This window comes from Phodopus roborovskii, unplaced genomic scaffold (assembly GCF_943737965.1).
Source record: "Phodopus roborovskii unplaced genomic scaffold, PHOROB, whole genome shotgun sequence".
NCBI classification, from domain to species: Eukaryota; Metazoa; Chordata; class Mammalia; order Rodentia; family Cricetidae; genus Phodopus; species Phodopus roborovskii.
In genome coordinates this window covers 2,956,564-3,028,652 of record NW_026126525.1, presented here as the reverse complement: position 1 = coordinate 3,028,652, position 72,089 = coordinate 2,956,564, and the positions used below count along the sequence as shown (strand labels likewise).

Genomic DNA, 72,089 nt, shown 5'->3' with positions numbered 1-72,089 from the left:
TCTATAATCCTTCTGGAATTTTTTTTTTTTTATTTTACATGTCAATCCCAGTTCTCCCTCCCTCCATCCCTCCCTCCATCCCTCTTACCCTCTCTCCCCCCTCACATGCACCTTGACCACCCTCCCCTCCCATCCCCCCCCCCCCAATTCCACATGTAGGGCAATGTCATCCAGGTGGGGTCATGCAAATCTGTCAAGTTGTTTGAAGTAGGGACTAGGACTTCTCTCCTCTCTCTAGATTAAGGCAGTATCCCTCCATGGGGGATGTGTCTGCAAGGTCCTTTTGTGCATCAGGAATACATCCTGGTTCCACTGTTTGAGGTCCCTTAGACTGCTCAGTCCTTCTAGGCTTTCATATAGCATGGTATCTCTCTCAAGGAGAATAGTCTTTAAAGAGAAAAGTTTTCATGTAATATTTAATCAGTTAAAATTCAGGCATTTTTGGAATACTCTGGTTTTTAATTCTTTGGCTACCTAATAACAATGATTTATTCTTATTTTTAGTAAGATTATTTCAAAGTACAGAATTACATTGAGAAAAAAAAAAGCAGAGTAAAAGAATTTCCCTTTTTTGGGTGCTGTTTCTATGGTAACTAGGGGAAACAATGGACAATCTCACCCTGGAGGCTGGAGATGATGCTGGGAAGGTGAAGTGGGTTGACATCAGCGACCAGCTCAAGCTCTATGCTAGCCACTCTCAGTTCATCAAACTCGTGGCAGAGAAACGAGATGCTCACTGGAGTGAGGATCCTGCTGCTGACAGCCATGGCCTATAGCACGCCCCTGTAAGCCAGGGGCCATCTAGGAGCACTGCAGACGCAGGGACACACAACTTATGCTCTGCAGAGGACACATGGAAATGTTTGCAACAAGGTAAAATGAGCCAGTACAATGAAGTGGAACCCTGAATTCTCTTCTGAAAGGATTACAACTCAACAGATTTTATATATGTGAACAAAAGCATGTCTGAACAAATTTAAATAACAAATGTTCTTTGCAGAATTGCAGTTACAATAAAATAAAACCCAACTGGTGGTGACTTGTGTTTCTAGTTCTTATTGTTAGCTTCCCCCACTGCCCGTTGAGCTAGACTTCTTTTGGAGGGTACCTGAGGAAGGCAGACGAGGGCATCGGAGTCCCCGGAACTGGGTTTACAGGTGGCTGTGAGCCTCCATGCTTGTGCTGGGAATCAAACCCCTGTCCTGGAAAAGCAACCAGTGCTCTTAACTGCTCAACCATCTCTGCAGCCAGAGTTACCAATTTTACAATAGAATTTCTCTTATTGCATTTATGTATTTATTTAGAGGCAGAGCCTTACTGTGTCTCAGTTGTTCTTGTGGTCAAAGGTCAAAGTCAGAGAATAAAAGTTCATATTTCTCATTTTTGGAATATTAAAAATTTAAAACTATGCCCAGGTAAATTATTAATTTCTAGAGATATTCTTAGACATAGAAGGGAACTAACTAGGTGGGGTCAGGAAGGAGCTTTTGTGGGTTTTGACAGAAGGATAATATTAAGGATTAAAGTAGTTTTTCTTAGAAATGCTCGCCTAATGTTATAAATCCCAGATGAAGGAGAGAATGTATTGGTGGGGTCCCTCCAAAAGAAGTAATGGACCCCACCAACATCTCACTCCCCTGAACCCGGGTGTCACATGCTAGCCAGGGCTGGCCTTTGGCAAGTTCAGTCAGCCTGAATAAGAGGCTCATGCTTGCTTCATTAAATTTGAATTCTAGTGGGACCTGTGAAGACTTGGGTGTTGGGAAAGGGGGTATGATAGCTTTGTCTTCAGGGGATTGAGAATAAGGATTGCTCTAGCTAGAAGGTAAGACAAAGGGGGTGGGGATATGTTGTCAGCACCTTGTGGTGGTAGGCCAGAATTGAGCTGGTTGCAGCCTTTATTGTGTGACAAAGTCTGCTGAGGAGCTCTGAAATGTTTGATTTCAAGGTGAACCTTTGCCTTGTTATTTGCCATGTTATTTGTAACGGCCTAGTAATGTCTGGCCTGAGGGTGTGTCATGTGCATTTGAGCAAGGATGGCTGCTCAGGAGATGCTGGGTGAACCTGGCTTGGAGAGAATACCACTTTCCAGCACTGAGACCGAGACCAAGGTGCTTTCAAAGGCTCTCAGGAAACTTGAGCAGTCACTAACACTTGAACTGAAATCCACACAGATGTTCTAGTAAGAATTTTATTTAAAACAGATGGTCTGTAGATAATAGATATCCCTATGGTGTTTGAAGTTTCACAGAACTTTTTACAGAGTGTTCAAAATGTAAGACTGTTCCAAACTGCAGATAACAGAGCAGGTAACCCGAACAATACCCAGCACCACCTGCAACAGAAAACATTGAAACCGCTAGCTTCTGGCCTTCCTGTGGGGAATGTCTGCTCATAGACACTGGTGGTCCCCCCACACTTGCCTGTTTTTGGTGTGAGGAAAGTTTTTTACATTAGTAGCATCAGTAAGAATACTAGGTAACTCTTACTGTGTTTCACTCCACCCTCAGGTATTTTGCAGATGAAGCAGTTGGCATTTGGAAAGATTGCTCAAGAGCTTCTCCCCCAAAGGACAGGAGCTGAGATTTGATCCCAGTCTCCCTAGTTCCAGAGTGTACTCTTTGTCTGCTGTGTTCTTTATCAAGGTTCTGACTGAGTTGCTGTTGCAGGAGACAGTATACTGTGTGTAGTGGTGTAAATTATGGTATATAAGCTGGACTTATATGAGCCATGGTAGCACATGGGATTTAAAGCCTCTGACTGGCTAGGGCTGTTAAGACTACATAATTTTGGGCCAAAGACAGTCTATTTCATAATTCCTTAATCTGAGGATAATAGCCACAGTCAATATTTGTTTGATGTAAGCACTCTTGGGTTTTTTTTTTTAAACATTCAGACATAAATATCCCAATTTTACTTAATGTCATAGTTACCATAAACGTTAAAAGTGTAGTAGATAAAAGGGGAACTTGAAAATTCCAGCTATTTTTCAAGGCTACTTGGGTTTAAAATGATAAGTTTTAATATATTCAGAGCTTCTGTGATACATATTACGTTTGTGGAGTTCTACTAAGTACATTTACATTTTATTACATGATGGTGCTGTGGATGGGATACAGGGCCTTCCTTACACATACTAGGCAAGCAGTGTTCCCACTGAGCCACACCCCAGCCCACTTAAATACAGTTAGAATACATCTCTTGAGAAACACAATCTTTGGAGTTAAATTGGTCTTCTGAATTCTTGCTTTCATTGTGCCATTAATTTACTAACACAGACACGGTGATAAGACTCTTAAAAAATACATAGAGTTCATGGGTGTGTTCTGGGATTTTACTTACCGTGTGTGACTTCTGATGTAGCAGTGAGAGTTATTTCTGTTGAAATACATTTACAGTTAGTATGTGAAATATCTTCAGGGTTACTCCTCCACTTCCACAATCTCTCCCATTTTATGGTTATTTTGTTGTTGGTGTGTTAATATTGGTGTGATCAGGGGGTTGGCATAAAAGATCCCGTGCTTTGGTTATACGTAAATACTGAAAAATTGACTCCTTAATGATCTTGTCTGTAGCACAGAAGTTGATTTCCTCCACATGGTATGTGGTGGTCCGATGGGGGGAAATTGTCACAGTCGTTAAAAAAATGCTAGTAATATTTCAGGGCAGTGAAACTTATTACAATGAAGGGTAATTGTTTTCCTCAGTGGGACTGAAGATTGCCTTGAGGTCAGGACATAGCTACATTTGGTTATTTTATGATAGGCCTTTCTCATTCTGTTACCATGAATTGTCCATTAGACAGAAGCAAGTCTGAGGTAAAGTACAATTGTTTGAAAGTTCATGACCTAATGTTGTGTTGGTTTCTATAATCTTAAATTTTATGAAACCCCTCTGAGAAAGGATACTTACTGTTAGATATGCAGAAACTTGTATCTAAAGGTCTGGTAACTGAATTCAGGAATCCCATGAGTTGTAATTGGCTTAATCTGTTGGTTTGATTCTATTTTATGCCCTTTTAGTTTAGAGGAATTACTCTTACCTTCCCTGACATTGGATGTCACTTTTATCAATATAATCAGAAATAAAATCTTACCCCAAGGAAGCCCTAAAAATAAGGAAAGAAAAAAAGTTAAATACTAACCTCAGTTCATTATTGAGTTTGTAGTTTATATAATAAACATTTACCTGCAGTTGGTTCAAAATAGAAGTGATTAGCTGTAAAAGAAGAAAGTGATAATACTCTCAGTGGACTTGTCTTGTAATTTATATTTACTGTAGTATGTATCAGTTAAAATGTTTTGTATATAAATGTTCCATTGAAAATTGTATTTTATTTATATAAGATTTTAAATGAAGATATTGAAATTTCTGTTTTTTAAAAATGAATACTTTTTCTACCTTCTAAATGTATTTACTGAAAGTTAGAAAGTTGAAGAACTCTGGTCCACTTGAAGCCATGGCATCTCAGTCATTGGTGTGAATGTCCTGTTGAATGATTTATTTCAGCACAACTATGAATGCATATTTTGTCTTGTGGATCTGCTTACACAGCTCTTACACTGGAACTGTGTTGCTTTGTAGCTTCCTTAAAAACTCAGCAGCTTGTTCAAGACTTGATCTAAGTGGTGAACTCTCTACGTGTAACTGCTTGTTCCAGAATGTGTAGGAGTAGTGAAGCCGACTGGACACTGGCCAACCTCAGCTGTTCTTATGCATAAGCAATACTCTGGGTAGTGAGTGTTGGAGGAAGCCAAGAAAGGGGAGAAGGGAAACCTGGGGCAGGGAGAGGGAGAGAGGGGAAGTGTATGTGTGCGGTGTGAATAAACACTGTCACCTGCTAGGTAGGACAGCTCTGTAATTGTTCAGGTTTCTTAAGAAGGCCTCTGGTAACTTGAATGCATCAGATTCTCTGAGAGAGAGAATATCCTCAGTGGTTTGGCAGGGTCTGTGTTTTCTCTGCTTGAGGACTCTGTAGAGCCAGAAAGCTGCTTCAGCTCTGTAGGTGAGGTCAGGACCTAGCCCACCACTGGATGCTGCATGCTCCTGTGGCCAGGCTTGGATAGAAAGGTGCTCAGCTGATGTCGTAGTCACTGGCAATCACTCTGGAGCAGTCCCTGAGGCACACTTAGTGAAAGTGTGCTTGGAGTTGTATAGATTTGGCCTTCAGGAATGGATTACTATGTTTAAACAGGGAGCATTGTGGGAAGAGCACCAGTTACCTGAACTGAAATGGACTTTAGGCTTCATGATATGCCCCGTTTAAATAGTCTTCAGATTGACTCGCACCAGTTGGTATTTTAAAATCCTGGGGAATTTTATCTCAAACACATAAACTTTAGAGGCTCAGTTTCCTGACCTTTAAAAGAATACTAAATGTCTGTTTCTAAGACACTATTAACTATGAAAATGTTTTGTTTTATTAATAGCTCTTAAAAGAATAACATGTATTTTTATTCACTGTGAAATATATTCCTATTTCAGAAATGTTTGTGTGTTTTAGACAGAGAAATGGAACTTTTTAGTTTTATCTTTTGTAATTATATTCAAAGTATTACTCTGATATTTTCATAAACTAACACTCCAAGGAACTTACCAACCAATAAACAGTTCGTTAAACAGCTGAATTATGTGCAGTTGGTTAAAAAACATCTTTTGGGCTAGACATGATGGAGCACACCTTTAGTCCCAGCACTGTGGAGGTGGAGGCAGGCAGATTACTATGAATTTGAGGCCAGCCTGGTCTACAATAGTGAGTTCCAGGTCACCAAGGACTATGTAGAGAAACCCTGCCTCTAAACTCAGGTTTAGATGTTTTACATGTTATGTGTTCAAGGCATCCCAGTAGTATTGGGATCTGTCTTACTCCCCGAAACTCCATATTCTGTTCCTCTATTCTGAACTCTCACTGATCACTTACTTGCATCAGCAGTAGAAAACATTTTCTTGTCACTGTCACTTTATAGCTCAATGAATTGAGTCAATAGAAAGAATTCTTGTCACATGCATGGTTGGTTTTGGGTTTAACAGGTGTCCATACTCTTATTGGTATGAACTCAGTGAGTGCAGTGGTTTTCTGAATGAACTGGCTCTCTCTCTCCCTCCCCTCCCCCCTTAATGGTGTTAGGTGTTGTTTTCTTGGAGTCCCTATAGATTGACAGAGAAAAAAATATATTTACCGCTATAAGTTGATTAGGCGTCAGAACCTACAGACAAAATGAAGAGTTACAATTTGGCATTTTAACTTTGAGTTACAACTTTAAGTTAGCCTGGTAAATGTCCTTAGTGTTTCTAAAATTCTGGCATTAAATTCACACCACTGAGAGTTTACACCCCTTTTTCCCCGCCTTCAAACCATCCATGGAAATGGGCACACCACAGTTTGCCTTGGGCTCAGCACAGTAGGGATGTCTTGTGAAGGTCACTCACAGAAGCTCACTCCATTATATTTAGGAGAAGCTTGTCATGAAAAAGAGCCGATGGCTCTTTCTCACAATTTCAATAATATTTAAAAGTCAAATTAATGGCATAATAAACACAGTTTTGTGTTTTGGTTCCTAGCTGAATCTATCATCTTGCAAATAATTATCACTACTTCAGGAAAACCTTGTTACGAACACAAGGTAAACACCCCTTTTGTACCCTGTCCTTAAACAGGGTGTCTGGGACAAATGATATTTCAGTAAAGTGATATCCCTGTAAATGTGTGGCGGCCTACGGGTGGGTTGCTGTTCGAACCCTGCCACTCCATTCCCCTCCAGAGGCTTAAGAGCAGGCACATCTGCTCCTCTGTTAGTGTTGCTGGGCCCATGCTCCCTCCACAGGGTCACAGAGTAGGCACTTGAGCGTTCAGAAGTATGTAGAATTCTGCATTACATTCTTTAAATCAAACAAAACTAGTTTTAATTTTTAGTCACATATTTTCTTAAAGGAAGTTTTAAATCTATTTACCTGATTTGGATCAAAAGGGAAGGGAAAAGGAATTGGAATCTACGAAAAGAGAAAAGATAGTTGTGAGTGAATGGAGCCTTTTCTGTTTTCCTTTTCTGTTTTCCGTTCTCTATTCACTCACCCTTTTAGCCTTTTGGTGTGTGCTGAGTGGCTATAGGCCTTTGGGACTGCGTGGCAATAAATAAGGCTACTGCTCTACAGAGTTCTGGGTTTGATACACTGTTTTCCTTTTAGGTGTTACAGCTATTTTGGTTAATTAGTTAAATGTAATGTTCAAGGTTCTGTTGATGGTTCTTGCCAACCCACCAACTTCCCTAGCGCAGGCGCCACTCTGCCTGTTTTTGGATGCGGGATGCCCCCTGGTGGTGGGAAGAGCTTCTACTTTGCATACTAAGGATTTCTTTTGTTGCTCAGGACTTGGGTTCTTCCACAGGCTTGACAGGCTTGACTCAGCCTAGCCCGAGTTGCCTTTGCCTCTGGGAACATGTACCAAAAGGGCCCTATCATGCACTTAGTATTTCTCCAGTCCTCAAAGTGACAGTTATAAAAATTCAACCAAGTGTGTCAGCAAGAAGGGCAAAGTAATCTTTTGCTTTGATTTTTGAGAAAAAGTTATAGAAACCCCAGGAAGCTTTTTTGTTTTTTTGTTTTTGTTTTTGTTTTTTTTTTTTAATAAAGAAAAGAAAGCAACAAAGTGATTTAGTGACAGCAAAAGAATGCTGTCATAGAGGCTACTGCTCACTTCATGTAGCTAAGGCTCTTCATAGTCAATGTCATCAGCACAAGCACCCATGGACTGGGTGTGGTGGGACACCTGAAGAGGTCACAGTGCCAGAGGCAAGTTTGCCAGTCCATCACCACCCTCACCACAAGCTGTGCTTGGAGAGGACTGTGAACAACCAACAGCTTTCTTTTTAACATATCCTATTTCTGGGTCAAAATGTGGAAAGGTTTGATAGCCATTCATCACCCAACACACTTGAGACTTCCCACACCCCACTTACCACAGGAGGTTGCTGGAAGGGAAACTGAGGAAAGAATGGCAGGATTTGTGGTGGGTAAAAGTTGAATCTCTGTGAAAGGAAACACAGTGTGGATTGCTTGGAGTGCAAACAACAGCTTTTAAATATGAACATCCATTGGAAAGTGCAGGCGTACCTGTTCACTGGAGCTCCCTCCAGACTGTCCAAGCTTGAAAACAAGAAGAGCAACACGGTGAGGCAGCTGGCCACTGTACCTTATGCATGGAGACATGTCATTTTATGTGAGGACAGCTAAGAAGCTCAAGAGCTTTATGCCTGTCTGTCACGTGTCTTCACCTCTGAAGTAAATTACATATTTAACAGGGAAATGCTGATTTTTGTCAAGTGATTCAGAATGCCAAGAACTTTTTGGCTTTAAAGTTATATCCAAAGCATTTCTCATTTTCTTTCTTAAGATGATACACTGCATACCTTGTTCTGGTGTATTTAGCATTAGTATGCTCTAGATTTGTTTGCAGTAAGTAGGTGTTCAAAGGAAGAGATTAGGAGTGCCAACTTAAATTTTGTAATTTCCGCCACAACCTTAGAAAGCCCCCTTGTTGCCACATGTGTGTAGGGTTTCATATGTCACTGGTGCTGGGCACTGTCTATGGTAAATATAAATTGTCCCTACAGGTCTCACTTAGTACAGATGTGGGAAGCATGGCTGTAGTTGGTGTACAACAAAAGGTTAAGCTGCTGCTGGTATGCTCTCACTTTGTTTTATGCATTCTAAGATGGTGTCATAAAACACATCATTATTTCACGGATCAACTACATGGCAGCTGTTCCTGTCAAATGGGCACGATGCATTATCACACCATGGCTGAAACACATACTCATTTCAGAGATGCTAACAGATGAAGAAAGCCCATACTAAAATTTGCGAAATATGTATGCTGCAATAGTCTCATCAGCATAGTGTTCCCACAGAGACAAACTTTGCATCTCCTTTGGAACTTTAGATAGGAATGCTTGTCCAGCATGGGGATGTAACTGGATGGGAGAGCATTTGTCTTGCATGTGTGACACCCTGGGTTTGAGTCCCAGCACTACTAAGAACGAATTACAACAACAGTTTTTGTTAATGTTGCAAGAATAGACTGTGACCTAATACAAGAGACTGGTTTGTAATCCAGGTATGCTTCCTATAGGCCTAGGTTGTTACCCAAATCTTGTTTTCCAAAATGGTACAGTAAAGATGTCCATGCCTAATATTTAGTGACACTCCTGAACTGCCTATTTCACACATAAGTTTTCAATATTAGCTTAACACTAGCGTGGGTAGTCTTAAACCGTCCTTGGTGTCATAACATCTTGGAGAGGAGCCTTTTAAGAAAACCCTAGGTGATGTAGGGCAGTATTAGGAACAGAGCTCAAGTCAGTGGCTAAATTTCCACCTGGGTCCCCATAGAGTACTTGGTTTTATTGCTAAGACTGCCAAGAGCTTTCTGTTGCAAGTGGGACTGTAAGTGTTTTAGCAACATTTTAAAATCGTTTTTACACTCTGGAGTTGTCCTAACTCATTTGACAGGGAAAGCATGAGTTAGTTGCTTGCCCAAGGTCACCATCTAGCTAAGGCTTCCAGAAACAGCTTTGTAACACACAGAGCCTTAGACCCAGAATATTCCTGATCCCATTGCACTCTTGGACTCCACTTTGCTCTCCTGTAGATGTGAGATGCTTTCTAGCCCAGAAATATGAGGACTCACAGTGGAGACTGAGAGCTGAGGAGGTACTCACTGGGATGGGCAGAGCAGAGGCAGTGCTCAGCAGGGTGGCCAGGAGGAAAACCTTCATTCTGAAGAGTCTGGGAATGAAGGATGAGGTGATTTCCAGGTCCTGTTTCCATGGTGAACAGACAGTTGAAGTAGACAGTGGTCAGGCTATATCTTGCCTCTAAATTCACTTTTTTTTTTAAATGGAAAACCTTTAAAAAGCTTTAAATGCCTTTCGACCAGTCATTCCCCAGCTTGTTACAGTGCTCACCAGCCCCCACTCTTCCTTAAGCCTTGCATTCTGCCTACACCCAGCTGTTCTGCACTTAAAGTGATTTGAGATTGTGATCTCCATACACAGGTCTTCTGCTTTAATGTTTCAGTGGGGAAGGGAACATCGCTGGCCAAAAGGAAAGAACACTTATTACAGAATGTACAGATAAAGCTTGTGCCTGCACAAGACTGATTGCTCTATATAACCCGGATGTTGTTGTTGACAATTTCAGTTCCCTAGAAAGGAAATTATACAAGAAGAAATGTGCACGGGAACATGGGTTGATAAATAAATTCAGTAGCAACTCAACAAGGTCTGCTCTGCCCTGTTGGTTCTAAAGTAAAACTTCACGTTTGAAAAATCACATCCATGTAGAACTAGCTAACCCTCTGCATTTTAAACTGTGTCACGGTATACGGAGTCTGGCTGTGAAAGAACAATGTCACCATATTTTCATGAAGACTTGGCTCCAACATTTGAGGCAGTTCCATCTATCCATTTATCATCTGCCAGCTACTGCAATACACTTCAACTTGACTCTGGTTAAGTTTGTATCACTTTGCTTGAACACAGACTTCTTTTCATCCTTTCTTTTTTCATATTTTTCCTCTGTATATTTTCTGGATTCAAATTCTAAACATTCTTTCTCCTTTTGATAAGTGAACATAGTAAAATTATTGAACTACCAACCCAAGAATATCCCACATACTTTGAGTAGCATAAATTATATTGCTTTAATTACCTGGGCTTCCAATGGGCCTGGGAGCAGCAGATTCAGGAAGCAGTGTGGGCTGACATCTGTACACCTGGCTAGTATTTAAGCTGTGTTACTAATGTCTATATGGTCTTGGGCAATATGACTCACAAATTCATGGCTAAACTGAGCAATTGGCTTCAGACCAGGGACTCCTGTTTCTAGAGGATCACAATTACTAAGATGGGCTTAAAGGCAGCTTCTGAGAAACAGTTTCATCACCTTGGGATGAAGGCTGGGATCAGAGCGATTCTTTTGCACAACCAACTGGTCATTAAAAACTAACCACAAAGAACATGAAAGCACTTCTGTCTCCTGGGCTCTTAGACCTGAGGTAAGATCTGAACATCTCCAGTCTTAATATTTTCATTTCAAAATGAAAATGACTTTCAAATAAATATTTTATAAATGTTTAGATGCATCCTTAATATTAAAATAAGTTTTCCTTATTTCAAAGAATTTTTACAAAGTTTCCTGAGAGTAAAATAAAATTTAGGCCTACTAGTATAATTATTAAACATGGTTTCTAAAAATTGTTTTCTAATTAAGACAGTTTTGGTAATCATAAACATATTCTGAAGTTTAGAATATTTCTAAAATTAATTTCCTATTTGATAAAATAAGATTTTGGTTGGTCAAATTGAACCTAATTATCTAGAAAGGATATGGTTTAATGTGGTTTTTAGTTCAAGAAAAAGGGAGTTTTTGATCTCATAAAAGGTTAAAAACAATCGAATAGAATTATATCAATAGCTTCTATTTCAATAGAAAACTACATAACCTCCCATTTCTTTCAAATACTATAAAGTAGAATAAAATGGATGCCAGAAACTTTTGGTGCCTCACTGTAGACATTGCAAAACTATGTGGTGTCATTTATATTGTTATGCCTCAGTTTTAGCTTTGCAGAAAAGCCCAACTAGAAACAGATTTTCTAAGACACAATCAGGCCACAGGCGGAGTGCTGATCTCTGTCAGCAATGGCCATCACTGCAGACTCCCCGCGGCTCATCATCACCCCTTTCACTTTGTTTTGAGAAATGAGACACATAGAGCTCTTTCAGACCTCTCCCTCTCCTGTGCACACGTGCTACCCCACAGAAGTCAGAACTGATGGGCTAACACAATGCAGTTTATCCACAGTTTATAAACTGTGGATAAAAAGCTATCAAATCCAATCCCCACCCATTACATTCATGATTACTTTGTAACAATTTGTTATAGAAAATGTCTCAATCTTTTCTTTAAATGGACTTTTTATTACAAGCAGTAAGCAAGCATAATTCCATTTTGATCTCTAACATTAAGCCCTGGGTTGATATTTTACATTTAATTATTTAAACAATTGGAAATAAACTTGAGCAGGCATTTCAGTCTTTAATGGCTCTTCGTTAGACATTAAGATACTGAAAATGAGGCATGTTAGCCACAAAAGAGCAATATTTCACTTCCTTAACATGCATGAGGTTTTATGGACAATACGAACACATTTTCCATGTTTTATAATTACCAATGATAGAAGTAGATGCAGAGTGACGGGGTGCTATGAGTTGAACTGTTCCCAGACAATACAGTCTTTTGTAGACACTGACACTACTTAATTTTAAAGTTTTATTTCCTAAGGTAATGTTAAAGCCTGACACATGCTTATCACTATCAAGCAGTTAGTGTCGCCGTCTTCTCTCACATGCAAACAAACATTTTGCTAACTATGAATCTATAGTGTCATGGCTGCATGTACTCAGATGCTTTTAAAGCAGATGTGGCTGCTGGGAAGTTTCCATTCTTTCACATCTCAATTCAGAATAGGAGGTTTTCATCTATGTCTTCTGTAAAAGTAAAAGAAAGAAAGCATGAATAGGTAAACAAAAGAATGAAAAAACAAACAGATACACTCTTAGAAAGTCACCTGGAAAGTCACAAAAACAAGGAAGGGCCAGAGCTGTGAATGTGCAAACTTCTAAAAGGCAGCATGGTAGCAATTGTCAGTATAGCTGGAACTTTTGAAAACATCTTTAGCCTTCACCTCTGGCTCCTGGGATCAGAATCCCTGGGGGTGGGCAGCTATCATGCGGATACCTAGGCAGTTCTTCTGGAATTCTTTGTACAGTTGAGAACCACCAAAGGTGAAACAGCGGGCCATCAATGGGAGGACCAGGCCAAGAAGTGCCAGGTATAAATGCTGGCTGAAGTGCCATAGAATGGGCAGCCTTCCAAGCACAGCTCAACTTTGACCTGAGGCATCTGCAGAAACACACCTGTTGATGCTTGGATGGCAGACAACACTACCTCCTCTGCTGGACCACTTTGGACTAGGGTAGCCTTGCCGGGACTGCCTGGACATCCCTGTTTCTACATCAGAGGACCCGTGAACATCTTCTGCCTTTGGCCTTCCTTGCAGTCAGCATAGCCCCTTACCTATGCCGTTTGAGCATAGCTAGTTTAGGTCACAGGTGGTTGAAATTCAGGAAAATGCTGGTAAAGTTCATCTTCTCCTGTGCTCTTATTAACATTCACAGGGAAAAAGTACATTTATAAAGAGATGTAATTCCTTGTCTTGCCCTGCGGGTTCCCAAAGTGATAACTTGTTTACTTACTCTAACTGAACATTTAATGACTGCCTTATTGGCTTAGGGTGTGATAATTCTCTCCCAGCTTCAAAATAGCGTTACGCCAGCCAGACCACAGCGACAAACAAGACCATTTGCGAGTCACTGGGCTCCGACATTTCTTGCTCCTCCCAGTGTGGAGCCCGGGCAGCCTGCCTGTGCAAGAGCTGCCAGACGTTTTGCAAAGGAAACAGAGAAGAAAACCTCCTTTTCCTTAACTAAATGGCCTTTATTCAAATTTGCCTTTTTTATCAGTGTTTAAAATCCCTGTAAGGAGATGTCAATGAAAATGTCCTGGCCCAGCTGTGCTCCTCGTGTTGATAATAGAGGGCTCAGCTGAGCCAGCGCCTGCTCTGTCTTCAGCAGGGAGTTGAAAAGACCGGTTTAACCACCTGGGGGAACAACTGCACTTGCATAAATACTCTGCTCAGAGAATAGGGTTAGAAAGGGAATTGATCCTTTCGTGTCAGTCTTGGTCTAACAGCTTGTTCATTTCTTTTGAGCGCTATGAAGTCCAGTTTCCTAACTGGCTTCCAATGATTCCCCCTTGGCCCGTGTACCCCACATGAGAGCAGGGTTGTCCTGTGCGACCAACAGAACATAGCAGAATGAGGTGGACTTCAGCCTCGGGCTACTAATGGTAGGTGGCTACTTTCAAATAACCAGATCTCAGATCTTAGAAGCAGATCCTGCAGGAAACCTCTGCACTGGCTAACAGATCGGTCACATGACCCTAAGGCAGAACTGTCCAGGAAAGTGACTCCCATTCTCCTGACCCTGACAAGCAGAACGGTTCACCTGCTAATCTGGGGATGGTTTGTTGTGTAGTAGAGCAACTAATGCAGAAGGGGAGGGGCTCCCTGAAACAGGTGTTATTCACAGAGCATCGTTGGGAGCAGCAGGGTTGTTCTTCCACTGGACATCAAAGGGCTCAGTCCCAACACTCTCAGCCGAGTCTTGTCAATTCCAAGTCATTGTACCACTGGCATGGCGAAGAATTTTAAGGTGAAGTCATACATATAACCCGTGAGGGGAAGTCTGACCTTTGCCAACCTTTCTGTTCTTAGTGCTTGACTGTATGTGTTTTTAAATGTTCTCTATAGAGTATCTCTATAGAGTGTGTGTGTGTATGTTTGTGTGCATGGGTATATGTGTGTGCTGGGTACACATGCATATGTGAATGGAGGCCAGAAGACAACCTCATTGTTGTTACTCAGGCTTTTCCTACATTATTATTATTGTTGCTGTTTTGAGACAAGGTTTTTCTTCAAAGCCCTGGCTGGCCTGGAACACACATAGATCTACCAGTCTGTGCCTCCTAAGTTCTGGGATTGAAGGCCTGCATACATACAAACACACACACACACACACACACACACACACACACACACACACACACACACACACACTCCTATAGCAGAATCTTGATATTAGGCCACAGAACTTAGCATTTATCTGAAAAAGTCGACATTATTCTTTGGTAATGGACTTACCTTCTTTAATTCCAAAGCAGTGGCCCCATTCCTTCAAGGTGATATGTTTATCCTTGTTGGGGTCACACTCCTCAAAGAAGCGGGTTATGCAGTGTTCCATGGGTACCAGGGAAGCTCGCAGAGGAGCAAGTTCGGAATGAGTCAAGATCCTGCAAAAGGACAATGACAGCCTGTTAAATTTGTGGCTTCTGCATGAAAGACCTAAGTCTCGATCACCAAGGACATTTCCTTCCTCAAGGTCACTATGTACTCCAAGTGAACCATACACAGTGAAAAGCTGCAGGCAAGAATGGGTTGTGGTGCCCCGTTGCTGGGGACTGTACATCCTCCTATCCCAGTCTCTATATGAGCATCTGGAAGTCGGGCTTGTGTGAGCTGGCTCTCGCTCACTGGCCAGCCTGCAATGGTCCTAGAGGTGGTGTTTGACCCAAGTTGGGCCAATTAGATTACCTTGTGGAGTTAGTTCAAGAATGAAAATAGAGAACACCTCTGTGGGAAACAGAGATTTAATTAGTAAACAGTGTGGTAATAAAAACGTTGTGCTGTTGCCATCTTCAATTATTTTCTAAGTGATTTTTGATTAGATTCCTAACCACAATGGTTTGTACTTAGTGTCTGAAAGTGAAGCTGGAAACATTCCCATCGGAGTCTGGAGTTCTATTTCGTGTGGATATCATTACCAGGAAGTGTCCTGGGCGGGAGGCAAAGGGTCTTTACCTGTCTGCAGGGTGCTGGTCCAGTTCATTAAACTGCCAATGGACAGGGTACACATACATGTGGTAGTTTTTCTTAAAGTCCCTCAGGAGAAGTTCAATGGGGTGGTCTCCCGCCAAGAGCCTTTTTTCATCCAGGTAAATTTTCTTGACCTGAGATTCAGAATGCAGAAAGCTGTTAGAGTTCCAGGAAAGTATCTTAAAATTGTCTTGTCAACTCTTTGAAGGGTAACAGCATGACAGATGTCATGTGAAGTCTGAGCCGGAGGAAATGGATTCTAATCAATACAGCTCCCTTTCCTTCTCCTTTCCCTCCCTTCCCTTCCCCCACCTCTTCCTCTAGTCTCTCTTTCTTTCCCTCCCTTTCCTTCTCCTTCCTTTGTTCCCTCCCTCCTCCCCTCTCTTCCTCCCTTTCTCCCTCCCTCCTCCCCTCTCTTCCCACCTTCTTCCCTCTTTCTTTTTCTTTTCTTTCTTTCTTTCTTTCTTTCTTCTTTTTTTTTTAAACACCTTGGCAAAATAAAATTTCAGTTTATTGCTGGACATTCCACACACAAGAACTTACTTTAGTAATCTGTCTCCTTGCCTTGAATGTAAACTTTTTAAGGTGGACGTTTTATGTGTCTGTTGCTGTATCTCTAGAGTGAAGGTCAGTTCTAGTACTTAGAATATATTCACTAACTACCCGATGGAAGAATCTTCTTTTGAATCTTCTGGAATCAATGTTCTGCACTTTTCTTTTTTGAGACAGGGTTTCTCTAGGTAGCCCTGGCTGTCCTGGAACTCATTCTATAGATCAGGCTGGCCTCAAACTTACAGAGATCCACCTGCCTCTGCCTCCCAAGTGCTGGGATTAAATGCATGCACCACCACCACCCAGCAATGTTCTGCACTTTTAAATCTTAACATTTTGCTTGCATAAAGAGCAATTAATTTCCCTTATAGCAGGATCTATGCCCCCGCCTATGAGGACTAAAAATGTTGGGCATGGATACAATGTTGCCCAGAGGCCCATGAATTACAGGCTTAGCCCCTGGGCCATGGTGCTAACAGGAAATGGTGGATCTGTTCAGAAGTAGGACCTAGTTGGAAGTTTCCTGGTCATATGGGGGCATGCCCTTGTAGGGCATGTGGGGAGCCCAGCACCTCTTTGTTTTTTCATTGTTTCTTGGTCCGCTATGACCTGAATATTCCCTGCCACATGTACTACCTCAACACAGGCCCAAAGCAACACAGCTAACATCAGTCACAGACTGGAACTTCCAAAACTGTGAGCCAAGAGACCTTGCTTCATTAAGTTGTGCTACCTGAGGTATTTGTTACAGTCATGGAAAGCTGGTCATATAAATGCTGCATTTGTTAACTTTGCTTGATCATAGCCTTCTGTAGAGGCAACTTAGAAATACTTTCCAGGCTACTGCCCCTTGAGTAGAATGTGGGCAGTTGGTTGTATTATGGAAGTTGTGGCATGGATGGTGACTGCTACAGACTGTGAATGCGTGCAGGCTAACCAGATGCAGAGAAGCAGGGCAGACTTCCACTGCTGTGCAAGGAAGGGTCCTCTTGCCACACCTCCCGCCTCAGGTTCTGCACACAGACACACACTCAGGTAGCAGAATGTGGAGCTTACTTTGTTTCTCTGCTTTTCGTTTAGGTAACCATCATGTTTGGGATTCGGTTCGTAAAGCTGCATCAGGATATTTTTGAGCCAGTCTCTCATCCGCAGGGGAAACTGAGTCACTTCAAAGTCCGTACAAGCAGGAATAGCTGGGGTAAGCAGAAAACATAATGTGACCATACTTCAAATAACAAGTCCCCATCACAGGAAGCTCAGCACCCGCTTCTTCCTTATGGTGGTCCTTACCCCTGGTAGCACAGTAGAATTTCCTGGGGTGTCTTAAAAGCACACCAATCAAATGTCAAAGTTGTTGGGTATTTTTTTTTTTCGTGATCCTCCTGCCTCACCCTCCCAAGTGCCAAAATGATAGATTCACATTACTATGCCTATCAGACAACAACTTCTATGGAAAGAAAATCCTGATGATTTCATGGTGGGACCTGAGCATCAGGATGTCTTAAGAGATCCCCAAATAATTCTGACATGCAGTAAAGGGCTGAGAGCCAGTGCTGTAAAACTGGAGACCAGGAATTTGGAAGTGGAGGACATTGGAGTTGTTGATTAGCAGCAGAGAGAAAAGCCAAGAGTAGCTCCCTCTGCAGCAGCAAATCATGTGACATCTCTGCACCTAGAGAAGCCCACACTTGTTTCCAGATGGCCCCACATCAGACACCGGCTGCCAAGAGGGCTCAGCTCATCACTCTCCCTGGGCCTCGACACCATGGCTATTGCCTCAACACAAACTGAGCTAACACAGTAACAAGCCAGCCTTCATGGGCTTCTGCCCAGAATGTACATGGATGATTTTGTCCATGTTAGTGGACAGAGAAGGTCAAACAATAACACTTAATATCTCATGTGTGTGTAGAAACTACAGAGAAGCAAAAACACGAGAGGGCTAGACTAGTGTGGAAATATTTATCTACAAGAGGGGCCAGATACAACTGAGAAAAGTCTATGACAACCTCTGGGAGAATCTACTGCAATAAAATTTTTGACAAAGACTTAAATGAAATGGGAGGAAAGTAAGTAATTCAGAAACCTTGGTCTTCATGTCTGTATAAAGTGCATATTACAATGGTGCCTCTGAATTCAGGGGGGAAACTTGGAATTGTCTAGGTTTCTTGAAAAACAAATAGTAGGACAAAAAACACAGTCCCATGGAATCAGAATCTCCCATGATTAAGGCCTGGGAATTCCTGAGTTGCTTTTCATTTCAGACTGACTTCATAACTACATAAACTGTTCTGTTTGTGTATATAGAGAGGCACAAAAATCACCACAAGTCCACCCGGGAATGACATTTGGCAGTAGCAGTCAGTGTCTTACATTTGCAAGCTCCAAAATAATCCAGCTGTAGTTGGTGTCCCTTTTTGGTCCCTTCAAGCCTGCACTTGGTAGCAAACAGGTGACAGGAGCTGGCATAAGTCTGGTTGTCAGTGCCGCAGGCCTAGGCAAGGGGAACAAGGAGAAGTGAGGAACGGAATCTCACTGGAGAGCACTTCCCTGGGACTCACAGAATGTCTGGTAAACGTGCTGTGCCAAAGATGTCAGGTAGAGTCTATCAAAATAACTGGGCACCAAGAAAAAAAAATCTACGAAGTTAAACCCATGATGACAATTTGGTGCCAGATAGATTTCCATAGAATTGTAATTATGAATGCCCCCATGGTAGAATGAATCTAAAAGTTTGCCTGCTCACTATCGTTTAAAATTTAAAAATATTTTATGTGCTACGGGTGTAGTGTATACAGTATGTGTTTCTGTGTGTAGACACCCATTATGTAGCTACATGTATGGGTGTGTGGAGGGGGCTGGGGCTGATGTCAGGTGTCTGATCTCTCCCTGCCTTATTGCTGAGGCAGTGTCTCTCTGTTGAACCCAGAGTTCATCTATACCATTAGTCAGCTTGCTCCAGCAAATCCCCACCTGGAGTTACAAGGACACTGCCTCTACCACCTAGCATTTATATGGGTGCTGGATTTGAACTCCCATCCTTAGACCTGCACAGGAGGTTTTGCCCACTGAGCTGTCCCCTCAACCCCACTACTATTTTTTATGGCACAATCAAAATAGTTTGATTTCTCTGGTATCTGTTCTCACTTAATATCATTTCGAATAGTAGATAACTCGTGCTCCCATTTAAAAAATAGATTCAGTTGCAAACTATTTCCACTCTGGAGGTTTGGGGTATCTTAAGGACTGTTCAGCAGAATACTTACTTGGTCAAGGGTTTTTGCAGGGGGGCAGGTCTCTGGATCTTGGCAAACACAGTGGGGTTTCCCCTGCTGATCTGCTTTGCAAGTGTGTCCCCTTTTACACTGGAAGTTCATGCAAGAATCTAACAGGGCAGAGTGGAAAGGGAATGTAGATACAGAGAAGTTGTCTATTTAAACAAACATGGAGTCATCCAGACAATTAGTTTTTTTTTTTTTGTTATTGTTGTTTGTTTGTTTGTTTTTTTTTCACCCATCAGACAGGAAAACCAGACCCTGAAAACGTGAAAGCAGGAAGTCACTGGGAAATGCTTTAACTGACATTAATCTGCAGATGGACTTGTGCATAGGACTTCAGATGGCCTCTTACAGCAGACTGCATCAGAGCTCTTCTTGGCCCTGCCTAAGACAATCAGAATCTGAAGTGCATAAAACAGTGGGCAAAGAGGTCAGAAGTTAAGCCAGAAGAATGTGATTTTATTGAGATTAAAGGTGTTTGTGGTTGGGGTAGGATGGATTTGAGAGTAAGTGACAGAGTCAATCCTTCCCGGAACTGAAAGTGGTGTTGGGGTTGGGGGGAGGGTGGAAATACCTTTCTGTAAAATCTCAACAGGACTTTCAGTCTGTCAGTCATTGTCGCATGGTTTATCACACACATCGAAGAAATACCAGCAATTTATGAGGTATTTCCTTGGGGAGGCTGGGAATCTGGATTTCTGGATCCGAATGGAAGGAGATGCTAGCTGAAACAACAGACCCCACCCCTCCCTGGACCTGGTGCAGCTTTGCTTGGCTTCCACTCACCAGCACTGTGTCCCCTCAAGTTGTCCTCATCCGAAGGTCCAACATTTGGTAAGCTCTCGATTTTCTTGGCCTTTGAAACAACAAAAGTAGAATTTCAGTGCAACCAAAAGATCAGTGATTTGCTTTCTCTATTACTGTGCATATTGTCACAGAGCTGTGCTTAAAGTCACAGAGCTGTGCTTAAAGTCACAGAGCTGTGTACACAGTCACAGAGCTGTGCATAGAGTCACAGAGCTGTGCAAACACTCACTCACTGAACTGTGCACATACTCACAGAGCTGTGCACACACTCACAGAGCTGTGCACACACTCACAGAGCTGTGCAAACACTCACGGAGCTGTGCATGTTCAGCTCTCAATAGAGAAAATGCTGCAACTGCAGAGGAAGACAGTAAGTAACCCTTGGAGAAAAAGGATCATTCCATGTGATGTAGGATCACCCCCTTGGGGTTGGGTTCAAAGCACTGTCCCCATAATATTGTCTGGGGATTCTGTCATAAGGATGGCAGTCCATCAATAACCTCTGTGGAAGTGTTGCTAATTTTTTTTTTTATTATAGTTTGAGGTGTAAGAAACTTCCTACCTTAGAATGGCAGGTCTAGGGACTTGAGATTACCTGCAACCCCAAATGAGGTCAGTTCCTCCTGGTTGGGGGGGCCAAATGGGACCAATTCCTCCTGCATAGGTGGGAGGGCAGTGTGCTGGAATTTGTCTAAAAGTCCCAGGTGGTTAAGTAGCCAAAGGATAAACAGAATTCCCTTTTTCTCCCTACTGCAGTTTCCGTATTTTAATATGAGCACATGTTTGCTTTTTAGAGCAGTACTATACTTTTTATGGTTAATTCAACAAACATTGCAGGCTCTGATGGTATATTCTGACAGACACCGTGGTCCAGCAGCAGAATTGCAGCTGCTAGTGTATCTCACATTCTTCAGGTCTGTCAGAATTTTCCAGCTAGCGGTCAGGATTTTTCAACCCCAGTCTGCATTTCTAAGCCCCCTAAGCCATAGAAAACTACTAGGCCTATCCAAAGGACAGACTGGATGTGTTGGGGAAATTACTACCTCTCTAGCAAGTCTCAGACAAAGTAAATGTCCTTAGCTCCCTTATTAATTCTTGGGAGTTTTTTTTTTAAATAAATGTAATTTTAATGAACTTAGTTTTTAGCTTCTTTTCCTTCCCTGTGTAATATTTGCATTCCTATTTCATTGTTTCTTGTACTTCTCAAATAACTGCCACTCAAATTGAAGGCCTGCTTCTGATAGGAGACAGGCAGACAAGTACATAATTGTACAAGGTGAGCACCCATAATCTGAACACTTGTAATATGAAATTCTCCGAAATTCAACTACTGTTTGAGCATGGTCATGGCACCAAAAGTAGAGATTTAACACATGAACTCATGTGACAGGTCATAGTTAAGATACAGACATGTTAAAACATTGTATAGAATTATGCTTAAGCTACAAACACACATGGAGTGTTTGTGAAATGAGTGAATCTTGTGTTCAAACATGGATTCTATTTTCATTATGTATATGCACATCTTCCAGCTTAAACAAAGTTGCCATACTTTTGGCCTGTCACTTCAAAGGGGGGATGCTCAGCTTGCCTTGTATTTTAGGATTGTACTGCTAGAAGCACACACAGCAGAGTGAGAGCATACAGAGCAACTGCGACTATTCCTTGGCTAACTGATTGGACAAGCATCATCGTAAATAATCTCACCCCCTGGTTGTCTCCAGCCTCGCTTTTGTCTACATTCTCATTCCCATCTGCGGCTTCCTCAGTGTGTTTGAGGTAATAGGAATGGGAATGCGTTTTTCCAGCTTCTAGGAACTCCTGGCTTGGGATGAAATAGTCGTCACTTGCACCACGCTTAGCGTCATCATTGTCCCCATTATCACTGGCTCCATGATTCCTAGTCACCATGGTGCCATCATCAGTAGGTTCTATGGAAACTGTCTTTTCATCCATGTCCTTTTGGCTACCAGTACCTTCAAGGACAGCTTTTCCTTCTTGGCCCTGCCACTCTGTATGCTGAATGTGCTTCTTGCTGCTTGCTGTCTTGTCGTCCTCCCCTTCTGCATTACCCTCTTGCCCTTGGTTTCCTTGCTCAAATCCATTCTTCTGCATTTTGCTTATTTGAGTTGGTTGACTGGACTCTTCTAAGGTATCAGCAGATTGGTCACTGTTCTCCTCCTGCTTGCTGACAGGCTGCTCCTCAGGAGGTTCTTTTTCTCTTTCTCGGTTATCACTGGGAGCATCGGCATCTTCTGGGTCTTCTTCTTCCTCTTCTTCTCGGGGAGCACCTGGAACTTGTTCCTGGCTTTCTTCATTCATTAAGTCTAGGTTACGCTTACTGCTCTTGTTCAGTTGCTGGGTCAAGTCGTCACCTACAGGTTGCTCTTGGCTTCCCTCCACCTTTGTGATGTTTGCACGTTGGTTAGAATCCACAAAGGAAGTAGAGGCAATAGCAGGGAGATCGGTGTTTTCTAGGAGCTTTCTCTGTGGCGGCTCACTTGTACCTTCTTGTATATCCATCGTTCCTCCCGTCGGTGAATATTCCAAATTCACACTCAAATCACCATCGCTGTCCTCCTCATCCTTCAGGTCCTCCTCATGGCTGTAGGTTTTGTCCTGTTCTGTTGACTGTGCATAGGTTTCCTCTTCTGATTTTGATGCTGTGGGGTTTTCAGCCTAAACAGAACAAAAGTTTATTCTTGAAGCAAATGACATGGTATTCATATTTACCACTACAAAGCTAACATTGAACATTCTCCCTTCTTTTTTCTACACACATCAGCATGTAAATAAATATATTTGTGTTGTTGTTCCCATTCTAAATTTAAATTTTCTAAAATGAAATGTTTTATATAGCACTTCAGCACAGGGAGTATACTCATTAGTCACCATAACCTTCTAGTATTTGGAGAATAGTTCATGTGATTGTTGTACTTACAAAATTAACTGAGAAATGGATATATTAAACTAAGCATGCTTTGATTCTGGATTCTCTGGAAAAATAAGAAGGTGACACTAATATGACAGTTACTTTTACCTTATCATTGGCATGGTTTTCTATGTCTGCTGCAGCTTCAACCCCAGCACTGGGGGCTTGAGCATTGTCTGGTGTTACCAATGTTATAGGAGTTGGGCTGGAATGATCAGAGAGAAACCTTGCATTTGTCTGAAAAAAATGAGGACTTTGTGTTACAAATATACAGATGCCAGCTTAAAAAAATACGAGCTATTTTTGTCATTATCTTTACTACTGGTATCTTTAATGCTAACGTTAATGAACAATGGCCTCTAGTATTTTCTAGGTTACAAGCAAATGCCTGAAACTTATGAAAGGTTATATACAAAGACTGGCTGAAAATAAAACAGAAAACATCTCAATAATGACTACCTTTGACTTTTATAGTTTTCAAACCTTGACAGACACATTCATATTTTATGATCTTGAAAAGTGTTATTTAACACAAAGTTGGAGAAAACAAAATTAACCCCAGGATATAGCAATGTATGGTGTGTTGGCTGCTTTTAAGTTCTCATTGGTAATTAGCAGAATAGATTGTAAGAGTTTTGCTTATTTATTTTCTTTGTCCCATTGGCTTCAACAGACATCAGGACATCTTTGACTAAATAATAGATTTAATGTAGAACCAATGTGAGGTAGGGGATGGAGCCTGGTAGGGAGTGGCCCCTGAGGATCCTGATTTCAGCAAGAGCAATGGCTTCATACAAGCTTAGAGATGTCAATGAAGAGCTGAGCAGTGATGCACAAAAGGGAAGTTGAGTCACTAGACTTAGAGGGAAACTCCCTCAAGCCTTGGTTGTTCTTTGATTTCTACTGGAGCTTGACAAGTCACTGTCTTCTACCCTTCCTCTGGCAAAGTGAGCAGAAACACAGAGACCTAGTGATGGACATAAGCTATTTTGTAAATTTCAATGAGTTCCCAAGTTAAAACTACTCCTTCTGACAGTGATGGTTCATGAAGATAACGCATGAAAACTACCAGTGCCTTTATCATAGATGGGGGCCCCATGGGTAGCGGTGGTCCTAGTATAGTGCCCAGACTCTACTTGAACAGTGTCTTCTCACCCACCAACAGGTCCAATGGCTACAGGATCTGTTATGTTCTGTCTGACACCTTCATCTCAGCCCCTTCTCAACTAAGAGTATTAACACCCTCCAACAATGAGTGCAATTAAGCTGAAGGGAAGATGAAAAGGAGAGAGGGAGCCTGCTTTGGTAAGTCCCTTCTTCTGCAGGGCATCATTGAGAGGCGATGGAGGGGGAGGTTGGGCTTGTTGCTGTGTGCCTGCTCTCCTGCACCTTCTTGTTCCTTCTACCTACAAGGAGTGCACACTAGTGTGGCAGCTCATTTTCATTTAGAGGTATCTGGTAATTAAAATCTATGTCATCATCATGCCCATATCTATGTTTATTTCTCATGCCCTCTTGAGAGTCTGCTTGGAATCTCTCGGCCACACAGCAACTGTTAGTTGTTGAAGAACTCAACCAGGATTGGAAAATGCTGCAGGATTTTACACTGGCCAGTCTTTTGAAAAGACATTTAGCTTTTCAGCACCAGGCTGGGACTGCTTATAATAAATCACCCCAGAAAGGGAGCATCTGGCTTGTGTCTATATGTGGGAGTGTCATCAAACATTTGGTTCAAAGATTCTGGATGTCTGTTTACAAAGCTGAAACCATGACTATTCCAAAGGGAAAACAAATTTTCAAGGAAAAGCAAAGATTTTTGTGGAAACTCTGTCCTCTGCTAATTTGTTCTATTTCTTTAATTTCAGAGCACAATGTGTAACGTCAACTGGACTACTCCACATGAGTTAATACTAACAGCATGATTTTTAGTGTTTGTCATGAATTCTATGAACTGCTTGATCATGGTGGCATGGGCTTTGTTTTTTGCCAATACAGCTGTCTGGAGCTCTCTCACATTCATCTAAAAAAAAAAAAAAAAAAAAAAAAAAAAAGGATAGAATCAAAGTAGAGAAGAGGGGGCAACACTATTTATTTAAAGAAGGTTGGTTCTTCCACTGGGTGAAGAAAAACAGTTGGCACCCGTGGTTTAATGAAAGATGACAGAGGTCATCTGTGGAACATCAGAAATGATCACAAGGCTGTGGAAATATTCCTGTAGTGCTCAGGCTGCTGACTTGGCCTACAGGAATATGACTTGCATGTAGTGGTTTTATTACTTGTAGATGGTGGTGGGTGAGTGTGCCTGACCATGAAATAGAGGATGCCCTAGTCATGCCTACTTGGAGCATACTTTCTCAGATAGCCTAGTGATGAGGTTGCAGCCATTGATTCCCATAGTGTCTTTGGTCCTACTACACTGAGCCCTGTTTTCATTATTGTAGGAAAGAGTCTCAATATGAGAAATCAGATAGCATGCAGTTGATCTTGAAGAAAATAATGGATGAGGGTGGTTGTGCAATACATGTTAAATTTTTTATCTTTTCACAGATCTGCAAGCTGATTTATTGCTTCCTGGCCATTTGTTTGGGTTCAGTCTGTCTAATAAGATGATAGCCAATATTTTCTTTTTGCTATATATTCATTTTACTTTACTGTTTGTAAGAGTGTCCTTAAACAATATTATCTTGGTCTTCTCTTTTTATCTTTGCATTTATGACTTGGACAATAAGGAATGTAATTGGAATAAAAAAGAATCCAAAGCCACCCTAGAAGGACTTTTTTTTTTTTTTTTTTTTTTTTTTTTTTGCGGGGGGAGTGTCTTTGTTTGGGACTGGGTCTTTTTAGGCTCAAGAGGAACTTGATATGGATCTTCGTGCTTCAGCACCACAAGTCAAGAACATTTTCTTCCAAATGAGGAGTCAAGAAGGAGAGACATAACACAGTAGGGATGGGCATTTACCGGGATTGCAGCTGCAGTCCCCAAGATGTACAGGAAGAAAAGCGTAGCCTTCATGTTGTCTGGACCTGTGAATCAAGGAGACAGTGTCAGTGACCATGGGAGCTTCCATCAGGAAGATTAGCAGATCATCTCACAAATGCTGGTGGTGTTTGTCTACTCTAGAATTGACTATCTTTTTACTAGTCTCCCTCATCTGAACAGACAGACTTATTTCAGTTCTTACCTCATCTTACTCCTATAAAAACTGGTCCTTCCTATGTTTCCATTCACAACAAGAAAAGACTCAAGCTTCCAGAGGCCCTTCAGCACTGTCCCTGCTGTAATGTTCTATCATGAAACCAAAGGCAACCATATACATTTTACAACCCCCAGATGCTCCTTTCTCTAAAATATATTTTCACTATTGTATCAAAAATAAACATTTTGCTAGGAAAGAGAAACAGAAGAAGAAGAGGAAGGGGCAGAAATTATGTAAATATAAGTGAAATTCCAAAAGGGCAAAAACTTAAATAAAAATGTTTCATATACGGAATTAAGAGCAAGAATAAGATACATGTCAAGTAAATAATAAGTAAACTTATAGGGAGTGCAGAAGATATGTATCTATGATTGAAGACAGTCCAAAAATATTTTATTCTCTCAGTGAATGCTTATTGTAAAGAATCATTGAAAAATGCATTTCCCTGTTTCTTTACTTCAAGATTTTATGTTTAATACAATGTCAAAATTACCTGAGATGACACCCTACTAGTAAGCCATGGGTAAATATTTGCTTGTTCCACATTAAAGGACAGGAGATGGTTCTAGTGTGTTCTTGGTCCTTTAGATAAGTCACTGGGCATACTGCCTTGTCAAGGTCACTGTATCTGTTACATTATTGATAAAGGACAAGTTCATGGCCTGCAGCTTCTTATTTTAATGTGCTTACTTGTTTAAAGAAGTGGAGGACTGTACTAGGAAACAAGAGATGCTTAGAAAGCCACGGCCCCACTGAAGACTCAGGAGGAGGCTTAATGTGCTGATGCTTGCAAAGTACTTTGAAAATGAAAACCATGATGTCCCCGCTCAGAACGATGAATATCACTTATTCTGGGATAAGTGAAAAACTATTTATTTTGAGGCAGTCAGATGTGGTGTGCCATTTCTACAAATGCAGAAAGACAAGATGAAACTCTAGGTGAAAGATGCAGAGAGAGACAAAATTTCACATGTGAAATCATACTGATGACTCAGTTTTGTGTGCTGATGTGAGATGGTGAAAGTTCAAATCTACAAAGTTTCTCAGAGCAGCAGGGTTTGGAAGGGTAGTTGGCGGGGAAGTGAAATCTGAGCTCCAGACCAGAACTGCCTTCCAACAGCCCAGAGACCTTGGTCAAGTCATTTCTTCATCTACAAAACAGGAAATAAATAGTTTCCTCACAAGACTCAAATGAGAGCATCTAGCCACCAGGACTCCCAACATCCGTGACAACGAAGAAACTTCTATTTCTTGAAACACTCCAAGGTGGAAAATGGCTTAATAACTGGTCATTACTAGCTCACAGATTTGGAATCATTTTGTCACTTAGTGCTCTCTATGTCTTTTCTCCCTTCACACTTACACTTACTGTCATAAACACAGGGAGGCTGAAGATGGGGGACTTGGAAAAGAAGAAAAGAAGCCTTTCCTTCTGTTACCCTATGGAGGATTTCGGTGAAACCTTGACCAAAGCTGGCTAGACTCAGGCATTTAGAACCCGAAATGTCGAAAACTCCCTATTAAGACAGATGTCCAGATGAAACATTTAGCAGCAGAAAGAAATATCCTACTAAGAACCAAAGCTCCACAGATAGCAGCTGTGTTCTGAGTGATGCGGGCTCAGCTGTCTGGAGATGGTGCCATGCATTTCTCTATATATGCTGTAAAGTCTTGAGTGCTCTTCTTATTGAACGTAGTCTTATTTCTTTCCCCCAATCCAGGCTGTCCTCACTGACTTGCTTGACCGAATGATAAAGGTAAAAGTCATGTTCCAGACTTCAGGATCCAGGTCACAGGATTTCACTACTTCTCTCTCAGAACATTTGTTTCAGGGGCCCCAAGCCACTTTCCTAGGCTGTTACGCCATCACAGACACCGTTCCTGAGTCCTAATGATGTCAGCTTTCCACGCGTCCTTGACAAAGCACACTGACCTGTGAGTGACACCTCTTCATCAGGTCAGTACTCCCGATGAGACCAGGTCCCTGACCCACAAAATCTTCTGATGTTATATACGGGCTTCTGTTTTGGGTCAATGTATTGGTATTCAGCAATAGATGACTGGAACGGATAGTATTTCCCAAAGTATAATTTTATGGGAAAATTACTTTTTTCCCACTCACTTTAATGGTAGCTAACACTTCATGCCAGGTAATGTGGTAAGCACCCTCCCGAGTGCTATGCAGGCACCTCAGCATGGCTCACCAAGGAGGACTTCCCCAACGTCCTGCTTTGCCAGTGATTTTCAATGATATCCTCAAAGCCGCCTCGCTCACTCAGAAAAAGTGAGGACAGTCTCTCTGTTCTAGGGCCTGTTATTGAGGGATTACTTTAATTATGTTTAGAGGATCCCACAGGCTTTTCAGGGTAAGGCCGCAATGAACACCTTTGCATACCTCTTCATCATCCCTCTCAGAGCCACTCATCTTATACCACACACTAATCTCCCTGTGCCTTACCCCACCCTTCACAAGGCACAGACTCACAAAGCAGTTCTCAGTGTTTTTCCCCCACAAGAATTTGCCTTTAGAATGGCTCATCTTGCCCGCCTCATAGTGATTAGGGAAGTGATTTTGGCCGTATTTACACTTTCTCAATTCTGGTTACTGCATCTTTCCTATTTTCCCTTTCTCTGTGAATGCAGGGTTTCTTCAGTTTTGCATTTTTACTGCCCAACAGTATTTTTTCATATCTTTTGAGCTATAAATACCTGAAATCATCTCTCATGTATCATCTATCATCTATCTATCTATCTACCCATCTATCCATCATCTATCTACCCATCTATGCATCATCTATCTATCTATCTATCTATCTATCTATCTATCTATCTACCTATCTATCTGTCATCTAGCTAGCTAGATACCTGACTGACAGATCACAGAACAAGAAGCTCAATTTTCAGAGCCCTCTTTTTCACAGAAGCCACACAAGGTTCAGAATCTGATCGTGACTCCTCTATTTTGACAATGAAGGCTCCCTGTATTGCACAAACTCCAGGCTTCATGAATCTCACATCTGCTTCTTAGCCTGTCTCCTCTGAAGGCCCCTCACACTTGTGATGCTATGGGGGCTTAATATGCAGGTGATATTCTTCATGTTGCAGAAAGCATGGCAGTTCCTGCCTGAAGTTCTCCCTTAGTCTCCTCCTATACCACCACCATGAAGCTTTTGTCTCTTGAATTTATGGTTCTGGCTTTCTCATCTGACTGCTTTCCTTTGAATTTCTCTTATTAGTTAAACTCTGTGAGTATCAAATAAAGCTGTTGGCCTCAGTGGAAATTGTCCTTTTTTGTTAATGAGTCATTTGTTCAGTTCTAGTTGAGAGGGATTTCAAGTGCTTTCAACTGTGTGAATGGACCAGGAATTATTCACTGAGAGAGTTCTCTTTCAGGATAAAGAAAGGCAGAAAAGACAGTTCCAAGTAGCCTGATTCTCATGGTACTGGGCCCCTTTGGGGAATAGTGGTGTGCTTTGAGGAGGTTTTGGCTTTTGTGTAAGCTACCACTGAAAAAACTTACTTGAAGGAGTCCCTCCAGGACTTAGCACATGGTGGGGCTTCTCATATAGCCTTGGAAGGGCTGACAGGTTTTGTTTTTTGTTTTTTTTTTTAAATAATGAGGACAGCAATTGCTTGCCCACTGATGTAACACAGCTCATCACAGTGGCAGATGCAGCTTTATGGTTGGAGCTAGTTAGAGAAATTCTGTGGGAAAGGGGGGAGAGGCTGAGGTTGCTCCTGCCATTTGAGAGAGCCCTAGGAGGGGCCCCCAGAGAGGCAAAAGAACAGCTGTTCCACAGCTGTGCCATGGCTGCTCATTGTTTCCTTCCCACTCTGGGAGGAGATGTCCCCTCATATCTGTGACACAGTCTATGTCCATTTGTGTCTCCACATCCACTCTCTTCTTTCCCATTTGTAGTCACCTGGGCTGCCCAGGGGTGGGATCAACAGGTTTCCTTACCCAGTTTCTATTGGGTTCAGCCCACAGGGATCCCTGAAGGGAGGTGAGTAAAGCAAGGGCCTGTAGTTTTCAGCTCCCTTCAGAGGCTATATGCTTTGTGATGGCCTTCTCGGATTCACAGAACTTCCTTCCTCTTTTATTTACAAACTTAGTTTTTAACCACCCTGTTCCTAAAAGCTCCCTGACTTTTTCACACCCTGGCCACACTTTGGTAAATGACTTCTAATGATGCTCTCCTCAAGTTCTCAGATGTGAGTTTCTTGCCTGGAGTCATAATTTCCTTTGTGTTTTGGACTGATAGCAACCTTGAGTAAAAATGCAGGAACATGGGTCTGCATATCTTCAGATCTTGTGTAGCAAGGGATGACATGTCTTGGGCCTTTTTAATGCTTCTTAGCTCATTCCATTTGAATTTGTTTTGTTTTGTCCTTTTCCACTTTTACTCCATCCCCCTTTCACACTATGCTTACTTAGATCTAGGACCGAAAAATTTTTTTCTAAACAAGAGTAGTACAATTAGCTAAATGCAAGTGTAATTTGCATTTTGGATGATTAATAATGGACATGGGAATCTTTTTTGGGGGGGATGATAATTATTTATGGTTTTGTAACACACACACACACACACACACACACACACACACACACACACACAATGCACCCACCACCTTTAAGGACTAGACTACCAATTCCTGGAGTCCTTAGCCTTGCTCTCAAGATTCTGGAAGTAGTGGGGTGAATTAGACATGTCCAACATGACCCACTCTCAAACCTTACTACAGTCACTCTTCAGACAGATAGAGTTTGAGAAAAAAGCAACAATGAAGAACCAAATACAGTGTAAGCATAGGCTGGTTCTGTATATCCCTTGTGGGAAGAAAAACAACAATATCAAGATTTCATGGATATACATTCTTGCCCTGAAATGAAAACCTCATGTGATAATAAACAAAAATCGATCCCTTCATATTACTTCAGATCGCAGTAGATATCAGTGACCCCTCCCACGACTCTTCAGTAAGCTACCGAATAAAGATGGCGGCCCTGAGGTCTAAACTCAAACATTTCTTTGCTTAAAACAAGTTTCTAGTGTTTTGTTCTCCCCATGTTCTAGGGAATTATTGGAAAGTTTTTACAGAGAGGTTAAACCGTAGGCCAGTGTAAAGTCTTTGGATGTATTTTTGTGTGCTAGAGCTGGAGGCAAAAAGGAAAAAAGTAGGAAGACACTTGGGGTTTTGTTCCTTTTTGAATGCGACAGAATGTTGCATTGATTCAGAGAGAGAGTTAGCTCAAAGTTGTCTGGTGGCTAATAAAAGGTTGGTTGAGGGCACTGAACCAACGGCTTGCTCCAGAATTACACATGGCTCTAGTGAGACAGCCTAGCATGAGTATTTGGCCAGTGTGGTGGTATGAAACCAATTACAGGCTTCTACTGTAAATAAATAAATAAAGTAAATCCTTGTGATTTTTTTCACTTCTGAATCTCAGGTCACTACCTCCTAGTGAATTCTTATTATATCATGTCAGTAGGTTGGCAGCTCAAGTTGGATCAATACAGAAATGAGGCTTTGATTTTAGAGTTATGGTGTGTGTGTGTGTGTGTGTTGGATTCTGTCAGCAACTAGTTTATGTTATTATGAAAAGCAACCACCTCTCATCATGCATTCCATTTGTCTTCATTTAAAACCTGGTAGTGGGCTGGAAGCTTGTTCCAAAGATTTACCTACTCTTTTCTTTGTAAGTTACAAATCTGGATACTAGGCCCATTCCAGTGAATAGGTTGTAGAGACAGAGGTTTGAATGGAGTGTTCACATCTCATTATTTTAGCCAATTTATAAATATTTATGTACAGTACTTATAAAATACACATTTCTAGGATATGTGCTACCAAAGCGAGTACAAAATAGACATTTCTATACACTAACTTGTCTACACTTATTTCAGCTGGGCTTTAGGAAGTCAGGGAGACCCTTCTCCAGACAGCACTGCTGTTGTACTGTCTGCTAGTGAACAGGTGAACTGCTACTGTGGCACATGGTGTTAAGGACGTCAGAGACAAATACTGGCCTAAATTACTTGTTCTATTTATTCCAAGATCAGCAGGGAAAGACATCTTTTAAAAACAGTTCAACTTATTTATTCTTACTTTTAATTATGTGTATGCCCGTGTGTCTGTAAGAGCAAGCTGAGGTCAGAAGAGAGAGTTGGATCCCTTGGAGGTGGCAGTACGGTTGGTTGTGAGCCGCTTGCTGTGAGTGTCGAGAGCTGAACTCTCGGGATCACTGGAAGAGTAGCAAATGCTCTTAGCTGCCGAGCATCTGTCTTTTCAGCTCTGGAAAGTCTTCTTGCTGAATTAAAAAAAAATGTGGAGGGACAAGATGCTGGCTCAAAATTTGCCTTGTTCTAACTAGAAATCTTTAGAAAATTTGCCTTGTCATAACTAGTAGATCTTTAGAAAATTTCCTCCTATTCCTGGTATCACATGTACAATTCTTCCCCTTTCCAAGGGCAAAGGGAAGGCAATATGTTTCGACAATTACCCTTCAAGGTTCCTCACCTCCTCTGCACATTCACCTCACAGAGAAGAACACACATACCCTTGGTTTGGCCTCTTTTTGTGCTAAAAGGATTGGCTTTCACCACGGGAGAGGTTGTAATTGGATTTCACCATGAAAGGAAGGAATAATTAGATTTCTTAGCAGCTCCTCAGGCTCTATGCTTTGAAAAGCAAGCCACAGAGCTGAAATGTCCTATTCTTCAGCTGTAAATAGAGTCCAGATGAGTCTGGAGACACAGGGCTGCAAGGCATGGTAGAGTATGCATACCTCAGCTAGTCTTGGTCTGCGAGGGAGCAATTCCAGCTTTGGCCTATGAGAACATGAAAAGGGGCCTCCAGACTACAGATAGGATGCTGGGTCTCCAACAGCCACATAGGGCTTGTTCATTGCATGTGGTAGGGAAACAGGACATTTCCTTAAATGAAACTGTTGATTCATCTCTGTCTCTTTGTCCACGAGTGTCTGTCTCCTAGAGGACAAGGTGTCTAAAATTTGGCACATACTGGAACATCACTCTCTATCCACATTAAATAATGAATTCTTTGTGTGTGTGTTCTTTTTTGGTTTCAATTGCTTCCATTTCAGACTCTGTAGCATTTTTTAGAGACTTATAATAAGGGTAGGACAGGGTAGACTTTTATATTGATTTCTTTCTGGTTCTTATAGTTTTTAGAACATTAATTAAATCATCATATTAATTTAGAACACATGTAAATTGAAATTAAGTTAAATTTAGGTTAAGTTGTAGACTGCGTCACCACTTAAACCTGCTTAGCATAACCCTCATGTCTCTGCCAGGACCCTTATCTTGTCGTTGTTCACTGCCTTCTAAGCTTTAAAAGCCAGGGTACCACCACAGTCACCCATACCTCTCAAAGATTCCTTTTGTCTACTGGTCACATTGTGCTACGTAGAAATTTAAGTGCTGATAGTTTTGCCTCCTTCCTGAATGACCTCATTTTGCCATGAGACATCAAGTAGCTAAGCCCCTTTCCTTCCTGACCAAGGAGACTGGCTTCAGGGGCTAGCCTTGAAGGCTGACAACCATTTGATCTGTTCATCTTTGTTTCAAGTAAATGGACCTGAGAAGGACTTACCAGAGACCCTAAAAGAGGGATACTCCTGCCTTGACTAGTCTCTCTGCTTTCTCCTTTTCTCCTTCTTGCTAACATTTTACTTCCTGGAACAAGTACATCCACACTTCCAAATAAGGCCAGGTATCCTCTCTTGAGGTTGTTTGTGTCAGAGGAAGCCTGGAGGCCACTATTTTTAGTCCTTATTGCAGCTATGGAGAATTTCCTTTCTGAGAAAGTAGCAAACCAATTGACTATTATAGCCGTTTCATAGTCAGACTCAGAGTCACAGGCTTTGCTATCTGAGAGCAAATCCTTTAGTCATGTTTCACCCACCAAATTCATGCTGCTACCTGATCTGGAGTTAACCCTGATGCTTTGGGGCTTTTAAAGTATTAATGAGTCTCCCTGGAGAGGCCCGAAGCTTGGCATTAAAGTCATCTGAAGGGTGCAAACGAAGCTCTTCTATTTTGGAGTTTCTGCTGAGTCACCATCTGACATCAGGATGTACCTGCACAGACTTTCCTAGACCACAAATACCCATATCTTTTCTAACTGAATCTACTATCGTGTGGATCTTCATTTTGAGTAGACAAGGCTCTTGGCCACCTGGGCTTTGAATGTAACTGGAAATCCACTGAGATGTTGAGACCCACATGCCACCCGAATCAAGTGGATTTGCCAAATTTAGTGCTGAAGTGCTTTGTGGGGATTTAAGATTCAATTCTCATCTCCTTTTCAGAGGAGTTGATTGCTTGTCCATCAAATTGTCAGATAGACTGTGATCCTTCCCGCTCACATTTATTCTTCCCAACCACTCCCCCCCATCTCTATTTTTAGCCTTCAGATGGGGGAAGGGGGGAGGTGAGAGCGGGAGAAGCCACTTTTGACCTTGTGTAGAGGTCAAGTTCCATCAAACTCTCTTAGAACAAACATGCTTCAACTGTGCAACATACATCTCAGCATACAATTACATAAATATGTGTTCAGACATAGGGTGAACTTTTTATCCTCATAAAAAGACCAATTCATTGTAAACTTGGTGCCTCTGAGGTCTCTCTCGTTAAAGGATCTGAATGACTTCATTTTGAGTAAAAAATTAATATTGAGGAAACCAATCTGAAGCAGCCTCAGGCACTGCCTGTTTTCATTCCTAGGAAGCCAACCTTGACAAAATGGGTGAAAAAAGAAATAAAGCAGATTTAACCACTATTCTTAAGGCATGACTTCATCATTGCAAGTGTTGAAATCACACAATTCTAGAGCCCCACTTACAGATTTAAGTGGTTTTACATAAGCCCTTTTAAAGAGCACTGGAAGAGGCAAACAGCAAGTAATTAAAATGTGGATGGCATCACTATAGGGTGAGCACTTGTGCCTGGAGCTCCATTCACAGCATCAGCAGGTTTTTAAAGGTGACTCATAGTCTGTAGGACTGAGGATGCTACTGTCAGGCAGTGACAGAGTGGTTCCAATCCACACAGACACAGATGTCAAAGACACATGTGCAGACTCTCCACAGAGGTCAGGATATGTGAGATAATAAAATACATAAAACTATGACAATGGAATGATATTAAAATTCGTACATGGAATAGTAGGTTAGAAATCTTCATGCATTGTCCATTCTCACATTTGGGTTGGCTTTGCCCTCAAGGTCACCTTATGCTTGCATGTGCAGTTTCCATTCCTGTGAGTTCACCACATGCAGGCCCTGAGAAGCACAGCCCTGTTCTGGTTCTGCTCCTTCCTCCATCCTTGGCATTGTACAGGGTGAGGAGCACTGCATGCATTAGTAGCTTGAGGCATCAGATAAAAATAGCATTATTTAAGTGATTGTCTGACCTAAGATGTTATGAAAGCTAATATGTCAGGGAGAATGAAATGGCTTGTACCTTTTGCCTTAGGACTCAGACAAGAAACAACTTTAATATCCTTTAAAAATGTAATAAATAAATAAATACCAACCAATTGCTAAGCTGATAATTATTCCTTCTTTTTTTCTTTATAGTTGTTAACTGTTCCACAGTTAATCAATGATTTTTTTTTCCTGAGGCTATTATTAAAATTTATTTCCAGGAGACTCCAAGTTCAAGAGGCCACCTCTGTCAGTGTTAGACCTCATCATGGGAAGGACGATGCTAAAGCTCTCATCCATTGTCTCAGTTAATGTTACAGTGATCAGTTTCCCCCTACACACAGGAGAAGCTAAGGCTTTTGAGTTTAGCAGCTAGCCTTAACATGGATTAGATGCTGAGTAATGACTGCAGTGTGTGTCATCAAGGATGGTGACTTCTATTTCTCCTTTGCCTTCCTGGTTTTTTTCCCCTTGCACCCCACAGGGGATGGCTTCTGCATTAGCTGCCTGATTAATGCCTTCTATTCTCCAAATATTTAAAGGAAACATTTAGTGCTGCTGCACATCAGTTGGTTACATAATAGGAAGAACTGAGCCAGGATTGGACACTCCATCTCCACAGAAGGATTTTAAGACCAACAAGAGCTGTTTCATAGAGCTGGTCATGACTCAGGACCCTCTCTATACCCTTTCATCACCATGACAACAGGCAGCTCCTTTTTACAGGGCCAGGAAAAGCAGCTGACATCTCAATGCTAGGAACATAGGGGAGAAGTTTACAAAAAACACAACAACCAGCACCAAAAGGGCCTTTTTGTTTGAATGTCAACAGAGAGAGGAAAAAGAAAAAAAGAAAAAAAAAACTAAAAAACAAAAAACCACCCCCAGAGCAAGTCAAAACCTCTATTCTTGCCTTAAAGAAAGGTCTGAAAGGAAAAGTGTTGGGGCTTCCCTGATCCCCTTGTCTAAGGAGAGCCCTAAACCAGAGCTGACTGCAGAGTAGCATGACTCTGGAAGGGATAGCACTGAGAATCATTCCCTACCATTTGACTCGGGCCATTTCAGAGCTGCTAATTCAGAGCTGCTAACAGAGGAAGCATAGATACTCAGTAACAAGCACCTGTGTAGAAGTCCTGAAGATGGCTTCTTTTACATTTCTTTGAGTAAAGTACAGATAACTCAAAGAATATTTCTTTATTCATCTCTAATTTTGCTGCTAGAAGCCTCATTCCAAGTTCATAATAAACAGCTTAGGGCATGAGATTTCTTATGGTAATTAATTTTTCTGGTGAGTATGGTGTCCTAGCTGTATTTAATAAATATCCCATTTGACCCTTAGGACAACCTCACTTCCAGGAATCATTTGTCTAAGAGATGGTTAGCTGAAACCTGGAGGTGTGAAGTGCCTGGTGAAGTTCATACAGTGTGTATGCGGGGTGGGGGTGGGGGCCTGGAGTTGCAGCTCAGGTGCATGCACCTCTGCAGTCCACGACTGTCCACTCTATTAGAGCATAGCACACCAGTACAAGGGGAAGCCCGGAGTCCATCCCTTCCCAGAGTCTACAGCTAGACCAGTGCTTTCATATTTGCTATAGTTAGTTAATATATACTAGGCATAGGTACTTTTTCCACTTAATTTTCCCATTGCATCTTGGCATAACAAATGGTTCTATGGCCAAAAACAGGTAAAGTCACTTGCCCAGGGTCCCTGAGCTATGTAGTGCGGCAATGTGCACATAGACCACATCTTCGTGGTCTTATTATGTAAGTCACACTTATGTGGTCATCATATATGAAGCAGAGCCCAGCGTCTTTCTCATGTTAATTTTACTGGCTATCTTTGAAGAAGCCAGTCTCTCCCAGAGTTCTGTATGTCCTTTGATGTCCATGACAAGGAAACAGGCTATGCCCAGGTAGCCATGCCATCGGAAATGCAGCTGTGGCAGAAGACATCCTGTGAGACCCACATGAGGTTCTCCTGGATTGTTCCAGGACAATAAGAAAGTCCAACATGCCTCAAGCCTTGTGACAAGTTGTTTCTGTTCTCCTTGGCAGGAAAAAAAATGTTCCCAACATGTTTCTGGACATTATGCTAAAGTTAACCAAAGCAGACCTGCTCATAACGGCTTCAAGTCAGCTGAGCAAGAGTAAGAGTCAAGAGGGAACGAGGCAAACAACATTTGGAGTTGTCCAGACCCTTCACAGCACACCTCATTCTGTCATCACTATTTCTTGTTTTACCATGGATCTGTGCCATATAGCAAGGAAATCGTCCCCCAATAGTCTAAGCAAGCAATGGCTGTCCAAAAACTCTTTGAATAAAGGGGAGGGGGCACACTCTTCAAGCAACACACATATCTTTTCCCAGTAGATTGAATGACAAGCCGATGAAATAGACTACCCTACCTTGCTAGATCACTAGATAATCCAAAGTTTAAATCTTTTCTAAGAAGGAAATCTTTAAGAAAAACAAAACAATTCAGAACCATGAAGATTTAGCTGAACAAGCTGTGGACTGAAAAACAAAAACCTGGTATCTTAAGAGAAAGGAGAGAATAATTTTAGTTTAGACTGTGGGCACATTTCTATTGCGCATGGTCAGGGCCTGCCCCAGAGGAGTGGCTGATTCAATGTCAAGGTGACATATTTAACCTCTTTGCAGACAAAAGGCAGTGCAAACAGGACTGTGGCAGGACTTCTTGGGATGCCATTTCAACTGTATCTCTTCACAGCTGAAAGCAGGGTACAGCTTTCTCTTGCAGGCTGACCCTGTGCCTGGAGGAATGAGCAAGCAGGGCTCACAGGAAAATGCTGTAATCGAGAAGAGCTAGGTCCGAGAACCTTCTGGGAGACAGCACAGCTGCTTGTAGCTTTTAATTCTCTTTCTGCATTTTGTCTTTCTAAAGAAGACATTATCAGGAATTGAATAAATTTCTTTTCCTCCTGTGTACATCATAACAAATGGTAACAGGAGGTGAGAAAAATCTGCTAAACGGTTAGAGAGAGGAACCAGGAAAGGGATGACTTGAAAATAACAGAAGCAGAATGTACTATGAGAGAGAGAGAGAGAGAGAGAGAGAGAGAGAGAGAGAGAGAGAGAGAGAGAGAGGAGAGTCCCTAACTCTTAGAAAAACAAAATGTTCCAATCTTACATTGTTATTAGGTAATGGCAATGATGGATGACTGTAGGTAATTTAAACATGGAAAACATGCTTATCGTTTGATTTTGAAATCTATACTTCTGGCTTGGTCATTAATAAAACTATGGTTTATTAGTGGGAAAAGAAGACCACAAAAAGTAAAATTCTCTTTTTTTCCCCTTATAAATTATTCAAAGTGGAATTTTAAAATGAATAAATGGCTTTGAATTATCTAATCAAAATCATTAATAAGCCCTTTCAGATAATAGAAGGCAGTTTAACACATGCGATTGGCCAGTGTAGCGATTTCATTAACATTTACCTGCCGGAGAGATGGCTGGACCCAGGGCCTTGGTGGCTTGCAGCTGATGTTGAATCCCCTCTGCATACAACAGGAAGTAAAAGTCTGACAGACGCCCAAGAGGAACCCTTTCAACCCCCTTCCTCCTTAGCTTGGCTTCCTTGCCTGGAAGCACATCAGGTTTATTGGCGTTGAAATCCTGCTGCTCTCTCAGCCCGTCCGGGCACCAGAGGATATTTCAGGCTGTCATCGTTTTTTTGTTGCAGATCCCTGGATCTCTCTCCCTCTGTGCTACTGCAGCACAACACCCAGAGGAAGAGAGCTAATTCTGCTGTGTGCGTGGAGCAAACAGCCCTCCCCTAAGCTCTTGTTCTCATAGGCTCCTAACTTGGCCAGAATGCAAGCTCTTGGCTCTTCATGCCTTTTTTTTTTTCTTTTTTCAAACAGTTCTGAGAAAGATCTTATGATTGGGATCCCTTGGGGGTGGGGGTGTGATTTGAAGATGTTGAAGAGAGTCCACGCTGTTGTTTATTTCTAGGGCACTTGGAAAAGTCAGGGTTAAAAGAGAGGGGACTCTTGCAGCAGATGCATTTTTATACACTGAATTGGAAACTGTCCCCATAAATGCAGCCTGAATGTTAATAGCCAACAGTTGCGGCTACTTAACACAGCTCTGCGGGAGCAGCTCTGGAAATCAGAAATTTTGGTTGCTGCTGACCGAGCACCAGCAGGCTGATTTAGGGGTGCTGCAGTCCGCAGCCTGCTCTTCCCCAGCCATCCCCTCCTGTAAGCCCGTGATGGTAAAGCTTGGTGTACAAGAAGACGTCTTCCTGGGAAAAAGACCACAGTTGTGCTTATTCTTGACTTTGCACTGTGGCATTTATTTATTGAGACAGGATCTTACTATGTAACCCTGGCTAATCTGGAACTCACAGAAATCCTTCCGCCTTTGCCTCCTTCAGGTTAAAGGAGTAACACCAGTAGGCCTGGCCCTGCACCCTGGTTCTTTATGTATGTCTCTAATCATTTCAGCTGCTATGTCTATATTTGTTGCACACTTATTATGAGTCAGACCCTATGTTAACAGCTTCCTATGAATTGTGTCAGTTGATTCTGACAAGTCTGTGGAGGCTGTACTATGTTTTTGAAAGGTAGTGCAGCGTAATGGTTAAATCCACAGGCTTTAAGATTTGCTGCTTGTCGTCCTCACACAGTAACTGTAGACCCAGGACCAGGGTAATAACGTCTCTAAGCTTCAGGGTCCTTATCTATAAGATGAGGCTACAGATGTGGAAATGGTCATAGGATCCATCTCAGGTAATTGTTCTGAGTTTAAATAATTTAATGCAAATAAACTGCACACATCCACTACCATGTAGTCGACACTCAATAAATGTTAACTTTCCTGGTTTATGTCAGACAACAGTAAAGCTTGGGAAGGCGAGGCACTTTCTCCAGGGCCTCTGACTGTAACCAGGGAAGTGGGATTCTTCCAGGTTCACACCTGTACTAGTTAACTGAGAAAGCAACTGTGAAGTTCCCTGAAGGTGGCAACCATACCCCTCTATTTGGCAGGTGTCTAGCGCTTTGGACACTGTACATTCTTCATTAACATTGGATAAGGAGTTGTAATTTAATTTAGGTTTTCTGAATGTCTGATAAAGTCCTCAGGAAAACAGATTCATAAAAACCAACGCAAACCATAGCAAACAAAGCCTTAGCTATAAAGTTAGCCATTCTCTTCAAGGACCCCAGAGCCATTGCCTTATTTGAGAGAGAAAGGTAACAACACTTATCTCTGTTTTGCAGTGGGGAAGTCTGGGAGAAGAGGAAGCCGGGCAGTGTGCCCGGGGGCCCTCACAGCTGGGAAGGGGTGCACGTGTCTGGGATCAGGATTATTGCTCCTAATGGAAGGACTGAGGATATGACGTCTGGCTCCTCAGACAATGGGGTGTTTTTCCTCAGCTTAGGCCTGGAAAGAGAAGGGGTGGCTGTGCTGGTCCTTGTTTCTCCCAGGGCCTCTGTATATATCTCTCTGGTCTCAGTGTAGAGGACCCTGGCACCGTTTCTACAATAGCGTCACCAGGGACTTGGGAGAGATGACACCATCCAGGTTACATAGAAAAGCATTCCCGAGGAGTTGTCTTTGTTGGTTAAAGAACTTTCTCAAGGACTTTAAGTATTAACTTATTTTAATTAGTATTCCCCATTTATTTAAGGTGGGTTTATGAGGTTGATTACTGGCAATGAGATAAATCCAATGAGAATAAGAGAAACACTTTAGCTGGAGAGCATTAACAAAAAAACAAACAAACAAACAAAACAAAACAAAACAAAAACAAAACTCTTGACCGACTCAAATTCTTTCCTCATACTAAATTTGACATATTTTGGCGAAATGGTGAAAATGAAATTTCTTACAGACAGGTTGTTTAAGGCAAACTGGAATTATGGTTTAAGTGTAATTCTATGTACAAAGAGAGCTGTTTCAACTTATAAGGCTCGAGGAATCGACTCAGTCTTGTGGCTAGAAAGATCAGTTAAGAAACTCAGAACACTGCAATATACAATATACAACATATACAATATATAAAAACTCTTGCAAATGAGATCAAAGGGAAAAAACTGACTAAAAACAAGTGGAAAGGGCGTTGAATCCATGATGTCTTTAACATATGGTTTTATTTTGGGAATGGCCACTGGCAGATATCCAAACTCTTATTGTTTATGACACTGGTATTTCTGAAACAGTTTACAGCTTTCCCAGCCTAGGACAATGAACCTACAATTCCCACCTAATGAGCTGGAAGCCAGACTCAGAAAGTTTACACAATCTCTTTCTTTATGTAGTGGCAGAACATTGATAAAGAGTCGGCTTTAAGACTGCAAATGAGATGCCACCAGGATGTCGACATTGGTCAGGAGGACTGACACATGTCAATGTTTAGTGTTCTGCTCAACCATCAATGTGAAGCTGTGTGTCACCTCCAGCCCTCACCCCACTGCAAACTTCCGGGAAGGTGAAGAACCCTATTTTAGGGGAAAGATTAGAGAACACGTTTCAGTCCATGTTTTCATTCCATAACCATGGTATCTGGATCTGTAGATGCACCAGCCACAAATCAAAAACGATTATTCATAAAATGTGTTGTTTTTGAACATGCATAGACATTTTTTTTCCTCACCATTGTTTCTAACCGGTTCTGTATAAGAACTGTTTACTTGTCATTGACACCGCAGTGGATACTGTAAATAACCTAAAGTTGATTTGAATTGTGCTATAAGATGTGCATGGGTTATAGGCAGACACTCCGGATTGTATAATGGGACTGGTGCACCCACCACTCGGTATCCGTGCTTGTTGCAGAGAGCGCCTGTGGATGCAGAGGGAGGGCTGCAGTCAATCTTCCAGCGTGCAATGGGCCTCTTGGTTGCTTTGGCCTAAGTATCTGAGTGATCTGAGAGGAATATAAAGGACCCCACCTGAGGTAAGGGGCACAGTCACTGTTAGAGTGTAGCACTGTCCCCTTCAAGGAGTAGAGCGTATCTGTTAGTGAGTAGGGTGAAGGAAAGAGGCAGGAAAACAATGTTTACAACAATCTCGGACAATTTTCATGTGCTAACCCAACACAGTACTTTTCTAGGACTCACCTGATAAAATACCACAACCTGTGTGGTTTAAACCACAAATCTGGAGGCTGGAAGTTGAAATTCAAGGTTTTGTCATGCTTCATTTCTCCAGAGGCCTCTCTCCTGGGCTTTCAGGGCCACAATCTCATAACCTCATTACTTACCACCTCGTTTACGTTCCTGTTTCTAAACACTGTACTGTTAGAGATTAAAACATCAGCATGGGAACTTGGAGTGAGAAATGAATTTTCCCCATTATCCTGCACTGTGACTTTGACATTTCCTTCTGAGACTGCACTCAGGCCTTAATTCCTGCTCAGCTACTGAGCTGTGCCTGCATCCTCCACTGTGGGATCCCACACTGTGGGATCCCCTTCTCTCTTCTCAGTCCTGGTCGCCAGTTTCCTGGGTTAGTTCTGACTTGTGCTCTGTGGGAGTCCATTAAGGCCATTCTCCTCTTCCGTGGGGTCATTCATAACTCTCTGCCAGGTCTTACAGGAAACCTTGGCACAGAGACTGTAAAATAAAGGGACAGCAGCAAGTGTACAGTGGTTTGCTGAGTGTGATCAGCTGTGGCAGATTAACTAGTGTTCTCTAAGACTCCCTTCAAAAAGCAGTAAGTAAACAACAAATAAAAAAAAAATAAAGGCTGGTTAGGGCTAGGAACTTTTTTAGATGTAGGACCAAGCAGTTTGGCCTTTGTTAATTAGGTAAAGAGAGTTCTAGAAGGTTTGGAAGTGAAGGAGGCACTCAGTGTGACAAACAGCTCCCCAGTGTGAAGCAGTCACAATGATGCAGGGTTTTAGTGCTTTACTTCTGCTTCCCGAATTAGTCTCTCATTCTCACTCTGGCATCCAGGCTGATGGAATGGGTCCCTTTAGGATGAATCTCACATAGGCCAGGCCCCAGGACCCCAGACCCCAGAACGTCTTTTCTTCTGCTGAGCCTTCACATGTTTGCCATCACCATCTTTCTCTGGTGTCTGGCATGGTGTGAATGAGTGTGGGGAGATCCTGTAATATAATGTGTTTATCTAATGGGAACAGCCTGTTCTACTGGGAAATTTTACCTGTGGATTATTATGAAGATGATTTCTTTCTAAGCTGTACTGTCTAATTGATAATAATAATGTTAACTTCAAATAGCATTTTGATAATTAAACATAAATACATGGAAATGTCACTCAGCTAGGGCCTATGAGTGTCACCTAAGGAGCTTCACAGATCACAGTTCAGGTTAATGATGAAGGAAAACACCTGAGTCCCAGGAACCAGGCTGGCTGCAGTTCCTTTTATATGTTCACACGTTTCCAAGTGCATCGAAGCTGAAACAAAGCTTTGAAAATAACTTAAGATGAGACGAGATACATTTGTGGAATAGCTTTGAGATGAAAGACCCAAGAAGGCAATCTAAAGTTTTAGGAAATTACATAGCTGAATGAAGAACTAGTTAAGGTCAGGGAAAAAACACAAGGCAGCCCAATTGTTACTAGCTGACATACTTTTCTTGCTAGGGTTGGTTATGAAAGGCGATGATTAATTCCTTATACCCATACCTGCCTTCAACCCCCTGATATAAGAAACTATTGATGGGTGGGTATGTACCCTAAAGAATCCCTTCTTACAGCAATGGCTATCCCATGATTCTACATCATCTTAAGAACTGTATGCCAGTTTCCCAGGGCTATCTCAACAGGTTCCCACAAAACAGAGAGACTAAAGTGACAGAAATTAATTTCTTTTGCCTTCTGAAAGTTAAAAGATCAGGGTTGCAATGCCAGCAGGTACACATCACTTCCGACACTTTTGGAGAATTCTTTCTGTATCACGTCCTGACTTTGCTGGCTCTCAGGAAGCCCTGTATTCTTTGGCTTGTAACTGCATCATGCTCATTTCTGTTTCTGTGTTCACATAGCCTCTGGCCTTTTAAAATTTTCCTCGATCTCTGTGGGTGTCTTTATCCTACATGAATACAAGTCATTGGAATGGATTTGTCATAATTTAGTAATGACTAATTTTACCTTGACTATATTTGTGAAGACCCACTTTCAAATAAGGTCTTATTCACAGGTTTAGAGTCAGAGGTTGGAGCACATATGAGGTGGGGGTAGGGTGTTACAATTCAAGTATGTTCTGCCCTCTGGTCCTCCAAATTCACCTCTTTCCTACATGCCATGGCACATTCCTGACACTTCAATATTCTTAATGTTTCATTTTATTTTCATTTTAAAACGTTATTAATTTTATTTTATGTGTATGAATGTTTTGCCTTCACATATGTTTGTGGACCACATGCAAGCCTCCAACCCTCACCATCTGAGACGTGTAGATTAGGGGTGTGGAAGGTTTATTCCTGAACAAAAGATATTACTGCTTTCCAAAATATGATAAAATGAGGGAAAACAGGAGGAATACAAGGATCATTTGTCCCAAGCAAGTTCAAAATTCAGCACGACCGAGTGCACTTCAGGTCAGGTGGCCTTTGATGGCTCTGTGCTCTGGCCTCCGGCCCACAAAGGCATCCCATGCTCTCTGGGCCTGCAGAGGTCCTAACCTGTGAAGTTGCCAGGACTATCATAACAAACATGGCTGCCCAGCTAGCTTAAAACAACAGAAAACCATTTTATTGTAATCCCAGAACCCTGGAGATCAAGGTCTTGCTCTAGGTAGTGTGTCCTCTAGTCTTGGTTTGTGGAGGTCGGCCCTGTTCCGTGTCCTCACAAGTTCCTTGTTCTGTGTGTCTTTGTTCTAGTCTCCCTCTAAGACAAGCAGCCATATTGGATTAGGGATTTTACCTTACTTACATTAAAGATTCTAATTCCAGATACGGCTGAATTCTGAGGTGTCTGGACGCACGCATTTTGAGAGGGGACAAACTAACCTCAGCAGGACCCACTCTTTGTTCGTTTTCCTCAACATCAGCCATGTTGGCAGCCCCATAGCCTTCCTTGTGTCTTGTGCTGCCCCTTTTGTCCCAGGCAGCATTTCTGCTGATGTCACAGCCTTAAGACCTTGCTAATTTCTCATGTGACTCATGAGGTCCAAGCCTTGGACAAGCTGTGTCTAGGATACACCCATCTGTACTGCTGTATTCTATCTCAAGTTTGCCCAGGTCCCCTGGCCAGTGTCAACACTCGGTTTCCCCCATGAAACACCATTGGACTGCATCCGTGCTGTTCTCTCCAGGCTCCTATTTTTGATGAAAATTTTCAAAATCACTGAGTTGCTTAATGGTTTCTTGTTCTGATTATATCTTTCCTCTCACTTCTCACTATAAACAGCAAATGGAAATTAGGCCACACCTTCCCACGCCTTGTTTGGAAATATCCTCAGTTAAATAGTGAAGTTTATCACTTACAAGCCCTGCTGTCTACCCAGCAACAGGACACACTGCAGATCCCGGACGTCTTCCAGCAAGCATGGTTTTTCCTCCAGTAATATTCCATATTTCTTCCTTAGCTCTCCCTGGAAGCTCACAGATATGTCTATGAACATTTGGGTCATAATAGAATGTAACAGATAACTAAGAGCACAGAGGATTCACCCAACTCCTCCTGTTTGGGGCCTTGGTAGACTCTCTTTTATGTCCATTGTTGGGTCTCAAGGAAATTCAGGATAAAGGGCTAACTGAGGTACCTACTTAACACATCAAAGCAGACCCTGGCCAGCTCTCAGCATGCCATCCATACCAGTCAAAGTCCTGGTTCCTGTCAGTACTTCTCACCCCACCCCCTGCCCTGACCCTCTGCAGCCCTCAGCTTCCCTTCCCTCCCATGGCTTCTCTTTCCTATATAATTCCAGCTATTTTGGCCACAGCGCCTTAGGTTCTCTTGGCTCCGGATCCTCCCTCTTGCCCTCTCTCTTCTTCCCTCTCTCTACTCTACCTCTCTTGTTCTCCCCTCCCCTCTTTTCTGTCTGGCCATGTTCAGTGTGCACTCTCCCAGATGCTTCTCATATCTATAACAAAAGCCTCCTAAACCCTACTTAGGAACGGTCATGTCCTCATTTTCATTAGTCAATTTATTCTTTCAATAATCCTTCTAAGCTTTTCTTATGTTTCAAAATTCTTCCAACCACTGCAATTACCCAATGTTACCTTAACATGTTTTGAAGTTTATTTTGGTAGCTTCTGGGGTGGCTTGAGTGGTAATGACTTTCATAGTCACATGCTTGACTACTTGGACCCTGGTATTGGATGAAACTGTTTAGGAAGGATTAGGAGATGTGGCCTTAGTGGAGGAGGTGTGTCCTTGGGGCTGACTCCGAGGTTTCAAAATAGTCTGCCATTGCTAATGTGCTCTCTGCTTTCTGTTTGTGGAAGGGCATTTGAACTCCCAGCTGCTTCTCCAGCACTCTGTGTTTTGCCTAACACCATGCTCCCCACCATGATGGTGCTGGACTCTAACTATGAGCCCCAAATGATCACGTTCCTTTTATAAGTGCCTTGGTCATGGTGTTTCATCACAGAAACAGAAAAATAACTAAGACAGCCACCATTCTCAATACCAAGGTTGATTTAGCTTGGAAAGATGCAAACATATCATTTGCTTGGCTTCACAATGTAAGAATTTACTTTTATTTTGTTATGAATTCTGGAGGCTAAATGTAAAAAACCTCAAAGCAGTGCTGCTTCCAAAGGTCGTATGGAATCGCCCCACCCTCCTGCCTAGTGTCTCCCAGGGGTCTTTTGCATTCCTTGTTTTGCAGCCCTGCCAATTCCGTCTTCATCATGGCTCTTTCCCTCTGGGTCTCCTCCAAATCTCTGTTTTTTTGATAAAAATATTTATTTTTATTTAATTGTATGTGTATGTCTATGTGAGTATAGCTCACATTTGTGCAGAGCCTGTGGAAGCTAGAAGAGGGTGTTAGGTCCCCTGAAGCTTAAGTTTCAGGTCACTGTCATCTGCCTGAGGTGGGTACTGAGACCCAAGCCTTGAACCTCTGGAAGAGCAGGGAGTACTTTGAACTCTTGAGCCATCTCTCTGGTTCCTGTCCTCGTCACTTTTTAAAGGATGCCAGCCCTAATCTAGTAAAACCCAGTCTTAGCTTGACAATATCTACAAAATTCTATTTCCATATCAGGTCATGTTCACAAGCCCCAGGAACTGAGGCCCAAACACGTATTTTGAAGACACAACATAACCTACTTCATGGTGGACTGTAAATTTAACTCTAAACTCGGTTGCACAGTGGAGCAAAGCAAATGATTCACAATGCCCTTGAGTTAGTCACTTTCCCTACTGTTGTAACCAAGCTCTTGACAAGGCGCTAAAGAAGGGAGAGGGGTCTATACTGGCTCCTGTCTGAAGGGTGCAGTCCACCATGGTGGGGAAGGCATGTGACAGGAGCATGAGATGACTGGTCACATTGTGTCTGTGGAAGTGGGGGAGGAGCTAGCTCTTAGCTCCCAACCCTGAGATGGTGTTGCATACATTCACAGTGGATCTTCCTTTTGCATCAGACTTTTCTGGAAATGCTCCCACTCCCATATTCACATTCAAAAGTGTGTTTCCATGGTGATCCTAAACCTAGACAAACTGACAAGGAAGGTCAACATCATGTATAAACACACAAACAAAGCAGTAAGTCTTGAGAATATTAAGTTCATTTTGTTGTTTCCTACAATATTCCCAGGTGGGTGGGTAACAAGGCTGAAGTTCAAAGCTGTGAAAGATTTATCAGTTAAGGTTTGGTGTAAAGACTCAGGCACTATGCTGGCCCACCCATCACCTGGCAGAAGGCACTCAGGTAGTACCCTGGTCAGCCCAGGGTTCCATGACTGGGTAGTCTGCTTGCAGGTGCAAAGGACCCCTTGAAAAGAAAGATACCCCCCCCCCCCGGCCCACTTCTGCTCTCTTTCCCTCTCCTTTTCTCTCTTTCCTGCGGTTCCCCTGGGGCAGACAGGACTTTCCCTGTCTCCCTCTTCTCTTCTGTCCTCTCACTGTCTCTGTGTCTCTTACCACTCCCCCCTTCCCTTTCCAATAAAACTTCTCACTAAGCTCTATCTGCCTGGTGTGTTTTTCTCTCTGCCTTGGTTACCCTCACCCACCATGGATTCCACCAAGGTTCCCCTCTGAAATTATCCTAACAGTTTAGTCTTTAGCTTTTAATTTAGTGTTTAGCAAAATCCCAACTGTTATTTGTATTTGCAATTAGAGCAGGATCTCTACTTTTGGGTCACTTAGAGCCTTGTTTTTCACAGTACTGCATAAATTTGGACCAGTCTGAAAGCTGACTGGGATGGCCATTTAGGAGGAGGACTCCTGGGAAAGGCTCATTCTCAGTGAGCAGGAAGCTAAGCAGACAAGATTAGTTCCATAAGGTCATTGCTAGAGTAATCAGCCTACACACGACCGCACCCTACTCTCAGAGGACTGGATCACTGACTGCACCCTGGAAAGAAGGGCACCATGTCACTTAAACAGGGCAAGCTGAGCTGCACGCCTTTAATCCCAGCACCGAGGAAGCAGAGATAGGCAGAGCTTTGTGAATTCAAAGGCCAGCCTGGTCTACAGAGTGAATTCTAGGACAGGCTCCAAAGCCACACCGAGAAACCCTGTCTCAAACAAAACAAAACAACAACAACAAAACCCCAAAACAAAACAAAACTCCAAACCAGGGCAAGCCAAGCCACTCTTGAGAACTTTCAGATACATGGGACCTAGTGTCAATATACATATGGCCAACTGTAACAAAGCAGCAAACTTCTGCATAAGGGTGATTTCAGAGCAGCACTTGGGACCATTTTGGCATTGAAGTTCTGTTCTGAGCTTTAGCTAGGTCCATTTGTGGGTAAGAGGACATGATGTCAATGCTGGTGGTGGCAGACATTGGGCAGTAAAGAAAATGGTGCCCATGGGAACTGGTGGTGTCTGGAAAACACGCTTCTCAGGTGTGGGGTGATGCCTGGTGGTAGGGGGCCTGAGTGGTACCAAGCTCTCATAGGCAGATGGTCCCCAGAGGGGTTGTAGCAAGAAATCACAAGACAGAAGATGTCATGTGGGGGTGCATGAGACACCTCTGAGGATGTTCAAAACAAGATGGTCGAGTGTAACCTGAGGCGGAGGGTTAAAAGCTGAAGGAGACACTGGCAAGCTGGTCATTCTGAGTTGCACTAAAGTTCACACTTGAACGCGTGTGTGAATGGAGTTTTACCAAGTGCTCTGCTTCCTTTTGTTTGCCCGGAACACTTCTATCACAATAACAAGAAACCTTTCAGTCTGAAAGTTCTGATGACATTAGGCTCCAAACATTCTCTATCAAACCCGGTGCCAGCATGCATCAGTCCAGCCCAGAGACTTACACAAAGGTGTGCAGTCTTGGTGTTTTGATCTAGAACCTGGGTGATTCTACATTTAAGGGTATCTGATGTTGAAGCACAGTATCTGCCATTTTCTTGTCCTTTTGTCCTGGTGGGTGCCCTATAAGGAAGGACGACAAAGAGGCCATTGACTGTGACCAGGAAAAAGGTGTGCCAGCTCCTTCACTGAATTACACACTCAGGATCCGTCTCCAAGGACATGTCCTACCCATTGTTTTATCTGGAAGATGGTTAGCAGAAAATGATGAGGCACAACTGACTTCACATCCTACTTCTGTTCCTGAGCTCTGTGACCTTAGGCGACTTACTCAACTTCTCTGTGCCTACAGCCTCCATCTGGCAAACGTGGCTAATGAGGGGAAGGGATGATATTCTCATAGTGCTTTGCCTGATGTTATTATAATAAGTAACGAGAATGCTGAAGGCCACCAATCAGGAGGCCAAACATAGCTGGACACTGTCACAGAGGTAACAGGATACAGAGCACCTCCTCTTTTCACATGGAGAACTGGTGCATTCTGCAAAAACACTGCTTTCAGGCAGACAGGATGCAATATACCCCTTCAGCCAAGCTCCACAGTTGCAGCTGCACATACAGTCCCTGGAGGCCCAGGAGGTCTCTGCTGAGACAGACCTCATCGAGTTTGGGGGGGTAGACGGATGGTGTTGTCTGTGTGCTGGCAACACCACCAGCTACATAGCTCCCCTCTTGCTCTGGTTTTATTGGGGAGACTTACTTATCTAGCTCTGTTTATGAACCTACCCGGTGGTGCAGACTTTTCATCAAAGGAGAGGCAGCTGGATCTCATTTCGTCTCTCTGCGTTTGGTCAGCAGAGTGTGCTAGACATACTGAGACATAAGTTTACAGTCCAGCCTTCTCAAGGGTGAGGTCATTTTGCTGTTATTAGCCAAAAGCTTCCCTCCTCCACGTTGGTCTGGTGTTTTCCCAGCTGCAATGTTGGTTTCCACAGCATACTGTTTTAGACAGTGGAAGGCTGCTTGCCAGTGAGCGTGGGTTTTTGGTTAAAGCATGTAGAGAAATTTTGCTGGTCCAGTGCACATGGCAGCTATGTCTCCTGAAAATGTTAGGGAAGCCAGCTAAGGACTTGGTGGCATCTATACTGGCATTAGATGGCTACCAGAAAGGAGACCAAATGAATGGCTTATATAATGCCTGTACTGGGTGGTCTAGTGTTTTCTATAATTTATTTTCATTTTCATTCCCAAGGGGGCTTTTTTGAACATTTTCCTCAAGGGTTCTCCATCTCCTGCCTGATGTCATTTGGGGACCTCACCACCTCAGTTTTAGTTTAAAACTCCTGCTCTCCTCGTGCCCACTTCTGCCTTTGTGGCTTCAGCAATTAAATGAAACATGCCTCAGGCTTTCGGAACGCGCACTTTAGGCTGGCAGCATGGTCCATCTGCTGAAGGCACATATTTCACAAGCCAGGAAACCTGAGAATCCCCGGGACTCAGCTCAGGTTGAGGAGGATGGAGGGGACAGTTGCCACAAAATTGTCCTCCAAGATCCACCCTCATACCAGTACACATGTACACACACACACACACACACACACACACACACACACACACACACACTCACAATAATAATATGTAAGAATTTAATATTGAAAACACATGCAGTTTGCTGGGGTGTCATCAATTGGCAAGTGCATCTTATAGTGGGAGAAACTGAGTCACATGTATGTTCCTGTGGAACTAATCTGTTATTTTAACATCATTCACAACTCTACAAACTCTTAGAAGGGACAATACAGAGAAGGATTTTTAAAAACATTATGATTGCTCTTCCTGAGGAAATAAAATCAACTTTATGCAACTACAGTCTTTTCCCATCTCAGCTGAGACTTGGAAATGTTGTGAGGTAGCCACCAGAGAAGACTATTAGGACCTGAATTTAAGCAAATAGAAAGCCTTGATTACCCGGCCAGCAACTACACAGTGTGTTTGGGATCTGAGTGCAGTCCCAAGCCTTTCTTAGGGTGAGCACAAACCACGTCTTGGGCTGACACACTTCAGTTAATAAGAACAGCTGGGCAGGTGTGGAGCCAAAGAAGCCAAAAAGCAAGGTCAGTAAATTGGGGATTCTTCCAGAACTATGGACTTTGATGGATTAGGTCTTTGTCTCCTTTCGGTGGTTGCTGCCTATGTTCTGGGTGGTACCTCCATTATGGTGTCAGTTGTGCTAAGGTCTGGGGATTTGTCATAGAAACAATGAAGGACAAATGTGTCTTGCACATGTTCTGTCTCTGCTACTGAGTCCCTGATGAGAGCCCTCATCATTTCCCATTCCACTCTGCTCTGGGTTCACATTCACAAATGCAATTGGTCTGGAGGGACTGGGAGGTCTTGGGAACTCATGAAGAGGGTCAGAAGTAAGAACACACACACACACACACACACACACACACACAGGCCAGGATGACTGGCGGCTGGCACTGGCCTTTGTGTCAGGAGGACATGAAGGAGCTCACAGGATAAGGCAACTACAGAGATGTAGTCTGTCTAAAGCTGGCAGTTGCCATCAACACTTGTGGTCATTATTGTCATGGAGAAATCACAGTCTGAGGCTGTCAGGTAGTTGTACTATTTTAAAGAGAAGTCAGAATCTGAAAATTCAGTGGTTTGAAAGAAAAGGCCCTCAAAGGGAGTGACACCATTGTTGGAGGACGTATGTCACTGTGGGGGCAGGGTTTGAGGTTTCCTATGCTCAGGATACCACCCAGTCAGACAGGCGACTTCCTGTTGCCTCCACTGTCAGCTCCAGGACCATGTCTGCCTGCATGCTGCCTGCTCTATCATGATGATGATGGGCTGAACCTCTGAAACTGTAAGCGAGTCCAATGAAATGTTTTCTTCATAAGAGTTTTCATGGACATGGTGTCCCCTCACAGCCACAGAAACCCTAACTAAAACATTAAGCTCTTCAGTTATTGACAGATCCACTTCAGGCCAGAAGTGCTAAGTGCTGAGTGGGGCCACAGTACCAGGTGCTCTTCCCCCTCCAGATCTCACACATGTGTCTAACACCGAGCATGTGCAGCTTGAAGAAGGAAGGGAGGGTTGATTTTGGCTGATAGTTGGGTGCAGTCTGTTATGGCTGGGGGAGGGGGAGCAGTCACACCGGAAGTGTGAGGCAGGGTCAGTTTGAGCCCAGTGCCTCACATATGCTGAGCCACAGCTATCTGACTTTAATGTGAGGGCCTTTAAAATTTTTGCAGCAACAAAACATTTTGAATGTGTAAGCTCTAAGACATTAATTCACTATGAAATGTAATGAATCTGAGGTTTTTCAGCACGTAGGTGGCTTTTTCATAGTGTTGGTTCTGGAACACAGTAGAGAGTGAATTCTCTCCACATGGCCCTCACACCATGCAACATCCGTGAGCAATGTGCTTCAGCACAGACACAAGGCTAAAGTGTGTTACAGACGGCAGCCTTTGTACTGTGCATGGACCGCTTCCTGCTCTGGCTTAATTACAAAAAAGGCAAAGCCAAGCGATTCCTACCTGTGTTCTTTAACATGTAAGTGCCATGGCTTAGTGTATCATTACTGTTTGAGTTGTTGACTTGAGTTTCATTAAAAAAAAAAAAAAATCCTTGAATGAATTTCAGCTTGGAATTAAAGTAGAACTTCCAAATTCCTCCTTTTTTAAAAAATTAATTTTTATTTATAGAAATAAAGCATAATCACATCATCTCCCTTTTCTCTTTTCCCTCCAACCCCTCCCATGTCTCCCCACCCTACCTCCCACTCAGACTCATGGCCTTTTTTCTTTGTTACTGTTACATATATAAATGCATAAATACATAAATCACCCTGCTGGTTTTGTAAAGTGCTGCTTGTGTGTATATGATTTCAGGGCCTACCACATGGTTTGGAATAAACAATTAGGGGACCCGTCTTTGGGGAAGACTAACTCTGTCTTTCTCTTAGCAGTCCTTCATTGTCTGTATCCCAATAATTTCTAAAATGGTCCTAAAACACACTTCTGCCATTTTGTAGTATGTATTGGTATGAAGTAGTATTCTTCCCACAGGTGACTGTAAAATCACAGTAAGAATAATCCCTGAAAAATATTGAAGGTACTCTGTATGCTGTGATATCAAATATTCATCTAATATTTCATTGTTTATGTAAAATAAACAAGCATACCTTTTCATGGCTGGGCAAATCCTCTCATCTTTAATACATGCTAACATAAGAATATCAAAATTGTTTTAAATTTCTTTATGATTTACTTATTTTAATTTAATTATCAAATGTTTGACTAATATAGCTATTTTACTTTTTGCTTATTTTATGTGTGTGTGTGTATGTGTGTGTGTGTAGCTGTGTTCAGAGGTTCATTGGTCAACTTCAGGGGCTAACTACCTTGTGTTTTGAGACAAGGCTGCTCACAGAGTCCTGGGGCTCACCAATCAGGCTGAGCTGTCTGGCTACCAAGCTCCAGGGATTTTCCTGTCTCTGCCTTCCCAGTGGTAGAATTACAGTTGCACACTGCCATTCCTGGCTTTTATGGGGTGTATGGATTAAACCCAGGTCTTAATGCTTAACTGACAAGTACTTCATTGACTGTGCTCGCACTTTCTCATTATGCCTAGTCGATAACCTGGGTCATCTAAAACTCCCTTAGGTTGAAAGCCATCCATCAACCCATTCTGAGGAAGTTCATCTGTATTAGGAGAAGGCTCTACAATTCAGCACACCTGCCAAGACATTATTTCTGATGAAGCACTTAGAACACCTGGAACAGAGTAGGGTTACATTTGTATTTGTCCTGCACTTGATAGGTTGGCTCAGAAGAAGCAGTTCATCCGTTGTCCCATTCACCTTCCAGCCCAAACCGTGTCAGGTGTCATAGCAGGATGCCATTGCTCTTTCCCTATGGCTTCCCCATATTTTGTCCTGTGTTATGGTCATCTGTACAGGTGGCCTCTCTTCCATACTGAGTGTTTTCAAGCAGGAATGATCTCTTACAGAATTTTGACTCCTCTCAAATGTCCAGCCATGTCACCTTGGGTGGATCAGGATAAGGAGGGCCACACAGAGTCAAGTGCTGTGTTCAGGATCAACCAGGCTCCCTGAATAGTGTGTATTTATGTCAATACTTCCCACTTTGGACCAGTTATAAGCTTTTAAAATAATTTAAAAAAATGATCAATGAAAATTTAATATAGATTATGACCCTTGCTTTAATGTGTTAAACATCACTAGATTTTTTTTTTAAAAAGGGACTGAAATCATAAAAGGACCAAGGGTGGGTAATTCCCCTGCCTCCCAACTTACATGAACATACTTGCTTTCTTGTGTGCTTCCGTGTATGAGCCAGTATGTTTGCAAGTGGCCACAAGAGGGGAGTATGCACCTCTGTCATCCCTGATGAGTAAACTGGACTACTGAGTCATTCTTTTACTTGAGCAGAGGAAGGAAGGCTATTCATTGCATTATCATACCCTCCCCAGTGAAGCATGAGCAGGGCCTGGCCTCTCTGCACTCACAGAGAATATGAACTTTAATTCTTCACTCCCCAGGCAAGACTAAGCCTGACTGGAAAATTCACTTACAAAGAGCTAGAAGGACATGATGCAGTTCCTGCCCCAGTTTCTCTGTTGTTTTCCATTTGCATTAAGCCAGAATCCCGAGGAAAATCTCCTGTCTTTGGAAGCTTTATAATTTTTCATGCTGAACTATGACTTGCCATTCCTCAATCCAGAATCTTTTCTTTCCCTTTTTGTTTTTTGTTTTTGTGGAACAGGACAGGTAGAAGTGAAACACTTTTATTTATTTCAAGTTGCATCACATGCATCTGGAATTAGTTGAGAACATGTCTCACACACCACCACCACCAAGGTTCCCTCAGGCCCGTGTCACTCATAGCTTCGGGTGTATTGTTCCACCCTGGTGAGCCCATGGAGCCCTGAGGTGGCCTGGCTTTGCTCTGATGGATGGAGGCCCCAGTCATCCTTCCTTCAGAGGATCAGCATCTAGACAACTTCTAAACACACAAGTCTACTGGAGCTCGCTCCTGTGAATAGTTCAAGTCTTCAGCCTCTTTAAAAACACACCAGGAAGGAGCAGGACACCACCAGCGACACCGTACTTAGTATCTGTTTATCTGGTCTTGAAGCTTTATGCTCTGAGTTGCTTGTGTTGGTAAAGGGCTGTGGGAAGGTGTGTCTGGTGTCAAGTGGTCTTGTCATCACCTGCTGGTCTCTGGTTTTGGTACTGAGCTGATCCCAGGCCATGATGGAGACAAAACAAAGAACTGATGCCTTCTATCTTCCCTAGGTCAGGAAGGAGCCCTTCTCCGAGCTCTCAGTCTTAGTAGCAACATAGTTTCCTCTCTTCCCTAGGTCAGGAAGGAGCTCTTCTCCGAGCTCTCCCTCTTAATAGCAACATAGTTTCTTTTTACTGAAAAGGGGGAAACCAGAAGGAAGCTGGAGATGAACTGGAGATACCAGGTGGCTTGGTGATAGGTAGTGTTGCTCATTCATTCCACCTCAGAGAGCCAAGAGTCTCCTAATGTGAGAAACACACTACACGTGTCTCTGCCACAGGACTTTCCCCTTGAGCACTCTCTGACCTTGTATGAACACAGAGCTGATTTTTTTTTTCTGGTTCTTTTTATTATCATTACTATTTTTAATAATATCACCACAATAACCTAATTTAAGACTGTGATTTCCTTGAGACCAGGGATTTCTTTTTTTTATTTTTTAAACCTGATCTCATGGTTTAGCAAATTATGACCTAAAGCCACCTGTATCTGAAATTAAAAGTTTCCTGGAACAAAGACACATTTCTATTTTTAGGCCTTGGATATGACTGCAGAGTTGAAAGACAATTTGGTTGACAAAGTCTAAAATATTTTCCCATTCTCCATTTATGGTAAATTCTTAGTGTCTTCCTGTTTTCTTGTTTGTTTGTTGTTGTTGTTTTGTTTTATTTGGTTTAGTTTGGTTTGCCTCACTTATCACACTTTACACTATAGATATTTATGTAACTGTAATCATATCCCTTCCCCATCTATCTATCATCTATCTATCTATCTATCTATCAATCATCTATCTATCTATCTATATTTATTTATTTATTTATTTATTTTGAGACAGCATTCTATGTAGCCTAGTCTAGCCTCAAACTTACTATGTATCTGAGGCTGGCCTTGGACTCCAGATCCTCCTGCATTCACATCACAAGTATAGGGATTACAGAAGTGTATTGCTACGTCGTCTGACTAGTTTTACTTTTACTAGAAATTTCTGTAAGGTCAGGGATTTTTGTTCATTCATTGGGATATTACTGGGAGCAACAGTGCCAGGCCATATCTGCTGAATGGATAAACACTGAGCAACTGAGTGTCGAGAGTTCCATCAACTACAGTCATTGCCATTTCAACACTGCCCCAGCTTTGGAAAGGGCAGGGATGTGAATGACAGCGGCACACGTGCTTGTCCTGCCATGTGATTGCTGTCATCCTGCTCTCAGCAGGAAGTAGGCTCATGCTACTTGCTCGCTGAGCCTTATATACCCGCTTGCCCCTGCTGGACACCTACATAGTCCCAAAATTATCCCCAGAGGAAAGGGCTTTTTTTTTTCCCACAAAAGTAAACATCTTTTAGCCCCAAAACTTTTGGCTTTTGTTAGGGAAGGGCTATTTTCATGTTCAGACAGAGGAATACCTATTTTTACATGGCATCCAGACAAGACTTAATTATTGAGCCAAGTAGGCCGGTGTGTTTCCACATGATGTCTCTACTTCACACAAGACAGGAAGGAATAAGCTAACCTTCTGCGTAAGGGCAGGGAGGCTGCCAGGTCCTTTCACACAGTGATGTAGTTGTTTCATAGGGGTTAGAACTCTTGGCCACATTAACAAGCCCAGGCTGGTACTAAGTGGTTCCTCATCTGTGTAGAACAACCAAGGTGGAGAGTGCCTAATCACTACTCTGAAACTCAGTTTTTATTTCCTCTTTATTACAGTTTATTGCCACTCTGTGTGTAGTTTCAAAAGTGTAGACGTGTCACCTTCCACCGTGTCAGTATTTAAACATTGTTGTTTATTTAATTTTGTGTCTATGAATGTATAACTGTGGTGTATGTGAGTGGCACACACACACACACACACACACACCTATACATGAATGGGGAGGCCAGAGGAAGGTGTCCATTACCCCCACCCACCATCCCCTGCTCTGCCTGATAATTTTGAGGCAGTCTTGTTGAAAATGGAGCTTGCTGATTTGGCTAGATCGGCAGGCAGAAAGGAGGCCCCATCAATCTTTCAGTCTGTCTCCCATCGGTGCTGAAGGTTCAGCCAGCAGGGCCATAGCCAGCTTGTGAGTGCTGCCATCTGTCACAGGTCCTCAGGCTCAGACACTGAGTGCTCTTAACCACTGAGCTAGCTCTGCAGCCCTAGATAGAGTCTGAGACTGAGAATGACTATGTAAAGTATGGCACACCAGGGTCATTCCATGACAATTGAGTCTCAATGAGGGCCATTTGGTGTTTATCAGAGCCCGGAGGTGTTTTGCCTGTTTTGCCGGAAGATTCTGCTAACATCTCTCTGTGGATGGAGACCTTTACCTAGGCTGAGTTCCCATCATACAGCTTCCACACTGTTGCCAGAACTGTGCTGAGAAACTTTGCCCCACAATACAGCCACTGCTTCCCTTTAATGCCACTTGCTCTCTTTGTTGTCATGGTGATGTTATCATTGGTGACCCAGTGCTGGTGCTATCACAGTGGCCGCAAAGCCCTGTGAACCCTGGCAGTGCTAGTCACAGTGGGAGAGTCTCATTGCTGTTTGTCACTCAGAACTGTGTCTCCAGACTGCACAGCTGGATTTCAAGGCTGCACTTGCCCATGGCTTAGGAGGCAGAGCACCTGCGTGTCACCTGTGTGTAAGCTCATAGAGAGCCACAGAACGCATGGAGTCAGGAATCCACTGTGGTAAGCTTGCTGCACGGCTCTCCTCTTGGCCATTTTATTAGAGTGTGCCAGTGTCTCTCTCTGTCTTCCTCCCTGGTGATCACTCAGTATTCTTTCCTTCTTAAAGAATCCCTGTTCTACCGTGAAGTTAACTGCATTTGATGTCCTATCAGCTACTTTTTAATTAACTGGTTAAAAAATTTAGCAATATACTTACTTGTGTAAGCACATGATATATGCATGTGCTCATGTTTGTACATATGGCTGCTACATAGATAGATGATACAGTTGGTGAACCCAAGAGTGGAGCACTCATTGGCACGTGTGGCAGACAGCATCTCACTCTGGCTATATCTTCCTGTGGGTTCATATGTGCTTCTCCACAGGCATCTAGTAGATAAGGGAGGTGAGAAGTTAGAATTGACTCCAGCTGTGGGGAGGCCATTTTAGGAGACTCTATCCCTCTGTGTGGTGAAAACACTTGAGATGAAAAAGATTAAGTTGTGATTATCATTGGCCCTCCCTACAATGTTATTGCTCAAGCTGTACATGCTTCTTTGTGTGTGTGTGTGTACATGTGCATGCACTCACACATGCACACACTAGCACACACATTCATACATATACACACTCACACACAGACCAGTGAAACTCTGTGACCCATGACCTTGCTGACTCCATCCTCTTCGATTTCCCTCATCTCTGCCACATGCTTGCTTTCATCCATTATTCTCCTTCCCCCTCACCCCCCCCCCCCAAGGCCTCTCTATCAGGTCTCCCCTCTTCTAATTCTCTTCCCTCTTATCCTCACAGCTTATGCTCTCATTAGCCTCAAGTCTTTCCCCAACCATTTCCCAACGACACCCGCTCTGATCATACTATTAATGCCACGGGACACACCTGTCCCTTCTCCCCTCCTTGTTCATTCTGTATTCAGTGCCCAACTCTACCCTATCTCTCTACACAGTACTAATGAGCTCCTAACAAATTAAACAATGTAATCATTTACACTGTATTGTTTTTACTTCCTGCCTGGCCCCACTAGAATGCAAGCTTCTCAAGATGAGGGACGTTGTCTGATACTAATGCCTCAAGAACCTAACACTGCCTGGCTCATCATCAGCATGAACCTAAGAAGGGACAGAAACCCTGGGCGGGGACTATGATGAAGAAAGCTTGAAGATGCCACCAAGCTGGTTCAGAAGGGACACAGTGGCGGTGTGGATGGTACAGAATGTACTTTATCATTTTCCCTAAGATCTTTCTTCCTTGAAGACAAGTGTCTAGAGAGTGTGCACATGCCTGGACACAGGGAGCTCTTTCCAAGTGTGATGGAGGATGGCAGTGTCACAGGCATAGCAGGAAAGAAGAGAAGGCATCACAACTGTTTGCCTAAGAAACTTCCTGCCACTTATCTGACTTCTTACCGCTCCCACCTCCATGCGCTCATCCTGTGTGCCGGTACCCACAGCATGCCATTTGGCTTTATTTTTATAGTCAGACAAAGATGACCAACTCAAGATATCTCTAGATACAACCTTAAATACCACTAAGGGCCACGGGGAGACAAAACAATGTTTTTACCAGAGGACAAAGATGACTCACCAGACAAAACAAATCCACTCCCCCCATACTCCCCACCCCATCCCATGGTTCATGGCTGTTGAGCTGTTTTAATTTTATATTGCAAAGCGCTGTTGCTGAATTAGAAGGTGGAATAGGAAGACTGTTAGAAGATGAAACAGAATCATGATCATGCTGGCTTGTGCTCATTGTCACGGTCCACAGAGCTCTCTCTCTCTCTCTCTCTCTCTCTCTCTCTCTCTCTCTCTCTCTCTCTCTCTTTCTGTGCATGCGTGCAAGCGTGCATGTGTGTGTGTGTGTGTGTGTGTGTGTGTGTGTGTGTCCGAGCCTTGGCTCTTGGGGGAAAGGCCCAAGTCTGCCTGGGTTAAAATCTGCTCTTTATCCCCTACTGGCTATGTGACTTGAGGAAAGTTATTGAATTTTAAAAATCCAGTTTCCTGCCTGTAAACATACAACCGGATTATTATGAGACTACAGTAAACTCACACACAGAAAGTGTGTGATGCATTCTTTTCAGGAGTAGCATACACTAAAAATTTGATCCTATTACTTACTTGCTGGACATTTGGAGCAAGAAACTTCATTTTTGCTCCACTTTCCTGACTTTTTGAGGCAAGGTCTCATATCTCAGTCTCCTTACTTTTGGAAGAGGCCAGTGCCCTGCTCAGGAGCCTCCAGGACAAGAGTACATTTCAAGTTTAGGAGAAACTGGGTGCCTGCAGTGAGCAATAGAAGGCATCCCCCACTCTCCTTTCTTTCATCCTGGTAAGATATCCACAGCACAAAATGTACCACCTGGGCCATTTTTAAGTGTGCAATCAGGGATATTAAATACACTTAAGTGTACAGCCCTCAAGAGCCATCTCTTCAGGACTCAGGAAGCAGAAGATCTTCACACAGTAAGCGTCCCCCCCCCCATGCCAATCCCTGAAGTGTTGACTACTCAATACACCTGTATCAGGAGCATCACCTTTCTGTGTATGTTGGCTTATCTCATAACACAGTGGCTGATGGGAGATGTCATTCTGTATTGTTTCTCATACTGGTTAATAAATAAAGCACTGTTGGCCAATAGGAAAGGAAGATAGGAGGGACTAGGAGACAAGGAGGAAAGAGGAAGTAGGAAGGAGGGGTCAAGATGGAGAGTCTGGAGAGAGCTGGACGCCAGCCGTCTCCCCGGTAAGAGAAGGCCATGTGAAAATACATAGATCAACAGAAATGGGTTAATAATTAAAGGCAGAGCTAGCCGATAAGAAACAAGTAACCGGGCCAACAGCATTGTATCAAATACAGAGTCTCTGTGTATTATTTGGGGCTGGCGCGGCGGCGGGACAAGACCGGGCGGCGGCAGGCAGAAAAACAGTACTCGTTACAAGTGGCCCCAAGGTTTATCCACATCATAGCATTTCTCAGGATTCCCTCCCCTCTAAGGCTAAATCATAATTCCATTATGCTCGTCTATTGCATTTTGCTTGTCTGCTCACCTGTTGATGGACACTTTTAGGTTACCAAATTTTAATCATTGTGAATAATGCCACTGTGTATGATTTTTAAGAACACACTTAAATTATCTGGGTTATTTGTCCAGAAATGAAATAGATACAATACACTATACTGTGATTCTAATTTTAACTTTGTGAGTGGCTACCATTACACTTGTGACAGTGACTGTACCTTCCATACCAACCCTGCCCAAGAATTCAAATTCTCTTCAACACTTGGCATTTTCTGCTTTAAAAATGTAGCAGCCACATTAGTGTGTATAACGTGGTAAGTTCTGTTAGACTCACCTTCAACTGTAGTTTCTGCATTACAGCAAGCATGGCTACTTGGGGTTATATCTACTAGGCAGTGTGAGGGTATCAAAACCACCAAAATCATTACCATTGATACCTGTTTTTTCTTCTTTCTTCAGTCGTCAAGCTACTGGTTCATGGCTGGGTGTTCCTCTGCTGGTGACTATCCCCCAGAGTTACTTGCAGCGAGCTGCACCTGTATGATCAGCACCAGCCTGATGAGCTATGTCCACACCACATCCTTAAAGGAAATGGGGAGGGCACACTTTCCCTAACTTCGTACTGCCTGAGATACAGATGCAGTGGAGGTTCCGGGGCTGCTATTTCAGACCCAGACACAAACTCAGGCAGGGATGCCCTGTCAAGGTTGCCTTGTCATTTTCAGGACTTCCTACTCAGGAGAAAAATAAAATTCTGCTTTGTATTTATTAGTCACTGAATTTTGGGATCATTTAGCCTATAACATATATGATCAAAGTAATTCATTAAAAATGTTAATTTAGTCAGCCACAAAAATAATAAAGAGAGAGAACTTCAGCTGTCCTGAGTGTAGTTAAGGCATTTTCATGGAGGAACATCATCTTCCAAGCCAGACCGCTTACATCAGGAAGCCACTCAGGTTGGGACTTGTGGGTCCTTCCAGTCTTCTGCTTGTTTGCCAAAGTGAAGGGTGGCTCCAGTGGTGAGAAGTGGCTCACAGCTGTATCACTGGCTCTCAACCATGGTCAGTCACTGGCTCACAGCTGTATCACTGGCTTGCAGCTCTGTCACTGGCTCACAGCTCTTACAGCTGTAATGCAATGCCATTAGTTAGAGCACTTTTGAGTTTGTGCTTAGGCTCCATTTTGCATGATTAGAAACTCTAGTAAGCACCACTGTTGTTATCTACGTAGCTGATCCTCAGAATTCAAAACTATCCGTTTCATGGAACGATGATGTAGATATCATAGCACTAGGGACTCTAAAAAATTTGGAATTAAAAGATGTATGTGTTAATGCTAGTAATATAATTACATGAGGAAGTTTCATACCCAAGACTTATGTGTTGCTGTTTAATAGGAACTTTGTCTCTCCTCTCTCCCCAACCTCCAGCTATGAGACTATTGTATAGTTAGTTATTTGCAAGTTATCAGATTGTATCCAGCTCCATAAAAGTGGATACAAAACACCTGCCATCGTCTTAAAATGCAGTTAATGGATATTAGTACATTTGGGGGTTAAATGTTGCAATTTGGGCTGCAATTCTATGTCCTGAAGGAAAGGAATTAAAGGCAAGTCCTTTCTTCCCAGCACAGTCATAGCTCAAGAATGATTTCATTTTCCACACTAAGACTTTGACTCATTGAGGGCTATCTAAAGAGAAGGGATGTTCTCATCTAGCCAGCCTCACTTCATAAAGATTCCAGTGAGAAAACCACACATCCTGCACTTCTCTTCGGCAAACATTCACCCTGCTGTTAAGGCTACTGAGAAGACACAGGAAGCCAGAAGAAATAGGTTCCCTTTCTGTGGGCAACTTTGTCCCATGTTATTATACACCCATGTTCTAGCTTAAAGAGCAGCCTCTTGGGAGCTTGGCATAACTAATGCCCATGTGTCCTTTGGTTTCTAGATCAATATATAAAATAGTTTCTGAGTTTCCAAAGCTGAGGTCAGATCATTAACTATAGACAGCACAAGCCATGGGGGAGATTCAGTCTGAAATGCACTATCCCTAAATTCATGTGAATTCTTGGTGAATTATATGTTTTATAAGTGCTAATTTTAGTGCCTATATATTCTCTTGTATACATTCAGGAGGACATGTATGTCCAAGTATGCCAGCATGTGCATGTACATGAGTATAAGGACAACTTGGGATGACACCTTCAGGAGGAATTTTGAGATGGGAACTTTTATTGACCTGATGAATTAGGTCTAAGCAGGCTGGCCAGCGAGGGGTTCTTTTGTCTCTGCCCCCTAGCACTGGTGTTGCAAGCACATGGCACCATACCTGGCTCTTTATGTGGCTTCTGGGGAAAGAGACAGGGGTGGGGAATATATCTGTATGTGCAGAACTTAAGATGGTATCCTCTAGAAAACAAAGGTCTTCTAACAGCAGGGCTAGAGAACAGACTGTGAGGTTTAGATGTATAAATGCCTTTTAAAGTATGGGATTTTAGAAGAGACGTTTTATTTCCAAGCTTGAAGTCTTTCCCAGGATTGAAGTCTACATGTAACTGTCATAGAGGAAGCAGGACACTTCCTGCCTTGGTGGTCAGTCTGCACTTGTGTGCTGTCCCTGAGACAGGAATCTTCATATTAAGAAAGGATAGATCCTCCTGCTGGAAGGCTGGTCACTGCCTGGTTGTACCTCCCCTGTTGGTCACCAGCTGGAAACCGAGTTTCCTTGCCTAATGTGTCACAGCATCAAGACGCTTCAGTGATGGTTTGTCATAAACCCAGCGTTTGCCATTTTCATAGACTAACCTCTTGTCCCACTGGGTTTCCTTATTCCTTTCCTGGGATTCAGCTCTCTTCAAATCTCACCCCAGTTGCTGCTTCAGTGTCTCCGACTTTAAGAGTAAGGGTTATATCCTACCAAGGGCAGCAGGTCCCATACTTCTTCTGATCTCCCAATATGCAACGTTCTTCTTGAATGTATGCAACTTCTTGGTGTCTAAGGAGACTGTTCCCCCCCCCCCAGTTGCATATTCTGCATACATCACACCGATCTGTCTCTCTTTAACTGAGCAAAAAGATTTCATTAGGAGAAGAAAGCCCCAGCTGGAATTCTGTGCATCTTGAACTCATAGAAGGGTTCATTGCGGAAGACAGTGTTTGCCCTGTAGCTTGTATTCAGCAATTAATGTGCTATTCTCCTCCTAATTCTACTCAGGGCACTGTGAGGATGGACCTTCCATAGCCATTGAGGAATGTAAGAATGCGATATTGTCACTACAACATTACCCTGCCCTATGTTATGCACCCCATTGACATCGCAAGGAATTTTGATCCAGGCCACATAAGAACATGAGTTGTATCTTATTGAAACACTAGGCTAACAGGACTGATGGTGGAAAACACAGGGACCAGAGCCTTCTGAGGCTTATTGTATTTTTCTTCTTTGTATCATCTGGTGATGTTCAGTGACATTGAAGGGTATCATCACAAATGGGACTCATGGCTTTTTGGACATTTGTCCTTTCTTTCCTGCATGACAGATGGAGAGCTACCATATTTTTTTTTTTTTTAAGTCAATGTACAGGATTTTATTCTTCTACACAGGTATACATAAAGTTAATTTTATTAATGACTATTTTTGAAGCCAGCCATTTTGTCCAATATTTAAATAACAAGCTATTTAGTATTAAAGCAGAAGGTACTGTCACAATGTAACAGAAATACAGAGAGCTACCATCTTACAAACTAAACCATTTGTTTCCCAGGATGCTCTGGTCAGCAACACTCAGAAACAAGATCAAATGTGCAAAAAGTCTGCACATCTTTCTACAAGAGCATTTCAAGAATAAATGTTGAAAGAACTATCTTAGTGAGAATAATTCAGTGTCATGGGTTACATGACAAGAAGTGCCTGAGGAAAGCCTTGTCTCTGCCTCTCCATCATAGGCTCCACTGGCAGGTGACCCACTTGCTTCGTGGAACACAGATGATTCAGTGGTTCTGTGATATGAGGGTGACTTAGGCTATTTCCTAAGATGCTGTCTGTCAAGACTCAGTAGACCCAGAGGAGCCTGCTTGGCACTTTGGGGATGAGCCAAAGTTGCTGCTCTGTCTTGTGTGTTTTAGAGGTAGGATAGACCAGGAAGACATTTTTGCACTGATCACAGGTTCCAAGAAACCAAGCTGAAGAATTGCGTCTGTAGGATTAATAGATTACAGTTTCATGCTGTCTGCTTTACTATCATCTTTAGCAGTTTTCAGCCATGTGGTGCAGTACTTAATTGACCTACTATGATGCCATCTGCCGAAGAGGTTCACTTTTCTCTCTCTTCTCGTTACCTTATTAGTTATGAAGCATATCATCAAAGGGCCTCATATGTTCTACCAATGTTTGTTGGTAAATATTATTCCCCATGAAATTATTAACAAGTCTAGTGCACTAGGAACAAATCCTGAATTCAAACCATAGAGGGCTGTGGGAGGGGGTAAGGGAGAATGTGGTATTTGTTCTCCTATGCAGGAGTTACCCTGGGGAACTGAAGGGTGGGCACCAGGCATCTCCCAGACTCTCAGTCTCCACCCCAAGCTCCTGCACTCTGTGTCTCCTGAGGCAGGAGTAGGGGCAGCTTCAGAGAACCCCTCCCCCCTCAACGGGATACAGAGCAGACCTAGTCTGCTCTTTTAAGATTATTTGAATAGTTCTCAGTCTTACACAGGACACACAAAGAGAGGAAGATAGTTTATTTGCTCATGATTAACCCTCAATGTTCATTAGCACAGGAAAAACACCGAGAAATATAAACACAGGAAAAGTGTATTCTGTTTTTCTGGGTATGGTGTTGTCTCTTACGTCAATCAATTGTATAATGCCAGGTAGTATAGCAAGAAAACATTTGAACATTTCCTCAGGAGAAAGGAAAAGTTGTGCTCTTGAAGAAACTGTTCAGAAATATTCTGGGAGCTTTTCTGTATCAATCAAGTTCTCTCAAAAGGCTAACAAAGAAACTGTGACAAATTTATACAATGTAATATTAGTGACTTACTCATTTTGATGAAGAGTTCTAACATCCAAGGAAAGTCATTATAGATAGTTAATTAAAAGTCTAACAATCATCTATCTTATATATCATCTATCTTCCTCTCATCTATCACCTATCTACCATCTATCTGTCTGTCTATCTATCTATCTATCTATCTATCTATCTATCTATCTATCATCTCTCTATCTATATTCTATCATCTATCTATATTTGAGGCCGAATCTTAGTATGTAACCCAGGATGGCCTTAAATTCATGATCCTCTTGCCTCACTTCCTGAATGCTGAGTTTATAGGAGTTGGTTGCTATGACTGGTTTAGTCACATAGTATAGCTATGGTATCAGAATTGGTTTCTTTGTTATAAAATGCAATGCAAGCATAAGCACATAGCTTGTACCACTGTGTCAGAATGGGATTGTTGGGTTTGCTTTAGAGGAAGGGGCAGTTTGCTCAGGCATCAGGAAATCTTTTATATGCTGGGGATCTTGTACATACATCCTGGACCATGCAGGACATAGAGTTACATGTCTGCCTAAGCATTTATTATTATTATTTTACCCAGGACTCTGATAAACAAAATGAATCATCTATAAAACTATTTAGTTTCTCCCAGCTCCAGATCAGTGGGCAATGCACCACTTTCTCAAATACTCAAGCCTCCTTCTTCCTTGAATTCTTCCCTATTCTGATATTAAGAACTGTTGAACATTTTCTAGTGGTAGTCAGTCACCCTGCATAGATGCTCTCCTTTTGCAAGCACTTTTCTCATGGGATCTGTGTTCACAGACAAGCAGTGTGAACCTTACTGTTCACATCCAGTCTTTTTTACCAGAGCACAATACATCTCCTCTTCCGGTGACTGGGGCCTGAGGCACTGTGGTGTTTAGGCAGGGCCCCTAAGTAATTACAGTGTTGGACTGTGGTCTTTTTTCAGGAAGTGCCAAGTACCGCTTGCTCTAGTGTGTTCTAACTCACTGTTCAAGGAACAACAGGAAACAGATGCCAAATAAGGACATCCGGAAGCAGTTGCTGGGATAACAGCAAGGTAGACAGGTTCCCTCTAACACTTCTCCTGCCTTCCACAAGTCCTCTGGGAACTCAAGGTCAGGAGAGACCAGTGCACACACTGTGACGAGGCCTGACTGGATCAAGCCTGTGTATGCCAGTGCTGGACTCCTGCTATTGACTGTCCTCTGACCCTGGAAGTGTTTCTTCAGCCCTTCCGAACTTCTTCAGAGAGAGTCTCTGCTTTTATAATTTATTTGAGAGAATAGTAGCTTTATTAGCTTCTAGCCAGGAATGGATTTTTTATTATATATATATATATATATATATATATATATATATATATATATATCAGAAAATACACACCAGCTTTACTAGAACAACAGAAATTTCCAATTTCGAAGAAGGAAAATAACATGAAGCCAGTGCCACCTGGGAAGTGTCACATCACAATACTGTTCTGATGGCTCCTGACCACACTGGGGGTCACAGAAGACCACCATTATCAGCTGCTGCAAGGCCATGCTTTTGCCTGCGGCAGCTTCATTATCAAGGCCACAGACGGAAGACTCACTTTGCAGCTTTTGGTGTAGAATCTATCAATGTAGAGAGCAGAGCCTTGTTTCTCCAACTAGAACAAAAAACAAAACAAAACAAAACAAAACAAAAACAAACAAAAACCCCCCAAAACCTATGAACTAACCCAGCAAATTTTCTTCCAGTCTGCTAGAGTGCTCTGTGAAGACCTTTCTTTCAACCCCACCAGCGTGGTAAGGGAAAGACAGGGGCAGGGGACCAAGACACTAGGTCTAGTAGGCTGTTCTGGTGACATGCTGGGCTCCGGTCCCTTTCTGCTGGTGGTAGTAGGCATCTTTTTCTGGCAGCTGCAACATCTTGATGGGGGAGGAAGGAGCTGCCTACCCATCACTTCTTCTTGAAGCTGTATTTTTTTACATTCATAGAATAGGTCTGTCTTAGAGCTCCCCACATTGACAATCTTTGGGCAACCATCTCTATTCTTCTCCTGAATTGTGTACTCCTTACAATAGTAGGCATCAGAGACTCGGGGACCTCCACAGATCACACAATGGCCCTGGTAAGAGCCATAGTTTACATTCATCACATATGTGAACCAGGGTGAAGGGTCTCACATAGGCGTCATAAATCACACATTTTCCATCACATTTTTCACATAGTCTTCTGATAGCAACACCAGCCTATTTGTGGCAGAAAATCAATTCTGGATGATGTTTAGCCATAACTCTTTCCCAAGCCGGCACCTGGAAGCTTAGAGAATTCCAGGAATGGATTTTTAAAACTATAACTCAGTACCTAGAATTAAACTCACTGGTCATGGAAACTCAACTCCTCTCTGTTAAATTCTGATGTGTTACCCATTTATAATGTCTTCCCTTTGTGGTATGGTTTATCCACCAGGGCTACCACATACAGTTAGGAGAACTGAGGCACAGGTTCACTCAGCTGGTAAGTACAAGGCTGGATTGTCATCCAGGCAGCCTCTCATACTCCTAAGACCATGGCTTTAATCAACTTATAAAACCGTCTCCGGTAAACAAACAACAGAGCGATGTCCTAACCTCACTTAACAGTAATAATGAAACAGAAGCATCTCCCAGGAGAATGTGGTTATTCTCACTGGTGCATTGCTGTAACACTTCCACTTAAAGTGCTTTGGGGTTTCAAAGCCATCTACATTCATGATAATCAGGTCATGGATGCCAGAAGAGAGGATGATTGACTATGGTTCTGAACCAAAATAGCCCACGGTTAGCTGGTGGTTGAATTTAAACGCCACCTGGACCATGTCCTTGTGTTTTCAGATGACCCAGGGAACAAAGATCTCCAGGTAAGGGCACATCCACACCAGTGGAATTAGCTGACAGTGCAACTTAAGTGTTTGTTCCAGAAAGGAAGACTCCCCCAGTCCCGCACCCTCCCCAACATTGTTGCCATGATGTTTCCTTCTAAAAGTTTCAGTGAAACAAACATTTATGAACGCTTTCCTCCACTATTTCTATGGTGAAACAATTTATTTTTTAATCTTAATTTGGCCATCCTCTCTCTATAACTATTTTAGTATTTCTATGAGCATCAACCATGTAAGCACATCTCACTCTGAGTATTTCCTCATTTCACTACTCACATTTACTACACCACCAAAGTGCCCATCTAGCACTAGAGGAGATGAAGTCTGACTGGAAATGGGAAATAGTCTTACCTGATACATTTTGCAAATACATGAATGACCATTTTAGTATGTTCCTCAGAACTTCCATGGATTTTAGAAGGAATCAGGGAAGAGAGGGGTTGTGCGTCATATACTTTATTATCTCTAGGAAAACCTAACTCTGGTCAAATATTCATGAACTCTGTCCTTACAGGACAAGTAACCATTTACAAAGTCTACCTAAATCATGTCCCCCTATGCATGCTTCTAAATGAGTTTATGATGAGAATTTCATTAATAAAAGATGAAGTGAAAACAGAAATTATAAGGGTGGAATAATGTACACATATCATGTACAGTTATCAAGTACTCTTCTCTAAGAGGAAACACCATTTTAAATGGCATCCTATTGAATTGGTGCTAACCTATTTTTACTTATTTGAAGTGTTGGTAATAACAGAGAATCAAAAGGAAGCTTGCTCACTCTGGTTCCAGCATAACTACAGATTCCATAAAGTCATCTTCTGCATGTCATGGACTGCCTTCAGCATGTTTGTCTGCGTGGGCTGCTCTGAAGAGGTACAGAGGTTGGGTGGCTCATGGTATATTCCCTCAGTTAAGGAGGTTAGAAGCCCCAAATCATAAATGTAGACTGATGACTTTATTTCAGATGCAAAGAGAGCTCTCTGGGGTCCTTGTTATAAAGATCCCAATCTCATTCTTGATTCACCAGCATGACTTACCACTTTCCAAACCCCAACATGTGGATTTTGATTGGACATAAACTTTTAGCTCATGGAGTGATAGAAAGAGAGAAAGAAGAAGAAGAAACAGAGAGGGGAAGGGAGAGAGAGAGAGAGAGAGAGAGAGAGAGAGAGAGAAGAGAGAACACCAATGAGAACATGAAAGATTGCTTGGGAAAATTCCTAGAAAGAACTAGGAGCACATTCCTCTCTTCATCCATATGCCTTTAATGATAAATCAGAGCCATAGTTGTACCTCAAATGTACATACAACCAGAAAGTGTGTGCCCTAGATGAGAATGAATTGGTGAGGAAATGCAGATCCAATGAGTCAGAGTTGGACACTTACGTACTGTTGTGAACAAAGAGCCTAAGCAATGAAGCAAGGACTTGGGGTGCATAGGCAGTTAAATGAGCAGAGAAGTTCCTTTCCTTAGGTAATCAACATGACAGTTCGTATTTTGGGGTAGTATAGTTTTACTTTCTTCAGGACATATAACCAATGACTAACATCTTGTTGAGTGAAAGGATGGATGAGTACATTAATAATGTAATAAAATTTGAAAAAAAACATTGCTATCCAACTACCAAATTATTGCATTGCCAACAAATGTAGAAAGGGATTGATCATCCAAAGGGCCCAGGGTATAAAAATAAATGTTACTGTTGGAGAGAACGGCCCCATAGTATGTATTTTAGTGGTAGTTTCACTTGTTGTGTCTGCATTTTGGGACTGTTGAGATGTCTTATGTGTGTCCCATGCCACTAGTTTATATGTTTGCAGATGGCCTCTGTAAACGGCTTCCTATGAAAACAGTGTTCACATAGAAAAAGTGTTTCCAAAGGTGGTAATTATCATTTTTTTTGCATTGTCTTTCAGAACCAGACACACTATTTGACTCAGAGTTAGAGGTTTATATTGGAAGGTAAACACAGACAAGGGAGGAATCTA

At 42.4% G+C, this 72,089-nt stretch overlaps 2 protein-coding genes and 1 long non-coding RNA gene across 4 annotated transcripts in view; 1 reads left to right on the top strand and 2 right to left on the bottom strand.

The window, feature by feature from the left end:
* Nudt9 (nudix hydrolase 9) overlaps positions 1-1,039 on the top strand; it is a 16,501-nt gene extending 15,462 nt beyond the window's left edge. For both annotated transcript variants that reach the window (XM_051198167.1, XM_051198166.1), the window contains exon 8: positions 598-1,039. In XM_051198167.1, the coding sequence (XP_051054124.1) occupies positions 598-776 (179 nt within the window). In that variant the 3' untranslated portion in view covers positions 777-1,039. The remainder of the gene's footprint in view (positions 1-597) is intronic.
* A 1,138-nt stretch (positions 1,040-2,177) lies between these two features.
* Positions 2,178-3,903, bottom strand: LOC127232191 (uncharacterized). The gene is made up of 2 exons (XR_007835364.1): positions 3,343-3,903; positions 2,178-2,335 (listed from the first exon to the last, which is right to left on the bottom strand). It is a non-coding gene; the product is annotated as an uncharacterized LOC127232191 (long non-coding RNA).
* Positions 3,904-12,161: 8,258 nt separating this feature from the next.
* Positions 12,162-39,451, bottom strand: Sparcl1 (SPARC like 1). Its single transcript, XM_051198153.1, has 11 exons — positions 39,233-39,451; positions 26,082-26,146; positions 23,231-23,359; positions 21,898-22,869; positions 20,170-20,239; positions 19,372-19,490; positions 18,479-18,599; positions 17,162-17,298; positions 15,539-15,687; positions 14,822-14,970; positions 12,162-12,548 (listed from the first exon to the last, which is right to left on the bottom strand). Exons 2-11 carry the CDS (start codon positions 26,133-26,135, stop codon positions 12,520-12,522), a joined length of 1,929 nt encoding a protein of 642 aa, XP_051054110.1. The 5' UTR covers positions 26,136-26,146; positions 39,233-39,451; the 3' UTR covers positions 12,162-12,519.
* Positions 39,452-72,089: the final 32,638 nt, after the last annotated feature.

What these genes read in the sequence shown, in the direction of transcription:
- Sparcl1 (XM_051198153.1), bottom strand. Translation starts at nt 26,135, where the DNA reads ATGAAGGCTACGCTTTTCTTCCTGTACATCTTGGGGACTGCAGCTGCA. An exon ending in AAAACCATGCCAATGATAAG is followed by an intron (nt 22,870 to 23,230) that starts GTAAAAGTAACT and finishes TGTTCTGTTTAG; the next exon opens with GCTGAAAACCCCACAGCATC. An exon ending in CTGCTTTGGAATTAAAGAAG is followed by an intron (nt 12,549 to 14,821) that starts GTAAGTCCATTA and finishes TTACTTTTACAG; the next exon opens with AAGACATAGATGAAAACCTC.